The 72089-nt window shown below is 37.4% G+C and overlaps 1 long non-coding RNA gene and 1 pseudogene across 1 annotated transcript; one reads left to right on the top strand and one right to left on the bottom strand.

Moving 5' to 3' along the window:
• The first annotated feature begins 36835 nt into the window (after positions 1–36835).
• Positions 36836–45241, top strand: LOC150004341 (uncharacterized). Its single transcript, XR_016512284.1, has 3 exons — positions 36836–36890; positions 41548–41626; positions 44847–45241. It is a non-coding gene; the product is annotated as an uncharacterized LOC150004341 (long non-coding RNA).
• A 3371-nt stretch (positions 45242–48612) lies between these two features.
• LOC150004340 (UPF0561 protein C2orf68 homolog pseudogene) lies at positions 48613–54795 on the bottom strand (annotated as a pseudogene).
• Positions 54796–72089: the final 17294 nt, after the last annotated feature.

The raw sequence follows: 72089 nt of genomic DNA, 5'->3' as shown, positions 1-72089 counted from the left end.
GGATGTGAAGAAATTGTAACTGATAAAAACTCTCTCCTGGACTACACTTTCATCAGGCTTTTCTGAATCCTCTGCTCAACTAGGCTCTGACCTTTGTGCCTCCCATGTTTGTCTTTGCATTGCCTGGTTTCAACAAGAATCCTGTTAAATCAATTTAGCTAGAATCCTCTACTCTTGATATCAAATCACAATCAATATCTGACTTAATTCTCACCCTCTTTGTTCCCCCGGGATGACATCTGACCACACTGACCTTCTTTCAGCGAGAATCCTGTCCGTTCACTGTAGCCAGCATCTCCCTTTCCTGCGACGTTTCCACTCACTCATGCCCACCTGCCTCTTGGCTGTAAGTACCCACTTGTCCATGCTGAATTTGGAATTGAGCCCAGTTTTATACTGAGGTCTATTTCCTCCTATTGCTATGGTCCTAAATAAAATCTGTTTTTACCACTTTAATGTGTATCAGGCTCTGGTTTTCTTTAACAGGACCCTGTGCACTATTGGTAGGGATGTAAGTTGGTATAGCCTCTGTGGAAAATAGTATGGCAGTTCCTCCAAAAATTAAAAATAAAATTACCATATGATCCTAAAATTTCACTTCTGGGTATATATACATAAAAAAACTTAAAAGAAGGTCTCAAAGAGATATTTGTATACCCATGTTCATAGCAGTATAATCATAGCAGTCAAAAGGCAAAAGGAACCCAGATGTCCATCATGGATGAATGTAAACAAAATGTAGTATATACATACAATAGAATATTCTTCAGACTCAAATAGAAGGAAATGATGACATGCTACAGCATGGATGAAACTTGAGGACATTATGGTGAAATAACTAGTTACAAAAAATAAAATACTGTATGATGTCAATTACATAGATACCTAGAGTAGTCAAATTCATTAAAGCAGAAAGTACAATGGTTGCTGCCAGGGGCTCGGGGCAGAGTAGCATTGGGAGTTGTTTAATGGTATGAAGTTTCAGCTGTGCCAGATGAAAATTCGAGTTATGGAGATTGGTTATACAATAATGTGAACTGTACACATAAAAATGGTTAAGATGGTAAACTTTATGTTATGTATTTTTTACCATGATGAAAAATACTTTTCCAGTGTTATTTAGAAATAATTGACACACATCACTGTATAACTTTAAGCTAAATAGCCTGATGGTTTGATTTATATATATTGTGAAATGATTTCCACAATAGGTTTAGTTAACATCCATTATTTCATATAAAATACAATTGAAAGAAAAGAAAAACAAGCCCTTATGATGAGAACTCTTAGGATCTACTGTCTTAACAACTTTCCTATATATCATACAGCATTATTAACTATAGTGATCATGTTTAAATTACATCCCTAGTACTTACTCATCTTATAACTGGAAGTTTAAGATGGTAAATTTTATCTTATATATATTTCACCATCATGGAAAACATTTTTTAAAAGAAAAAAGAAAGAAATGCCTCATTCTTCTGTGTTTCTGGAGTTAACTCCCTTCCCTCTGTGACTACGGTAAGCTAAGGGATGCCCCCCTTGTTTACCTGCGACTAGGCCAGATACAGATCTTCCAAACTCCCATTCTTTGCCTCGTGAATGATTAGCTAGTCTTTGTGTCTACTGATTAATCCCAACAAAATATCTATCAACCTGACTAAACTAGCCAGGCTTCTCCCCTTTCCACAGACCCTGAACCTTGACCCACCAGTGAACTTAAGCCTTAGAAGGTGGAGCACTGCCTAATGAATGCTCCCTGCTGAAAATGGGCTTACTGCAAGACACTTCCTGTTCAACCTTCCAAACATGCCACCTGCTTCCCCTGCTTCCCCACACCAAGTTGTTGCTTGCCTTGTAAAAGAAAAACCCTTTGTGCCTGACTTTTGAGAAAGTTGTAGACCCCAGGATAGCGTGTTCTTTTGCCCTGTGGCAATAGGTCCTCAAACTTCCTTCACACCCATGACAGCAGACTTTAAATAGTCTCTCCTTACCTAAGCCCTAGTGTGCTTTTATTTGACACTAGCAAAGTGGGACAATAACATTTGTCCCATTTAACATATGGGATATAGTGAAAAGCTAGTTAATATATGAGTTGCTTATACAGCCTAAAGAAAACATGCATAATTGGAATATGTGAATCTGTATAGTATATGTGTATATGTATTTCAGTGTGCTAGCTAAATTTCATTATAACGTGGTGCTATGGTGTTATAATTGTTTTTATAAATATGTTATTTGGAAAATTGTTATGACCCTGTTTTATAGGCTGTCAGGTAAAACTTTTTAATTGGCAATTAAGTTCAGGAAAACACTGAACTGCGGGCACTTAACCACCTGTATGGAGGATAGAAAGATGCCCAGCTGGTTTGCTTTCCTGTGTGAGATTTTATCCTAGTCCAGTCTAGAGTTGCCAGTTCTTTGGTTGGACTCTGTGAAATTATGAATTGGGAGTAAAAACAAGTGTTCTTTGTAGTAAAAATTAACACTTTTATCTATAACCAGTACATCTTCAAAGTATTCTGATTTTCAGTTCATGGTGCTCTTTTTGATTTTTAAATCGCAATTGTGTGTCAGGATTCCCCATAAGGAAATTATGATAAATCAGTAAACATGATAATTAACTTGGTAAGACAAAGTTCTTACCAAGACACACAACTAATCTGGCTTCAGGGGATATTAACATTGCAGGAGACTTTCAAGGTCAAATCTAAAGTTTAGCCCATTCTAGACTTTTTCTTTCTCTTATCTTTTAAAAAACATCTTTCTACTTAAAAAATTTTTATTTTATTTTATTTTTCAACAACAGTCCACCTTCAATATGACTTTGTACTGGTCTCAGGTATACAGCACAGTGTCCAGACAGTCATACATGTTACAAAATAGTCCTCCCCCCAATATTCGCAGCACCCATCTGGCACCATACAGTCACCCAGCATGCTGTACTTACTTCTCTGGCTATTTCACAACTACAAATTTGTACTTCTTAATCCTTTCACCTTTATCTCCCAATCTTCCAACTTCCCTCCCTTCTGGCAATCACTAGTCTGCCTTCTGTGTCTATGAGTCTGTTTCACTTGTTTATATTGTTCTTTAGATTCCACAAATAAATGAATCATGTTATTTGTCTTTTTCTGAATGACTTATATCACTTAGCATAATGCCATCCAGTTCCATCTATGCTGTTGTAAATGGTAAGATTTTATTCTTTTTTTATGGCTGAATAATATTCCACTGTAGATATGTACCAAACTTTTTTATCTACTCATCTATAGAAAACATCTTTTTACTTTTAATTGGCAATTTTTCAGGAAGAGATAATGCTCTGCTCTCATAAATTTGATATCTTGAAAAATAGATGATTTGTATTTTATATGGTTTTTATACTTTTTATACTAAAAATTTCATACACTCATTCATTCATTTATTGAGTCCTATGTGGCAGATGATGAAGACTATGAGATGCTTGTACACAAGAATACCTTCTGTATTAGCACTGCACTGATTTCTTTTCATTGCTTCTGCTCTAGCACTATCTTGGCCAGAAGGCACAATTTGTGCTCCCCTTGTCCATGCATATGACTGACTTGGCCATTTCTGGAGCTTTTATGCTCTTACATGAGATGAGCCTAAATCTTAGGGATGTGGGATGTCTTTTATTTTTTTCATTTTTTTGGTTCCTATGTCTCACATCACCTAAACTCATTTACGTCTTGAGCTGATTATATTTAAAAAGAGCTGGAAAGTCAGCAAAGCACATTACTCTGTTGTGAACCTGGAAGTTTGGGGCCAAAACAGAGCTAGTGACTTTTGACAGTATCAGATCTAACCTCTTCATTCCACAGCTGAGGAAATTAGGCCAGAAGAAATTCAGCACTTTTCTGGTATCCCATGCTATCTGAGTGACAGAGCAAGGACCTAGGCCCCCCAGTCACAGCTACAGGCTCACCTAATTGGAATACCTCAGGTTTAAGCCAGATAGAAGTCAGGTACTCTGAGATTGAGATTGACTCAATCATCAGTCTTTCTACTTTGCACACATGACAGAAGGGAGAGATTAAATTTTAGACCAAAACAGTTAAGTATTTAGACTCTCTTGATAGTCCCAGACTCTGAGACTGTTATAGGTTGATGTCATTTAGGCAGGTGGAACACAAATATAAATAGATATGAGCTATTAGATTTTTAAACCAAAACAGATAAATTTTCTACTGTTTCTTCCTCATGGCTGGGGTCATCTCGATCACAGTTTCTTAACTTGAAACAAATCATCCTGATTGCCTACCATCACTTCAGTGGCTTCCGTGGTGCCAGGCAGACAGAATGTATCAAGGAGAAATGCTTCGTGTGGCCAGATTACACAAAACCAGCTTTCCCAATTGTAAAGCAGAATTATCATGAATAGTAGCACTGCAAACTACACTTGTGTTTTTCAGAGGAGTACTAGTTTAAATAATTAAATTATAAAACCAAAACTTTTCTTTTGCTAATGAAACTTGAATAATTAAAGAGGAAGCTCAGAGGAAGCATGGCTCTGAAAAGTAGGACCACATGGGTGGGTCAGGGTGAAGCAGGTCTGCGTGTTATGTGGCTATCACCTGTTCAGCTCTGAGGGGTTGGTGAGTGGTGGGACTACCTGACCAACTAATAGTTTTGGTTGCCTCTTCTGTAAAATAGAATAAGACATAGGATGGTTTGTACGATATGTCCAACAATCCCATGAAATTAGATTCCAAAATTATGTTTAATGGTCAAAACAATTATCTTAACTTTTTTTGCCCCTAGGTTTGTCCATGGCTTGAAAAAGGTAGAGTAACTATATGTTTATACTCCTGTACAGTCTTATTCCTTTACATGTGATAAAAGTCTAGCAGAAAATTCCAAGAAATGTCATAGGTAGATAACAGTTGCCTTAAATATCACAGAGTTCAGAAGCCTCATTTCAAGTCATTGCTGGGGCTCATAAAATCTGTCTGTTTGTTCATTTCACCAGGAGACCCTTTCAGTTCTTGCATCTAACTCAGTGTGTTGTGATAAATAATGCAGTGCCATACGAGGGGGACATTTCAAAGTAGAACAAGCAGACACAGAAATGGAAATTAACCCCAGGCCTGCCAGCCTCCGTCAGGAATAATGGCGTCACATAATTCCAGGGTTAAATGAGAAGTAGGTGCCTTTTTACTGAGTTTGGCTCTTTGTCCTTGCTTTAGTGTGTCATTGTAGCAACTGTCATGTAAGGTTAATGACAGCCCCTCATTACCCTTGTCAAATATGTAATAATGTGGCCCAACAACGGGTCTGAATGGCTTCTGCTTGTCAGACCCCTATGTTTTGCCTAGCAGATGGTCACTGTGTTTGGAGGGGCCCTCGCTCAGATCCATCACACTGATATCCTGAACACGTGTGTGTGCAGGAAGCATTTCCCCCTGATGGGACAGTGTGTGGCTAGAATACAAATTGAGCACAGACTTCACCCTCCCTCCCTCTCTCCTTCACCAAATCCCTGTTAGTTCTCTGTTGGGCTGGGGGTGGAGAGAGGGAAGATAGGACCTGTCCTGCTTCTCTCCTATTATTTCTGGTGACACACAACACTTTTCAGCTGTGATACGTACCCATTCCCCAACCCTCTATTTGGATCACTTAGGATGCAGCACCCATGGAAATTTAGACATTCTATTCTTGGAGACACGAAAACAAAGGGGAAAAGCTCCAGTGAGGAAAGTGGCAGGGGGCAGGGATTACTGGAAGAGAGCTGCATCCAGGTGGCAGGAAACTGGAATTCTAGCCTGCGACTTTGTGCAAAGTCACTGACTGCTCTGTTCTCTTTACTCCCCCAGGAAGGCCTCCTGGCTGCAGGAGGTGAGAGAACTACATGACTGCAACACAGGAAGGACTCTGTCTTGACCCAGGGCTTCTCCAGTGGCCCTTGCTCTTCTCATTCTCAGAGGCTTTTTACATATCGTCACTTCCTTTCTCAGAAATGAACAGTGGCTCCCAATTACTTCAAAAGTCAACTTGAACTCTAAATTACATCTGCAGAATTAGTGACCAAGTGAACCATTGTTTTTCCCTTCCTCATCTGTTCCCACAATTTTACAGGCTGCACAGACAAAATCTATCTACTTTTTTCTATGAATGTATTTTCTTAGTTTAAGTCTTTGCTCAGGCTTGACTTGCCCTATGAAACTCTGTGATGCTCCCTCTAATCGGCTCCTATTCTTCAAAAACACTTCTCATAGACCTCCACTAACCCCACATCCTCAAACAGTCCTAATAAATAAGAAATTGCTTTCCTTGTTAATATACATTCAAAAATTTTAGGACTATGGGAGAACTCAGAAATCATCCCATGTAACTTCATTCTGAAGATGAAATAGTCAAGTCTGCATTGGTCAAGGCCAAGTTCAAAGAGCTAATATAGTTGCAAGAGCAGCACCTAGGTCTTCTTATTGTGAGTGTCATTTTTCCTTCTGTAGCAGAGCCCACTTCTTTTATTTCATTATATAAGAGCTTATTGTTGTAATATGTTCTCTCCCCCAGGGGCTGCAAACTCCTGGAGAGGAGATGCAGCCTGCCTTCCTTGGCAGGTGCTGACAGACACGGCACAGTTCTGTGGGCACAGGGATGTGGCTGCCGGTCTCAGTGCTGAGCCAACCTCTTTTGTACTCTCCATGACATTTAACACTTCACCAAATTATCTGTTGGCACTAATTTCTTGGTACTAACCTAACAAGTGACATTTTCTTTTTTATCTTTTGTGTGAGTGTCCCTGAGGTCAGCAAGTCACTGTGAAGCAATCCTCATGAGCAAAATGGCATGTTAGGTCTTATGGGGCAGAGAAGCCTCCAGCCTAAGACTGCATTGTACTCCACTGGGGGTGGAGAAAAACAAAACCCACTTCTACACAAACTTCGCAATCGTCTGAGAAATGATGCTAAAATCAACCAGGATGAATTGCACATAGACTTTCCCAGGTGGAAAAGGAAATAAGCCCTTAGTATTTTCTAGCCCAGTCTCTCTGGAGAAGAGATTGTAGAACTGGGATTTGCTGTCTTCTTTATTTTTATTTTTTTTGTCAAGGACATGGGACTTTCAGCATGAGTGTCGGCTAACTTTACTTCTCAAATCAGACCTAGATGACCATACAATACTTCTGTTCTCTTTGATTCCAGATACTCCCTCCTCAAAAGTTTTTCTCATATTGTTTCATTGTGGTATTCTTGCTCAAAATCATGCAGTACAATGTTATCTCCACAGATTTTTTTTTTATGCCATAGGATTATTTCCTCTGAATATCACCTAAATTATACTCTGTATTTGACATTTAGCAGTCATTCCTTACTTCCTCAGCAGACATTTACTGAGCACCCAATATTTCAAGAACTATTTTGAAATCATAGAAAAAAATAAGACAAAATTCTTGGTCCATAAACACTACCTACAATTAGAAGAGCTATATAAGCAGATAACCTTACCTTCCTACTCCACACATTTCTCTGACCAGATCCAGTCCTCTCTCCGTTCTGATCCCCAGTCTTACTATATACCTGTGACAAGGAGTTCTTGTCCACACTCAGCAATCTTCCCTGTATCCCCAAACTCTTCTCTGATTGCTATTTCTCCTCCTAAATCCTTAGGGAGGCCCAACTGCTCCATCAGGAGTTGGTTTTCTTAAGACAGGTTCATCGTTTGTTTTCTCAAATCACAATAACTCAGGACTGAGGTTTGGAGTCAGTGCCCTCCTCAATCCTTATTGACAATTCTGGTCATTATTTCTGCTCTAAAAACTCAACTCCATCCTACTCCTCTGAACCTTACACTGTCTGGTAAAACCACTTGTCTCTTCTCCTTGAGTGGTCTGCCAATAATCTCTTAGTACCCAACTCTGTGTATATCGTGAGTTCAGACCACAGGGACAGCCACAGGGAATCACCTCTTACTTCCTTGACTTCTTATCTTTGGTCACTGACTCTTTTTTTCTTGCGTTCCATCTCAGCCCTCTTCTCCCATATTGTGGATGTTGCCATAATTAAGAACCATAATTACATTTAAAATAGCAAAACAAAATGGTCCATTTTCCCCATCAACCTCCTTCTCATTCACTTGTTAAAACATACTCTGGAAGCATCATTCCATAGATTTCCACCATCTAGTTTCCTCTTATTTCCTCCTGGCTCCACTTGCCTTCTTATCAGTAAGGATTTAGTGGTAAGTCTTTTTAATCACTTCCTTGCCAAAACACTCAGTTACCTTGCCCCTGTGTTCATCCACCGCATTTTCCATCCACAATATTTCTTGGCATAATTCCAAACTGGGATAAATCTGACCATCTGTGTTCCCCGTGGTTACCTCTGAGCAGTTGATTGTCACTGGCGAGCACTCTAAATTGGGCAGACACATTCGCCTTCAACTGTATCAATACCATATCAAATGAGTACTTAACATGGCCCAGAAATCTCTGTCTCGTAAGCTTGCTTTAAAAAACCACTCATGTCTTATCGTCTTTCCTTACCCTGCCTCCATCTTCTTCCCCAAACATTTATTGCCCAGTTTTCCTGCTCCCTCTCTGGATCCCTCCAATTCCTTCGCCACACAGCATCCAGGGTGAGTTTTCAAGAATGCAGAATGGATTTCATTTGTCTCCTACTGAAAGCACTACAGTGATGTCCCATTTGTACTGGAACAAAGTGCAAACTCTTTAATGTAGCCTGGCTGTCATCAGAAAAAGCAAGAAAATAGATTCTCACCTGGAGCCTCCAGAAAGGAATGCAGTCCTACGGACCCCTCGATTTCAGTCCAGTGAAACCCATTTCAGACTTTAGTCCTCCAGAGCAAATGGTAAGGTCATAAATTTGTGTTGTTTTAAGCCACTGAATTTGTGGTAATTAGTTACAGCAGCCAGAGGAAGGAAATACAGAAATGAAGTTATGGATGTAAGCTGGAATTGGCATGAAGAGCCCTATGAGAAGGATCAGCAGTTGGCCTCCACACTGCAGGAAGTGGGGAGAGCAGGTGTTTTAAAGCATGTGGGCAGCATGGTCAGTCTCGTTTATGGGACCATCTCTCTGTGTGAGTGTTGAGACCTGCTGCGGTAGCACAGGGACCACTGCGGAGATGGGAAACATCCTGTGTCGAGTGATTAGGAAAACCTGATAGAAGGTCCTAGAGCAATTTTTTTTGTCACACTGTTTTTTAGCTCTGTAAGGTTTCATAAATCTATGTTTTATTTCTTAATCTAGAATAAAAGTTTCTGAGAGGCAGTGGCTTTTTAAATTACTGCTTTGTGTCTTTCTGAATGTCTAACAGTAGCTGCTCAGTAAATATTGATTGTGGATTATGACCACAAAGATGTCCTCACTTTTCTGGATCTGGGCCAGTTTCTTAGACAGAATAGGAAGGATGTGGGCAAGACCAACTGTCATTCCTGGTTCTTCCACTGACTGGCTACTTCTTCTAGGACCACAATTTTCTAGTCTGTAAAGTAGGCATTAAAGTAATTCCTCCTCTCCAAATTTCAAAAATGAATAGGATAAACTTGAAAAGCACGTCAATTATTGGGAGAGGCTGCCCTCGTTCCGAGGCTCTGAATTCAAAGCGGAGTCCTCAAAACACCATTGAGTATGCAACATCTGCTGGTCTAATGGGCTCAACTGAAATCACTGGGACCTTAATTTTTCCTGCTTTTGAAGAGAGTGTGACAGAGGATTATAAAAAGCTGTGTGGTGGTTTAGACTGTAGCTGCCTTTCCCCCACCCCTTGTCGAAACTACTTAAAAAAAAAAAAAAGAAATAGGACAGCTGTGGAATGAGCCAGTTCAGCAATCTGTTTCTTGCCTGCTGTCCTGCCCCACTATCTGTGTGTTCCTCTGGGAAGGAATCTGGGGAATAAATGGCAGGAAATCACAGGCAAATTCTAGAGCTTCTTAGGAATGGGGACAGGCAGGGAAAGCACAATATAAACTATAAAATGCAAGAGTGGAGCCAGCTCCTCCCTTGGGGCTGATTGGAGGAAGCTGGTCCTCCTCCTCAGGGACTGAGGCATTTGAAAATAATTGTTTGAATTTTCTACAAATACTTCATTTGAAATGAAAGAAATAAAAGACCCGAATGCAACCATAGGTTTCCTTATAACAAACTATGACTATGGATACACACACATACACATACACACATGTATGACCCAGAGAAATCAAGCAGTATTGGTGAGCATGTAATCAAATGATCAGGTGTCTTCATGCCGGTATTGGTCTAGATAGCAGCGCTGTCCCTGTGAGTGAGAGGTGAGAATTTTGGGTTTACCCAGCTCCTAAGTCCTGCAGTGTCTTTGTTGCAGTGTTTAGGTTCACCCTGACTGCAGACATTGGGCAAGCTGGTAAGCTTAGTCTCCCGTTTGTTGCTAGTGACTCCTCTCTAGAGAGGAATGCATACCTGGAGCTTCTTGTCCAGAGTAGAGGAATTTAGCTTTTAAAATTCAGACCCGTGTGTGTCTTCTAGTCAACTGGTCAGAAACTCATGCACCAGTGTCTTCTTCTGGCTTTCTCTGTGGCTCTCTGCTTGGAGTCTAACCTTTCCTGGTCTTAATTTTCTTCTTCTTTTTTGCTCCCATCACAGATTCCAAGTTCCAGTCCCACTGTTCTACTCCCTGTTTTAGGGACAAGAGCTGCTCTTCCACGTGCCTGTGCCACCACTTACCTCGTTTCTCAACCTGGCGGTCTTCCTTATCCCGTTCTCTCTCTGAGAAACCTACTTATTCTTCATGTCCCCCCTGAAGTGTCATCTCTTCTGGGAAGCCGGAAACATGTTTGAATGCCCATCCTCATCAACCCAGACAGATTAAGTGACTGTCTCTGAGCCTCTATACTTCTTATTTACACTTTTGTTTTCAGCACCGATTCCACATTCTGACATGCATAATTTGTGTTTTTGTTCACTTCTCCCACTAGAGTCTGTGATTCTCTTGGGGCCTGGGGTTCTATTAACTCTTTTCTTGAAAACGCCACAGAGACTAATATGTTGCCAGACACATAGTGTTCAATGAGTATGTGGGCAGATAAATATGAATCCAAGTTAATTCCCTGTCCCATCAGACCAACCCTCTCCTCTCCTCCAAGCATCTCTCTTTGGAATGAGTTACCAAAGAAAAGGCAACTGTGGCTGTCTTGTAGGGCACCAACATAAATGAAAGGCACTCAGATAAGGTGTGAGGCAGGACTCACATGAAGCCCACAGGTAAGGGAATGCCAGTGCTTTGATTTCTCAGTTGTTCAAATGCTGCTTGAAGAAAGGTCAATTCGCACAAGACAGAATTCAGCATTTGCCAATAGCAGAAACTAAATGGGCATTGCTTCAGGTATTCTTCATCACTGAAGTCATATCAGCTTTTGAATTTGCAAATTGGTGTCAAGTTCTTTCCATTCTCAATTTAGAGGCATTCGTTTTTATCCACTTTATATTATCTGGAGAGTGGGAAGCATTATGTCAAAGTCATGTGTGTATGTTCATTTTTGTCTTCCTCCTAAAGAGAGAAGCATTTACCAGTTTGGGGATGAGGGTTAAAAAGAGCAAGATAATAACAACAAGCAACAATTGCATAGCAATTTGCAGCCTACAGGCCCTTCAATCTTCAATTTTATTTAACCCTCAAGACAATCTTGTGAGGCTGGCATTATTGCCCCCACTTTGCAGAGGAGGAAACTCGGGCTAATGATGTTTAAGTGACTTGTCTAAGGTTGTGTAAAAGCACCAAGACTGACAGAATGCTATCTGTTCAGAGTAGCAAAGAATGAATTGAGCTCCAGGATGATTATACTAGAATTTTCACTATAATCATATGCAGCCCTTACTGACTGCTTCCAATGGAACAGACACCGTTCTAAATGCTTTCCATGTATTAACTCATTTAATCCTCAAACCACTGCATGAAATAGAAACGATTATTATTACTCTCATTTTCAGATGGCAAAACCGAATTCCAGAGAGCTTAATTACCCTGGTCCTGCTCATGTAACTGGTAAATGACAGAGTGAAGATTTGAATAGTGACAATCTGGCTCCCAAGTCCATATTCAAACCTGTATAGTCAACTGCCTCTTGGGAGATACGGTGCCAGTGTGAGGCAGTGAGTCTAATGAATAGTAATGGAATGCTTTCATCTTTATATAAATATTTATATTTTAAGACTTTTAGAGTCAACAAAAATGTTTGAGAGACACAATCTGCTCCCTCTTGGATCCCTCCTTGCTTTTCTCTTCATACTCACTGCCCAGGACAGTGCTCAGTACAAATGAGGGTTCAGGATGAATGAAAATATTGCATTCCATGTTCAATTACCAGTAGCTGGGGAAAATAATCATTTTGGTCAGTTGGAACATCAGATCATAAATTTATTTCAAACTCCTCTATATTGAGTTGAAAGAAACAATCTCTTTTCCTCTAGTATATTTATTCACCTTTCTTGTCTCAGTTTATATGTCACTTGCTTTAAGAAGTCTTTCCTATCCCCCAGTGCTACTCAGTATCACCATCAGATCTGGAGTAGGTGCTTCTTGGAGGAGTATATAGTTTCTATACTTTTTATTTATATAGTAGCATTGTAATGCTCATGTCAGTTTTCTTTTTTTAAAGTATATTTTATTGATTATATTGTTACAATAGTTCCAGTTTTTTCCCCTTTGCTCCCCTCTGCCTAGCACCATCCCTCCCCCAGCAATCCTCCCACCCCCAAGTCCATGCCCATGGGTTGTACATACAGGCTCTCCTGCCTCACCCTTTCATATATTCTTCTTCTTCTTTTCTTAAAATTAATTAATTAATTAATTAATTATTTTAACAATAAAAAATAACAATCCCTCCCTCTCAGACTTAAGACCCTTTATAATCTTATAAAGGACATTGGGTGAAGGTCTCGAGCTCCTCTAGTTGCTTCAAGCTGGACATGGTCGTCGTCCTATCTACACTTGGGTCCAGAAATCCCTAATAAAAATGGGGGTGTGGAGGGGAGGGTGGCCTTCCCACATGGGGAAGGATCGTGCAGACTCCAGGTTGGTTGGCTGTCCCTGGACAATGGCATGCTTGATTTAATAAGCTGGCATCCTTGTTGTATTCTGGAGGCAACAGATTTTGCAACAGGGTTAAAAGACATCATTCAATCCATAACCACTAGATGACAAAAGGCAGGGATTAATTTTTCAATGTCCCATATTAGGGAAAAAGAAGGGCTTCTTTGGAGGAAGGTATGCCACGTACATGTCACCTGTCCAAAACCCTTTTGCCCATTATATTTAGTTTGGGTTGAGGGAAATAGTTTAGGTTTCCCCCTTCTCAGGCCTCTGGGCTCTTTCTGTCCAAGCCATTAGGACAGAAAAGAGAAACCAGTTTTAACGTGCAGCCCACAGACCACCCCATACTTTACCAACCCAGCCACTTAGTTCAGCCAAACCATTGAGTCTCAGGAGGCAGCGCTGCAGACAGGATTAAGTGAGGCCTATACGTACAGACAATCACTCAGGTAATGAGATCGTAGGCTTATGCCCTTTGAAAACAGAAAACACATGTTAATTTATGTAACATAACCCACATACAAGTCTCTAAATCTGTAGGACTGTCTTATCGGAAAGACATCCAGTTGCAAGGCATTTGATATTCTTCTTTTCTGTAAATTAAACATCTTTGATAATGCCACAGACATAGTTTAACTTTCAAATGAAAACAAATTTTAAATGAAAAGAAACTTTAAAGATGGTTAGCCTGCACTACTTTATAGTCTACCACTGAGCGTTGTGATTTTCCTTGAATCGCAACTTTTCTCCCTAAGATTACCCTCCTTGTTATTAAAGGGACTGAATTAAGTCCATTTTTAATTTATCCTGTTTATTTGCATAAACACAACAAGAGCAGAAAATGATCACTTATGATCTTTAGTTCTGCTTTGCTGGAACTTACGCAAGGAACATTTAGGGTGACCTTCAGTCTGACCTTTAGGGCACAAAATCTGAGCCACATACCTGCCATTCAGCCTTGCCTGTATACACCTGTCTTTTCCAAGTCCTTCTGGTTTTTCATTGTGCCTTAAGGTCCCTTCTAGCCATCTTTCAGGAAAACAACCTTCATTCCTTCCCTGGAAAGATTGCTGTGAACTGCACAACCAACCGTGGTAACAGGCCTTTTATCTCATGGGCTTTTATTACCTTTGAAAGTCATTCCCAGTTCCTCAGGGCTTTTTGGTAACAATCAGAGCCCAAGCATGTCTCCTTTAGGCATGACATTGCAGTCAACGTCTTGGTCGAAAAAAACCCTCTATTAACAACTGGTCTTACTAGTTTTATGCAAAAAAACTTAAGTCATTACTTACTTTTTTAGAATGCCAAACTCTGGAGGGATAAGATAGGGGGAAAAATATACAGTATGAAGGAAAATTCTTGTCCTTCTAATATTCACTGAACTGGCATTTCCATTCTTCATATTTTCATTTTTCCCCCACTAAAATTTTTTTGTTTTGTTTTTCCATTACAGTTGTCCCACTTTTTTTCCCCTCTTGCTTCCCTGCACCCTGTCCTCCCCCTTCTCCCATAATCAGTCCCCACTGAACAACTATTTTTTAAATGTTACTTCATTTGATGGAAAAGGCACAGGCACAAGCATATTATTGAATTTTTTTAAAATCTTGAAATGAAGGCTACAGTCTCAACTAGAGGGCTATTTTCAGAGGCTCAGACAACATCTGAGGGGTTTTCCTAGAAGGAAGTTCTTTTCTGAACTACTTGCATATCTGGGTTATTCTGGAGAGCTTTTGTGAATTGTTTAGGCTCTTTTCTCATTCTTTATTTCTATCTAGCCAACAAGAAATGCTAATGACTTTTTGTTTTAAAAATCAGTTTTGTTTTCTGTTTTTACAAGGTAGATAGCCACGTGCTCATTTTTCTTACTTTACAATTAATTGTACCTGTACCTTAATGTTCTTTAAAAGAATAGCATAAATGAGTGACAGGTATTGATGTAAAATCTTATAGAGAGGGTACTGAAGAAAGGGACCTCCGTACATCTAGCCTTCCCCTAACATCCTATCCTTATAGTTCTAAGTTCTGTTTTTATTTTTATTCCTTATTTTAATTAAATTATGATTGAGAAAGATGAATTTTAAGAAAATGGAGATGTATCATGTAGATGAAAACAAACAAACAAACAAACAAACAAAACAGTGTATGTTTTTAAAGGCTTTACTGGGAATAAATTCCATGGTTTCTCATATCAATGTTTATAGCACTCCTCATGCTTTTCATGAATCCAAACTTTAGGAAAAACATATTTTTTCTCATCTAGGACTCAAATCTTTTTTGAAAATAGTAACAATTACCTCTCCCTCACCTTTACCAACTTCTGCCACAATCTGGGAGGTATAGCAGATGAACCCCAGGGAGCTTGAGTCACACCATCTGTCTATCTCTGTCCATCTCTCAGTCTCCCCATAAGGCTTTTGTGTGTTGTGCTCAAAACTTCAAGCTTCAAGCTTCTGTTTGTGAGGGGAGACATTACCTTTGGGAAATCTGAGATCACATACTTACAACCCTTAGAACCAAGGGGAAGAAGTGCTGGTTGAGAGCTTATGAACCCACTCTGCATCTGGGTGTGGGCCGAGGTACTATGTGATATGGAGCCGACCAAAACATGCAATGACAGAGAGTCAGTTACCCAATGGAAGATAAAGAGGCACAATGTCCAGTAAGACAAAGGGGATGATGGAGAAATAGAAATAACAGCTATCTGTTACAAGTAGAAAACTAGAAATTCCTCATACATAGGACTCTGCCCATATCTTTATGTTTACAGTTGTAACTGCATTTATGCCTTTATATGTCTATATCTATACCAATATCAACATCTGTGTATACATATCAATATCCATGTCTATGTATGCAGCTTTTTCCTATATTTATCTCTTCACCCATGTATTTATAATATGCGTTATTTATTCTACAGCACTTTGGAATATATTTCTGTTAAGGACAATTTATTATATAAATGTAACCATTAGATAAATATTTATAGAACACTGACAGTATACACAGTTTTAGAAATATTAAAAAATCAAGTTCAAATTAGCCTTGTCTTACTCTTTCTTTGAGTCATTAGAATATATGCTGCTTCAAAGCAGGTGAAATATTCCTACAGGATTTTGCACACAGCATGAACATATTATTTATTAACCTTTCTTTATATGACATTGGCAGGAAGAATACTTCTGGGAGAAAATATATGATTCATTACATAATTTAAAGTGTTCTTCTATTGGAGATATAAAATTTCTTACCAGGAGTCTTAACTTTTTAATTTTTAAAGTTGTTCATTTTGTCATTATTGAGGACGATGTTATTCCTCTAAAAATTGTGATTTTATTTGCTAAGTTACAGATTATAAAACTAATTTTTAAAGCATGAGTCTGGGAAATAAGCTTAAGATTAATGGAGAAAAATATGACTAGGTAATAAAGGTATTTATGTAATGAACAGTTGTTTTATTGTTTTTGGCAACGTGTTCTGAAATTTTTTAAATTCCAGAGACTACAATATAGTTTTATTTAAAATGTTACACAGAATAGTTTGAGTCTCAGGTCTAAAAAGTGATTTATGATGATGAGCTGAAAAATGTATCCACTAGTTATAGCAGTTTGATAGTAGACCACATATTGATTTTTATTTTTTACTTTTTCATCATAAAATGGATTAACCATCTTGATGATTTGCTCTAGTGGTTACTATGTTAAATTATGAGTCAAAATGATTATGGTACAAATGGAAAACACAGAGCTATGGCTTTTCCAAGTACTTAAACTAGTTCCTCAACTAGGGCTATATGAATTCTACTTTTAAGATGTTTCTTCACATCATGGTACCTCATACATCATAAATTCCATGGTTCAATTCAGGATTTATTCACTTCCAACCAATAGTGGTAGCAAGTGAGTAAAATATTCTTTAAACTATCTTGAGAAAAATACACTGGGGTCATTTATTGACTTAAATAATCACTCCATGCAAAGGCTGGGGAAGATCTAGTCTCAGGGTAGATAAAACTAGAGCCTAGAAGGGCTTCTGACCTGAATGTTTCCATCTCTTGGTCTACTCTGTCTCTTTTTCTATCTGTCAACCTCTTCACTTGGATTATGCACAATGCTTATAGTCTCATATTTCAATCTTCTTCATGTGGTGGGGACATTACCTTTGAGGAATCTTGGATCACATCTTTACAATCTTCAGACCCAAGGTAAAGAGGTGCTAGTTAAGAGTTTGAGTCCATCCTGTCACTAGGTGTGGAAGGAGGTGCTGAGATTGGCAGTTGATTATAACATGTAATGTGAGAGGGGGATCATTTTGGCAGTGGAAGGATAGGAGGTACTCTTTCCAGTGGGAGGAAAGGGATGCTAGAGAGACAGAGTTAAAGACATCTACTTTCAAAAAGGAAGTCTTTTGGATGTTTTACTAGTTTAGAGCCTCATGTAGGTTATTGAGGGCCCCATAAATTGGTATTCAAAGTTACTTATGGATCTTGAAGCACAAAGCAGCATGACAGTAAATAGAATACCTCCTAGCATCAAAAAGTCCTAAATTAAAATCCCAGCCATGCCCCTTAGTAGTTCTATGACCTTTGTTATGGGTTGAATTGTGCCTCTCCAAATTCACATGTTGCAGTCTAGCCCCTAGTACTTCAGAATGTGACCTTATTTAGAGATAAGGTCTCTACAGAGGTAATAAATTTAAAATGAGGTCCTTTGGGTGGGCCTTAATCTAATATGACTGGTACCCTGACATCAGGGACAATGTGAACACAAAGAGGGACACACAGAGAGGAGGGAGAATGTGAAGAGACATAGGGAGAAGACAGCCCTCTCCAAGCCTAGGAGAAAGGGTGGGAACAGAGACTTCATTGCAGTCCTCAGAAGGGACCAATGCAGCTAACACCTTGATTTTGGGTTTCTAGCCTCCAGAACTTTGAGACAATACATTTTGTTGTTTAAGCCACTCAGTTTGAAAGTACATGAAAAGGATGAAAATAGGCAGAATATTTGAGGAAACAGGTAAGCAGAATAGACACAAAATTTTATATAATAATTATAAAAATAATATTTTTGAACATAAAATGTGTAACAATCATATTTTTGAGCATATGATGTGTTCTAATCATATGATGATTAGAACTTTACAGTCATTGCTTCATTCAATTCTTATACCAATTCTATAAAGCAAGTGATATTATACCAATTTGGTATGTGAGATAAAGTTAACAGAAGATAAATAAGTTATCAGTGCAAGTAAGTAGTGGAGTCAAGATTCAAACTTAAGTTAGACTTATTGCAAAGACCATGCTCTTCAGTATCATGTTAAACTATGGTAGAAATTTAGCTCTAAGATCAGCAATTAGGGAAGTTGGATGTAAAATGCAGTATGTACCAATAGTTGAAAAGAACGTAGTCAAAGATAAATAAGATAAATACAATAGTCAATAGTTCGAGAAGATTGTCAGCAGTAGGTATCCTTCCACTGGCAACGAACTCCATCTGCCAAACACATTTACTGACTGTACTTCAATCCCCCGAAAGTTGTTCACTGAGAAGACTCTTAAGGTGGTCTTAGGAAGTTAATACAGCCCTGAACATCTAACTCAAATTTGTAGAGTGACTTAATCAATATTAGCACCGTTTACATTTTCCTCTCCTTCCTTCACCTCTTTCACGCACTGTCTTGCAGTCTGGATGGCCGCTGACCACTTCTGTGTCCTTCAGCCATTTTCAAAATTAAGATAGGTTTTAGTACTGTCAGGCTGCTCGCTACAGAGTCAGGAGAGAATTCAAATGACCTATGAGGAAGGGGGAGGGTTATAATGGCTTATTAAAGGAAGAAATAATAGCTATTATTCTATATCAACATACTAGGTTTTAATTGAAACTTTATTCAGTAGGGAAAATCATACCTTCAGAGTATATTTGCTAAGAAGGTAGGTGCTAGAGTTAGACTTACCTACATTTTAAATCTCAGTTCTGCCATTCTCTGTGTAATTCTGGGTCATTTACATAATTTTGAGGTATCTCAGTTTTCTTGTTTGAAAAATGGGAGATAATAATAGCTGAATTAAGGTAAAAAATGAGTTAATGACTACAGAGTGCTCAGAACAGTGCATGGGCTGGCTTTTATATTAATTTACTTTCTGTTCACTATCAAGACTGATGAAGACTATGGTGAATGATCCAGGGCTGAAAAGTGTTATGGATCATTCTGCTTGATAACCTCTACAACATAGATATATTTCTAAGTAGCATCACTACTTTGTTGGCTTGGAAAATCAGCATTTTAAAAAGCTCTCCTACGTACAGAAGGAGGCAGAACACTCATGAGGCTGTCCATTGTCTCTCAAGGCAAAGAAACACAATGATCTACGCGTATTTCTCTCTTAGCTAAAACTTCTATACTTCAGGAATTAATGGTAGGATTACCCAGGGAGCACAGTAAAATCATCTTCTCCCTGCCTCATTTATCCACAAACACAGTGCTGACTGTAATTTGGGCTCTTTATCTTTAATGCCTGGGCACTGGTAGAATGGATGCCCTTTGTACAGGAACACACCTGGGAAATGCTGCCATAGGCTCCCTAATGAAAGCGATGAAGAGAACAAAAGAGGCAATGGGGTCTGCACAGAAACACCAGAGAAGCACCGGCTGTGCTTGTGATGATAATGCTGAGAAGGCTGCTCATACCTGAACATACCTTTTAACAATCTAGTCTAACACACACATTTCCCACTCTACACCTCTGTCTGCTCAGTGGGACAATACGTTAACAGTCACCTTACAGGAGGACAGACTAACTCAGTGATATAATTGCCTGTGAAGTAATTTATAGCTTAGGTATTGGTGCAAGTCAGGCTAAAGTGGTTTATTGTCCTTGGAAACTTTGCCCAGTGTCCTAGCATAATGGAGATTTGTGTGGTCAGTTTTCAAAAGTTTGAAATTTTTCTGATGTTTGGTCTGCAAATAAGTTGCAAATAAAATGTATTCACTTGCAAGATTTTCTAACTTTTCCCAAATCTATATGTAATGATGTGTTAATGACCATTAATATACCAAAAAATTTATTGATTTTGTGTGGGGCTTCATTTTAACTTTTAATCTCTATTTCAAATTTGTTTTATACACAGCCTTTCCCCCAACCCACCACCTCCAAAGTAGGTCTGTGGGTCAAGCAAATTTGCACTGTAGCTTAGAGGAATGATTTCACTTAGCACTGGGCAGTTCCTCTTAAAGTCACTGGCACAGAGCTACATATAATAGCACACATATTTCTTACACATGCATTCTGATGGAATTAATTCTGAAATCTAACTCCATGGGGAAACCAAATGATCAAGGCCAAGAAATCAGTTCCAGGTATGCCAGGAAAAGAGAAAAGATTTCTACCATCATGTAATTCTATGTATATTGTATATATTTACATATTACATAAGATTATGAATAGCAAATGGTTCTTAAAAGTTACTCATACTTCTACCTTAAAGGTGACGTTTCTTAAGGCTTTCTCACTTGTCAGTTGTTTTCTTAAAATTCTCGTGTTCACTTACATGCATATTTTTCATTTACACGTTAATGTTATACAATTTCTATTTTGGTTTCAGCTCTGCCTCTCTAGATGCTTCTTAAATGATCCACATACCACACATCCAGCCAAATCAATATGATTTTAGCTCCTCCTCTGAGCCAAGCCCTCTACTGGGCCCTGCTGGGTTACAATGAGGAATTAGGTATGGCGTATGTCTTTGTGAATCTCTAATAATCACAAATAAATAGCTTTAATAAAGCATATTGTAATAAACCATGAGTAAGTGCCTCTAAGCATTCCCAAATTTGGAAGCAAGAGAACTTGACTTTTACTTGGGGGTTTGAGAAGTATTAAGTGACATTGGGTGGAATAGAGTCAGACTTTGATAACAGAAAGAGGGGCAGGAAAATGGGTGGAGGAGGAGCTTTAACACAGGAATGAGGCTGAAAAACTAGCCCTGTCCAAGAAACAGGAACGAAGAAGAGCTACAGCTGCTCTGGATATGTGGGCGTGTCAGAAGGAGTGGGAGGAGATGCAGGGTGCATGGTGTCAGGTGAAGTGGGAAAGGCAGGATGGGATCATGCTACCTGGATGCCGGGTGGAAGAGTTTGGGCTTGTTCAGAATGCAATGGAAAGACATGGAAGGTTAAGTAGTGATGTGCATTATTAATTAGTAAGACACCTCTGAGGACAGAGAGAGGTTGGATTTGTCATAGATTATAGGTCATGGTGGTGACCTTTGAAAACATCTATTCTATCAACAAATTATTCAGCACAAACTTTGGCCAGTTACATTCTAGGCATTGGGGATTTATTGTGAACAAAAAGTTTCTGAGTTCTTGGTATGATACTATACCATAGTGGTATGGTGATGATATGGTACTATGGGCCATATATCCTGCTTTGCCTGGAAAAGCCCTGACTTATGTGTCACCTGTCATAGCCATTAATAGTGCCTCCTTTCAGTTACATAAGTGTTCCTTTCACTAGTAAATTAGATGGTCACCCTAGATGTAGAGAATAATGGAGCAGGGCAAGAGGGAGAGGAAATACTGGCACAGGCCTGGGGTGAGGGTTACCAATTTGCAGTAGTTAGTCAGGGAAGGTTACATTATTAAAGTGTCCTTTGAGCAGGGATCTGAAGGGAGGAAGTGAGGCATGTATATATCTGAGAAAAGAAACCTCCAGGCTGGGGTGCAAGCATGCTTGGCATGGTGAACTGGTAGGGAGGCTGGCATGGCTGGAGGTGAGTAAAAATGATAGGAGATGATGTCAGAGAGGCCCTGTCACCTAAGTCCTTGACACAGTAAATACAGTGAATAAAGACTTTGGCTTTACTATAAATGAATTGGAAGCCAATGAAAAATTTGAGCAGAAGAGTGACATGCACTAACATGTTTTTAAAGGATCATGCCATACTACATAGAATGGCAGGGTAGAAGCAGAGAGATGAATTAGGGCCACATTACAATAATCAGGGCAAGAGATGAAGGTGGTTGAAAGCAGATGATAGCAGTCGACAGGATTAAATTATGTCCATATTTTGAGATATAACTGGCAGAATTTGCTATGGATTGGATATGGGGCGGAGAGGAAGAGACAATATAAGAATGACCCCATGATCTTGGGCCTGAGCGACTGGAAGAATGTGTTGCCATTCAGAGAGATGGCAAAGATGATGGGAGGGACAAAAAAGAGGGAAATTAGGAGCTTGATTTTATTAGATCTCTCTCAATTAGAGATTCAAGGGGAGGTATAGAGTAGGCAGTTGGATATATGAGTTTGGTGTTCAGAAGTATGAGTTGGAGATATAAACATAGGCATCTTCAAAATGTAATTGGTATCTCAAACCACAGAACAGGATGAGATCATCTATGGGTGAGTATAGCCAAAGAAGGGAAAAGGTCTAAAGACTCACCCTGAGTAAGTCCACACTTGGGGGCTGGGGTGATAACTAAGATGGAAGGCCAAGAAGGTGGTATTTCAGTGGCCAAGTGAACATAGATTTCAAGGAGGGAGTGAAAAGCTGTGTCAAATGCAGCTGATAGGGCAAGTGACAACATGGAGCTCAATGGTGACACTCACAAGATTTATTTTGGTGGTAATAAATGAGCACCAAATACTGTATTATAAATACTTTAGGTATTATAATATTACTTATTATAGCATTTAGTTTCCACATTCCATTCTTATTTTTTAACCATTAACCTAGAATAAGCAATAACGTTTTCAGGCTGGTGTGATTTTAGATACCAGGAAGATATTTTGCCTGGAAGAGCTCTCCACTCTCCCTGCCAGCCATTTCTGTGTTTGATCAACCTAAAGTTGAATTCATTTATCTTTTTGTTGAACTGAATTCTGTCCTTAGGCCCATTTCTTCTAGTCAGGTCCTCTGTCAATATGGAGAGCAATCAATTACTATCACCTTATAGAATGCCCATTGTGTACTTAAGACTAGTCATCAAATTACCTCCTAACCTGCTCTTACAACACTACTGCCTTTCATCTTCACTTAAATGCCCTTCTTTTACTCTCCTCATGTGTATGAAGATAGCATATTAAGTAAGGATAACCTTCTCTAAGCCTTCATGCTCCCTAGTCCTGCAGACATAATTTTTTTGTGATACATATTTGTAATCTATGAGCATTTTTTTTCATAGAAGAGGCAAAGAATGAATGTCCAGATCTTAGATTTTATCATAGACCTGACTTCAGTGGTGTGCACACTGAGAGAAAGAGAGAGAGAGAGAGAGAAAGAGAGAGAGAGAACCTGACTCATAGTTCAGTTCAAAGAGAATCACTTCACCTCTGGTGGCTGCTTGCCAGACAGTGCAGTTGGCTGCCTGCTGCCATTTATTAGCAAGATTCCATATTCTGTATATCTGTGTATCCTTGAAATGTCTGAAGGATTTTTCTTGCTTCTACAACAGATAAACTGGAGCTTAATTCAAGGAGCTCGACTTTCTATAACTGCTATTCATTTTTGTCCTAGTTCCAAATTATCCTGTGTCCATGCTCCAAGTGTGAAACTTTGGGCCATCAGAAAAACTGACAAATGGGCAGAAAAGCAACCTTTAAAGGGAAGAATTCCAAGAAACAGGATGGCGGAAGAGTAAGAGGAAGCTACACTAACCTCCTCCCAGAACTAGTCTGGATTTACAACTGAATTTTGAAGAAATCATCTGAAATAACCAACCGAACACTAGCTGGAGAGAAGTCTTATAACCACGGAGAGACAGAAAAGGCCGCTACATCACAACATGACTGGTAGGGAGTGCAGAGACGCAGAAGGGCTGGCTGGGCTCACACAGGTGGCAGCTGAAGGGACTGAGAAACAGCTCAGCAGCCGGGGGTTCCCCTTGAGAAGGGCAGGGTCTAAACCCCCAGCTGAGCTTCCCAACCTACAGCAACAGAGTGGAAAGTAAAATAGTATCCAGCTGTGAAAAGTGAAAAGCCACAGGGTTTCTTGCTAGCTGGAGAGAAACAGCAGGAGAAAAAGAACTCTTAAGCGGATCACATATGAAAACATTTTGGCCCCCACTTATCCTGGGCTCGAGCGGAGGAAAGGCAGAGAGGACTGGAGATGTTTGGGGAGAGTTTGGTGTGGTGGCTTTGAGGGGAGAACTGGGGGAGCAGCCGACTGGGTCCCAGTGCTGACTCATCCCCAGTACTGCAGGCAGACCATTCCCGGCCAAGTGGCGTCAGCCTGAGGGAAAGCAAAGGCCCTGCCTACAGGAATTAAGCTGCCACACCCACCGTCCTTAAGCCTGACGGCTAATCACAGATTGAATAGATTAACAACTAAAGAAGTCAGACAAAGGCAGCAGATCCCTGGAAGTCTCCAACAGGCTACCTAGGCCCAGACTGGTACAGGGTCTGATGCCACCAGAGGCAGATCCAGGAAGTGCAGATCATTCTAAGAAGCACCAACAAACAATAGGAGTCACAAAAATGGGGAGAGAGAGAGAAACAATCCCCCATTGAAAGGAAAGGTAGAATCCCCAGAAAGAGTGCTAAATGAAAGAGAGGGGAGCCAACTATCAGATATGGAATTGAAAACATGGATTATGGAGAAGCTCAATGAGCTCAGCGGAAACTACAAAGAACTCCAGGGAAACTACAAGGAACTCAAGAAAAACTACAAGGAACTTACTGAGAATTACATCAGCATGAAAAAGGACATAGAAGCTACCAATAAGAGCCAGAAGGAAATGAAGAATACGATCTCTGAATTGAAGAACACGGTAGAAGGAATTAAAAGCAGGCTAGAGGAAGCAGAAGATCAGATCAGCGAGCTGGAGGACAACGTACACAAAAACTCCCAGACAGTGCAACAAATTGAAAAAAGACTAAACAAGATTGAAGAGGTTCTAAGACAGCTGCAGGATAACATGAAACGTAATAATATTTATATCATAGGAATTCCAGAAGGAGAAGAAGAAGAGCAAGGGATAGAAAACCTCTTTGAAAAACTAATGACAGAAATCTTCCCTAACATGAGGAGAGAAAGAGTCATGCAAGTCCAAGAAGCACAGAGGGTCCCTATGAAGATGAACCCCAACAGGCCCACTTTAAGACACATCATAATTAAAATGGCAACATTCAAAGACTAAGAGAGAATCCTAAAAGCAGCAAGAGAGAAACAACTAATAACATACAAGGGAGCTCCAATAAGGCTATCCTCAGATTTCTCAGCAGAAACACTACAAACCAGAAGGGAATGGCAAAAAATATTCCAAGCAATGAAAAACAAAGGCCTACAACCATGAATACTCTACCCAGCAAGACTCTCATTCAAAATGGAAGGTGAAATAAGGAGTTTCCAAGACAAAAGAAGGCTAAAAGAATACATCTCCACCAAACCAGCATTGCAAGAGATGCTAAAGGGTCTGCTTTAAGAAGATGAAGAAACAGAGAGAGACAGAGAGAAACGAGTACAAAGGGGGAAAATGACAATGAATAAGTACTGAAAGAAAGAAGTAACTTCTACCATTTGCAACAACACGAATGGAACTAGAGAGAATTATACTTAGCGAAATAAGCCAGGCAACAAAAGAAAAATACCTTATGCTATCACCTATTACAGGAAACTAATGAACAACAGAAACAAATGAGCAAAACTGAACCAGAGGTATGTAAACAAGGAATAAACTAACAGTAACAAAGGGGGAGATGGGAGGGAGAGAAGGGGGTAAGAAGAGGAAGGGTCTAGTCAAAGAACATGTATAAATGACTCATGGACATGGACAATGGGGTGGGGACTGAATGTGGGAGAAGGTAGGGCAGGGTGCAGGGAAGCAAGAGGGGGGAAAAAGTGGGACAACTGTAATGGAAAAAAAAAAAGAAAAAAATTTTAGTGGGGGAAAAAATAAAAATATAAAGAATGGAAATGCAAGTTCAGTGAATATTAGAAGGACAAGTTTTCCTTCACACTGTATATTTTTCTCCCTATCCGATCCCTCCAGTGTTTGGCATTCTAATTGACATAAGTTTCTTTGCATAAAACTAATAAGACCAGTTGTTAATAGAGGTTTTTTTTTTTTTTACTAAGACTTTGACTGGAATGTCATGCCTAAAGGAGACATGCTTGGGCTCTGGTTGTTACCAAAACGCCCTGAGGAACTGGGATTGACTTTCAAAGGTAATAAAAGCCCACGAGATAAAAGGCCTGGTAGCGTGGTTGGTTGTGCAGTTCACAGCAATCTTTCCAGGGAAGGAATGAAGGTTGTTTTCCTGAAAGATGGCTAGAAGGGACCTTAAGGCACAATGAAAAACCAGAAGGACTTGGAAAAGACAGGTGTTTACAGGCAAAGCTGAATGCCAGGTATGTGATTCTGCTTCTGTACCCTAAAGGGTAGACTGAAGCTCACCCTAAATGTTCCGTGCATAAGTTCCAGCAAAGCAGAACTAAAGATCATAAGTGATCATTTTCTGTTCTTGTTGTGTTTGTGCAAATAAACAGGATAAATTAAAAATGGACTTAATGCAGTCCCTTTAATAACAAGGAAGGTAATCTTAGGGAGAAAAATTGTAATTCAAGAAAAATCACAATGCTCAGTGGTAGACTATAAAGTAGTGCAGGCTAACCGTCTTTAAAGTTTATCTTCATTTAAAGTTTGTTTTGATTTGAAAATTAAACTATGTCTATGGTATTATCAAAGATGTTTAATTTACAGGCAAGTAGAATGTCAAATGCCTTGCAACTGGATGTCTTCCCGCTAAGACAGTCCTACAGATTTAGAGACTTGTATGTGGGTTATGTTATATAAATTAACATGTGTTTTCTGTTTTCAAAGGGCATAAGCCTATGATATCATTACCTGAGTGATTGTCTATACATATAGGCCTCACTTAATCCTTTCTGCAGCGCTGCCTCCTGAGACTCAATGGTTTGGCTGAACTAAGTGGCTGGGTTGGTAAAGTATGGGGTGATCTGTGGGCTTCACTTTAAAACTGGTTTCTTTTTTCTGTCCTAATGGCTTGGACAGAAAGACCCCAGAGATCTGAAAGGGGGGAAACCTAAACTATTTCCCTCAACCCAAACTAAGTATAATGGGCAAAAGGGTTTTGGACAGGTGAGATGTACCTGGCATACCTTCCTCCAAAGAAGCCCTTTTTTTTTGCCTAATGTGGGACATTGAAAAATTAATCCCTGCCTTTTATCATCTAGTGGTTATGGATTGAATGATGTCTTTTAACCCTGTTGCCAAATCTGTTGCCTCCAGAATACAACAAGGATGCCAGCCTGTTAAATCAAGCATACCGTTGTCCGGGGATAGCCAACTGACCTGGAGTCTGCATGATCCTTCCCCATGTGGGAAGGCCAACCTCGCCTCCACATCCCCACTCTTATTAGGGATTTCTGGACCCAAGGGTAGGTAGGACGACGACCATGTCCAGCTTGAAGCAACTAGAGGAGCTCGAGACCTTCACCCATTGTTCTTTATAAGATTATAAAGGGTCTTAAGTATTATTAATTAATAATTAATTCATTATTAAAAAAATAAGAAGAACAAGAATATATGAAAGGGTGAGTAGGAGAGCTTGTGTGTACAACCCATGGCCATGGACTTGGGGAGGGGGGATTGTTGGGGGAGGGGTGGTTCTGGGAGGAGGGGAGCAAAGGGAAGAATTCCAGATCATAGGGGCTTCATAACTCCCATGGTCCTTAGTAGGGATATTGCAGTGTTATGACTGAACAGGAAATTTTAACTCACCATTCTTTTGTCAATTGCTGAGGGTGGTTTAGCTGGTTGAGATTTTACAGATTCTAGATCTTCAAAAATTAATAATACCTCATGCATGTAATTCAGCTGGGCCACTCATGTTGTCTACTAATAGGTTAAACAACATCTAGGGTTTACAAACTAGCCTTTTTAGTTTCTCCATATGTAAAATGGAATATTCCATAATTGTGCACTGAAAATGCACTTGGATATATGCGAAGACAAAAGAAAAGCTCTGTACAATGAGATGCTTTATTGGGGTGGCTATCTACACAGGATAGGAAACTCTGACACTTTACAGAGTTATAATTGTTTGGCTGCACCTAGGTGCATGCCCTAATTGTAACCGTGTCAGCAATCATTGGTGAGCGGATCCAATTTGATAGTCCGAAGCCTTGATTTTCTCAAAGGTTAAAGCTGGAAATAAAAGCAACACTGCTTTGTAATGTCTGTTGATCCTGAGTTAATAATAATGTCTTTGGAAATGTGGGGGAATCATTGCCTATTCTGAAAACCACAGTTTGCACTTAGTCTTAGCTATGGAGGCTACTAAATGGGCAGGTCAAAGTTCTCTGGAATGTTCTTCTTCCAAATGTTTCCTATTTAACTACACAAAACATGGAGAAATGATAGGCCTCCAATATCATAAACCCACAAAAGCAAGAGGGAGAAAATCCAGAGCCTCTGTTCTTATCTCGCTCATGCTGACTGCACAGGACTCCGAACAGTAGGGAGGCATAAATGAAATTTATCACCAGGTAAGCCTTCCAAAAGACTAGGCGGCTGAAGAAAGTGTCTTTCTCTGGTAGATGGCATTTTCCATTGTGCAGGGGGAGGCTCCCAGATCCTGGAATCACCACGTTTCTCCCTCCCTGAACCTGGAGCCTGCAGTGGTGCACAAATGTGCACTGAAATTTTTAAAAATGTTCACTGACCTTTCTGAAGCTTTCATGCTGCTTAAGAATCTACTGACCTACAGGCAATTATGGCACATAAATGCCTAGCTTCTGCTGGGAATTCAACTTTGGGCTTCTGCCTGCTGCTTCTCTCCTTCATCCTTTCTCCAAGCAACCATGTTCAGCAGCAAGACTCCAACTGCTTCAGCCCACAGGGAGAGCGTGAGGCCAGACTCTCTGCCCGGGCTGGCTCTGGACCGCTCTTTGCTTGCAAACATTCAGTTACTGGGAAATGTGGAGTCAGCTCTGCTCCTGTTTCACTTAATTTTCTTCACCCCATGCAATGGGTTTTTTTCTTCTGCTGCCCCAGCTGTTCTTGCTTTTCCCAGGATGGCAGGGTCTGCCTCAGCTGCAATCTCTGCTTTCCACAAAGTTCCTGTTGCCTACTTGACTTAGCTGCCCTGCCTAGAGCTTTCATTTCCGGAGCCTCCCAAACCAACGCTGAAAACCTAGCAGTAACAGCAGCAGCAGCTAGTGACAACAGCAGTTGCGGAGGCAGTGATGTGGTGTTGACCCAGAAGTCAGACGTGGGTTCACATTCTGCTTCTGTTACTGTTACCGTAAGCAAGAATCTCCGTTTGTTCAATTGTATAGTGAAGATAATGTCAATCTGTTGTAATGTCAGTCTGAAATAAAACAACATGTAAAACTTCCAGTATATAGTAGGCCCCTCCTACATCAGTTTTCACCTCTGCTTCCCTTCCAGAATGTAAACTGCTTAAAGCTGTGTTCTGGGGTCAGTATGCAAATATACAATAAAAATGGCAACCCTGCCTCACAGAGCCTACAAACTATTTGAGGCAGTGAGTCCAAGTGGGAGAAAAGTTAAAACCTCACCTGGGTCTTAAATCAAATTTGGAAACAAACAATGGGAGATAAACCACAAAGCAAAGAGAATTGGTGAATTAAAGTGCTAGAGAATTTCAATATGGAATAACCAAGAAATATTTTATGGAAATGATGCAACTTGAACTGAGCCTTCAAGATGAGTAGACAGTGGAGAAAGGTGGGCGTGCTGAGCAGAAGGAACAAAGAACAAAAGCGTGGAGTCAGGGCTGTGCAGGTGTGTGGGAAACAGGAACATGGAAACCCATTTAGGCAGGAGCAGATGACTGGTTCTCCAAAGACGGGAAAACTAACTGACAAGAGGGGTTGGGACAGTGGGTCTTTGCCAGATTTAGCAAATATTTTACGATGTGCTGTTAAGTGTGAATTTTAGATAAACAATGGGTAATTTTTCAGTCTAAGTCTGTCTGCAGTACTGCATACTTCTACAAAAAATTATACTTGTTTATCTGAAATTCAAATTTATCTAGGCATCTTGCATTTTATCTGGCAACCTGACCTTAAATGCCAAGTCAAGGATTCTGCCCTTGACCTTGAATCACTGAGGATTTTAAAGAGAGGAGTGAACTGATGAATAAAGCATTTTAACAGAGATCATTGATAAAATGCCAGCATGGCTTGGAGAGAGAGAAAGCTTAGAGGCAGGAAGATTGGCCTTTGCATATTCTTTCCTAGTTTAAACCCTTGCTCTCATATATACAGACAGAATTCTTCTAACAGCTTATATATTTTTGTTGTTGTTGTTTGTTTTGTTTTGTTTGTTTTTCTTTCCCTGCAATTAAAAAAAAAGAGATGTGAGAATGCTGGATAAAAGCTTAGTGACTAACAGGAAGGTGTTTCTCATTAACATTAATCCAGGCTTTTAGGACTATATCATGCTATATTTTATCAGTGGAGGGGGACAACTCCAGCTCTTTCTAGAATTCCGTCAATGAATCTTAGTGATGAACATGTTTTCTGGAACACTATTGCTTTCTTTTTACGTTGAGTCTACAAAGAAAAGAAAGAAGTTTGAATAGTAATGTTCTTCCTGAATATTTCTTCAGCCAAACTTAGAAAACCACTAGGACATGCTTTTTATTCATTTTTAGAGATTTATCTTGTTGCCATTTAAAATTAGGTTTCTGTATTGAATGTCTATTTACTCTCTCAGTAAAAGATAACAAATCTTTAGAATTTTTTTCTGGGTAAAGAAATTTCTAAGATCATAATTTTAGGACAATTTTCAATTTAGATATATCTCTTTTTATTAACTTTATAAAATTTGATCTAATTTGCTAAAATTTAGCCTGTTCAAAACTGATGGTATTATACATCTTGTTGATGGTTTATTTCCTCAAGTGATTTTACTAAATATTTTCACTGAAAGAGACGAGACCTAAGCAACTCTCCCAATTCTGAAATTGATTTTAGAAGATGCTGAAAATACATATGTATCTGTATTAAGTAATTTTTCCATTACTTAAATAAGAAATTAAAATATGTATTTGCAAAATCCTGTTAATAATATAGATAACCCATGTGCTCATCTTTGTCAGCTGGTACAAGACGAAGTAGAAGTTAATATCAGATACTTTGATACTATAGTCAGTTGAGATCTTATCTCAAAATGTTTTAATGAGGACACTAGATGCATATACCTGGCACCACTTTCTTTAAAAGCACTGTGAACTCATTTTATTTTTTATTTTCCTTTGTACTAATTGCATTACTTTATATACTTTTTATTGTATTTTTTCCATTATCATTTAGTTCCCTTATACCCCGCTCCTTCCCACAATCACCACACTGTTGTCCATGCCCATGAGTCCTTTTCATTTTTGCTCAATCCTTCCACCCCATTCTCTCCATCCCCACCCTTAGCTGTCATTTTGTTCTCTATGAGTCTGCCTCTATTTTCCTTATTAGTTCAGTTTTTTCATTAGATTCCACATATGACTGAAATAACCAATTAGAGAAAGACAAATACCATATGATTTCACTCTTATTTTAATCATTGATGAGCAGTGTTTGCTCCCCAGTATCAGGAGTTTGGGGTGGTGGTAAGCAAATTGCTTTTAGCATGTGATGCTTTCTCATGTATAAATAAAATGTATGTCCTAAAAGAGAAATTATTCTTTAACTACTTTATCTTCTGAAGGTGATGTTATTTCTTGAAATGAGGATCTTCAGGTGCAAAGATGCAAATGATAGAACCATCTCCATGTGATTTTTGAACTAAAACTCAACCCAGGACGCCTAACTAGTAACAAAAAATTCCATGCAGAACATGATGAGACTCATTGTAGAGAACTAATCTAGAAGGTCCACAATTTCAGAATATGAGATCTAAGTCACAAATGACACCCACATCTGTCCAGGTGGTGATTCAAGTTGAATTGCTGCAATGACTTGACTATGCTGAATGCTGGCCACAGGCATGCCTCTCTCATCACCCTGGAGACTGCAGGGGGAAATCTGCTTACCAGAGAAACACACCTTTCCCAGTTTCTGTGCTCTGAGCTCAGGGATTTGGGACTGAGTAGCCAGGATCAGCTGATAGATATATACCAACCCTTAGAGTTTAATTTTGTTTGAGATTTTGCTTTTTAATTTAAATCGTTGTAATTTTGAGTATCATTCTCTGTATAGCTGGAATCCTTGTCTTACAGTTACTGAAATAAAATTCTTCAGGATTATGTAAGTGATTTCAAGGTTAGGAAAACTGGTCTTTCCTCCAAATCCCATTTCTAATTCTATAGATTAGTCTTGGAATTATTTTTAAAATGCCACTCACTCTTCTGACCTTTTCACTCCAATTTCATCGTCTTAAACAACTTGGATTGGTTTTGCTCATATTTACCAATGTCAAACCCTCCTTCACCAGTTATCCCCATTACCTTCTCCCCTTCTTTGTACAAAATGAGGTGATATAAATAAATGCCTGTAGCAAATGAACATGAGAGTTACTGCAGAACAGATATAACGGAGCAGTAGTCTTGATTTTTTTTTTTTTTAGCTTATTCCCAAATTCCCTACCCAAATTTTGACTTATAGGCTATTGCTTATTTTCATGACTACCTAAGTTTTGTTCCCTTGACTTATGCTTCTTCTTTCACTACCTCAAAAATATATATAGAAAGATAGATACGTATAACATAAGCTTTCAACTAGTTTTATTGAAGACTAGATATGCTTGGCTATGTTCTAAAGAAAAGCTTAGTTTGGCTTAAGGGTAAGATCAGCATTTCCTTTCATGTAGAAGTTTCTGAGGCTTACTTTCAGATATCTTCTTAAATAATGTGGGATAATTGAACCTTTAAAAAAATAGACCTTGTGCCCTTTGCCTGAGGCTAGTAAAAAAAAAACCCCAAACCAAAACAAAACAGGCTTTTGGGTGTAAATTAGTTTGGCTTTAGAAAACTTACATCATATAAGCTAAGGGTCTTTGAAGAAGACAAACTAATGTGCACATACCTTTTTTTTTTTTGATAGATGACCCATAAAAATTTGCCAAAAATATGATTGAAATCTGCATTTTCATATGATTTCAAATTCTATTAACTGTTGGGTAACCTTTCAGGGTTTTCTAAATTTGCCAATCTGCCACATGCACATAGCCTCCACGAAGACAATGCATTAAAAATTATTTATTCAATGCCAAGTAAGATGCTTCCTGACCCAGTCAAGAAGTCAGCCACATTATCCATAAAAGTCATAACATTGGCATGCAGAGCCACAATGGTTTTTTATAAAAGATGAAATTAAATGTGTCATGTTCTGGTGAGAGGAAGAAGGGCTGTGCTGGATCAGTGAGGTTCTCTGAGGAGATGAGGGTAGCAGCCATAAGGATGGTGGGAAGTGATGAGAAACCTACCACTGTGGAAACCAAATGGGAGTCTGGATAAGTTGAGGAAAACTACAGGGGACCCACAGGGGTGTTTGCAGCATATGGGAACCTTGAGCTGTCCAAGGAAGTTGGCACCCTGGTACGTCAACAGTCTCTCTCCTCAATTTGATATTAAAAATGTGCTAAACAAGAAGCCGCATATTTTTGAAAAATAACCCTTGAGAGTTCAGGAATCTTCCTTTTGGATGCCATCTTTTTTTAAATATAGGAAAATATTGTTGTTGTAAATGAATGTATAAATATTTTAACACTTAAAAAGCTTCTAGATCCCATTTAAATCATTACTTGCCCAATGAATGTATCTATCTCGTCTTCAGAGCACTCTTATGGGCTCGACCAAAGGATGTCTGCATCAATTCCCTTCTGCAAAAACAGCATCCAAGGGTTTCACTGACTGAAGAACATGATGCACTAGGATCCGCTAGTTTAACATCCTTCCCCGAACTGATGCTGCAGAGTGGAGTTTCTGGAACAAAGGTATCATGTACTTACATACTTTATTATTTTGACACAAAATGATTCTGTGTTGTGTTGGGAAGCAACATGTAACCTGGTGTCCTATGTTTTCTAAAATAAAAATTGTTAGCATAAAATTATAAAAAGGTTCGCATCCTAAACATGCTCTGTGCTCCAAAAAGGGGCAGCGTGATGCAATGTGAAATCCTTCCAACAGAGGGCTCTATGGGTTTGAGTTACAGCAAAAAAAAGAAAATGAGAGAAAACTCCTTGGGTTTAGGTTGCTATAGTAAATTCTGCATTATCCTTAAAAATAGAACTGATAAAAATGGAGTCAGTTGAGTTGAACTGGAGGAATCATCCAAAGATTAAATGGAAGTTCTACTCTTACAAAATTTCATAATTCTTTGAATCGATGTTCTTTTCAAAAGACAAAATACATTTCACCATCTCTAAATAAGAAAGTAGGCAAATTAGAGATATTCCAGGCATTGAAGTACTATTAATATTACCTCATTCAGTTACATTTTATAAGAAAGAAAGGAGCTACTGCATTTATACTCTCTTTGAGACTTTTTATCTTTGCTGTTGGAAAATAATTTAGTGTTGATATAAGGAGATGTATTATGTATATAAAATGCATTGTAAATATTTAATACAGAAAATATATGTTTGCATTCATGCACCATGAAAAATATTACTAAAATATTTTATAAAAACAAGTGATACTGTTTAAAAGGTGAAGTACAAAAGCATAAAAATAAGTTGAAGTGAAATTTATTTTTCTATCTATGCACACTATGCAGTACACTTTTTCATGTTAAATCTAGTTGTTTATTCCATTTTCAGATCAGAGAAGCTTACAATATATTCATTAAAGTAACACAAAAAATAAACTATAGCCATAAGTTATTTTTGGACTACAGATCACAATCTTCTGATTCAAAGAAATGTTTTATTTTATATGATTTCTTTCAATATTCTTCAGAATGCATGGGACCATTATATTCTATGAGCAGACAGCTTTTAAAAATTTAACTCATCTTATTATATCTAATTGAAAATGTTTATCTCATTTGATGTAGAGGTGCTTTGATGGTATGACTAATATTTGATTTAAATAAATAGTTTTGAAGTTTAGATCTATTTTCTAAAATATATTTACCTAAAATTCCAAAATTACCCTTTTAAATATTCTCTAAATGTCATTGAGAAATGCTGGCATTTTAATAAATGCCTATATTAACTATCAAAAAAAGGTTTCCTTCTAGATCTTCTTGGATATAAATGCAAAGTTTAATTTAATATTCTGGGTAAGCTATTAGTATATAAATTCTGTATAATGGATTCATTTTATCTATTTGTAAATAATTCTATATTAATATATCTGTATTTATAATCTGTGTTTCTTCAAAATGCATATAATTGTTTTTACTGTAATGGTTTTCATTTGCTAAGATTTTGCTTTGATCTGATAAGATTAATAAACAAATTCTTGTTTATTTTGAGTAATATGTTCATGACATATGTCCTTACTATAATCTGTTATCAAGCAAATAAAATTTGGTTTGGTTATCCATAAAAACATTTTTAATGTTTGTGATTTACAAAAACATTTTGCTAAAACAGAATACTTTAAACACAGTTACAACCTGGATGTTCATATAGAGGAGTTTGATTACCAGTTATATTTCCACTTGTCTTTTGTTTTCTTTTTCTATAAATTGGGGAATGGTGACTTCTAATAAAATCCAAAGAAAATTCAAACTAAATTACTTATAGACATTTCAGGTATTTTTAAAATAAAAGTTCTTTTGTGATATAATTTTTATAGTGGATAAATATGTCTTCTAATTTTTGTTTTGTTTTATGTAAAATGAAACTATCTGCAACATGATGACTTTTCATGTATTTCCTAATAAAAATTCAGCAGCTAACAACTTTGACCTTCATAGGGCTACTGTTTTAATATTGCAAGATTTTACCTGTATTCCCCAAATTCTTTCTTACATGTAAAATCTTCTAGAATATTTCCACTTTCACATATAGGGAAAATTATTTTGTTTGGCTTATTCATAGGCACTCTGTCCTATAGTGTAGAGAACAGAGTGGGTATGGAGCACATTTCCACAGCATCCTTTGCTAAAATAATTGTTTTTTTTTTTTTTGTCATGGCATTTAGGTATTCACATAACTTTTCCAGGTAGTGGTCAGCCTTTAGTAATATTTCAAAGATTTTATTTAAAAGATTATTACATTAAAAAACATGTGAAATGCTGAGTGAGGGTATTGTAGTTACATTTTAGGCTCCTTTTTGACTAGGGATAACAATCACCTATATCTAAGCATGCTTTTATGTAATGTCAGCAGCACACACACACACACACACGCACACACACACACACACACACACACACACACACATATATATATATATATATATATATATATGTAAATTTTTAAAAGGAAGTTGTAGAGTGGAGTACCACATCATGTTGACAGCAAGGCAGAGATCAACATTATTTGCATCTGTGAGTATTGCTTTGTATGGTTACATAAAAAAACAAACAAACAAACAAAAAAACAATATTATTTTCTAAAACTAGCACACAAAGCTAATGTCTTGCTTTGTGCACCTGCCAGTTTGGGTTGCTATTAAAGCCACCCTGGAAATTCTCCTTTCTTTGTGTAATATTTTATGCTTTTCTTTTCTTCAGGCAGATTGGTTCTGCTTGCACTTTATTCCTGAACTCACGTTCATTCAAAATGGATTGGCAGACTTAAATGCTCTATCTAGAGCTGCTGCTGCTGCTGCTGACTAATAATGCCCCTCCCCCGACTCCTACCCTTCCATACTGGGACGATGATTCTCTCTCTCTCTCTCTCTCTCACTCACAGGCACCAGTGACCCTATTGTCAACACAGAATGCATAATGGTGACGTACTCAGCAGTAATTTTGGTGATGTTTTGCTTTGCATGTTTTAAAAGTATTTCGAAGAGTATAGATAAATGTGCCCTAAACTCCCCCTCCCCACCTTTCTATATGCTGATATTTGGAGCTAACCTCTCTTCCGGAGGGGCAGAACTGCAGTGGCTGGGATGCTTTCAGGGAACAAATATGTGGCTCAATGGCTTTTTCTCTTTTCAATAATATTAGTACCATATCGATTTAATAACGGGGTGATTGAATACATTTTGATGATGGGGCAGTTTCTCTGATCTGTGAAGGAAAGCATCTGATTTGTTCATGTACCAATTAATTATTTAAGCAACAGAAAATACAGGCTACTGTGCTTCCCTCCTGCAAAGAGAAGGCTGTGTGTGTGTGTGTGTGTGTGTTGTGTGGCCTGTTGTCTGTGCTCTTGGACTTATGGTTATGCATATGTGTATATCACTTAGAAGAAAAACTTGGACATGAATTTCTTCATTTTGACCTTGAAAATTATTGGGAAATTTTCTCTGTGTGTGTCAGATAGGGTAGAATTTTTATGTAATAGAAACAATCCTTTTTCTTTTCCTTTTTAGTATGTTTTTCCTCCCTACCCACCTAAATGGGCCTCAGAGCTAAACATCACCTTTAATTTTAATTTTAATTTCTTGCCTGTATTTTGTTAGCACCTTTTCTGTTTTACAGTTTACTTACTAATATGGTACTAGATCTGTTATGAGCAAACAATAGTTTTGTTTCATGTTCCAATAAACATTTTCTATTCCTTCTTTAATTTGCTTAGGTTTGGGGAGACTACTTCATGATATTTAGGCTTTAGTTCGTCTTGTTTTTTAGGGGTCCCTCAATTTTAAGGTAAAAGGAGAGCATATTCTTGGGTCATTATAAAATTTGTTTCTTTGTATTGTGACAATAGTGTTCATATGCCTGACATCCTTATAATAATATTAAGCTCTATTTTTTAGTGTGATGTACTGTATACATTTGTATAAATGTCACAGCCTGTAATCACTTCCTTTGTCATCGACGATTAATCTAAAAAAATCGAATAATTCACTGCCCCTTGCCATTTACATATCGTCTGCTGCCATCTGCTCTTCTCAGCAGCAGTAAATGATGGGTAATTAACTCAGTGCCTTTGTCTTTCCCTTGCTGAATGTCTGACACATATAGATTTTCCTCTGTGTGCGTATGCATGCATGTGTGTATGTGCAAGTAATGGGAAGAGGGAGGGGATGAGAGTGAAAAAAACGAATGATAGTGCAAATATGGAAGTCAGTCTAAAGTAATTTCAAGAGAAAAAGCCAAACAAAGATATTAGGTCAGAGAAGGGGCTATATCTCATGACCTTAAGTCTTCTAAGCCAAAAAGAACTGCTAGAACAATGGCTGTTTTGCACAAGGAAAAGGGCTTTTCTAAAACTTCAGTGGTCAAGGTCAAGATGCAAAATCAAGTAAAGGATCCAAAGCTATTTGTATCTACCAGAATGTAAAAAGATCATGTAAATGAGACTGAGTGTAGAGTACTTACAACCCACATAGGCCTTCTAATTGACTTCTGAACCAGTAGCCACAATCTGTGTTTTGAGAAATGGTTATAGACAGGAAATCTCTGTTGATCTTGACTTGACATATTTTTAAAATTAGGAAGGATCAAGAGGAACTTACCAGGGCTTATAAGACTGGGGAATTACATACATATGCTTATTTTAAAGGGAAACAACATCACTAGCTTGGCTTTCCCCAAACCTCCTGTTAAATTATTCAGTTCCTTGTGGTGTAGCCCAGGAGTACTTTAGAAAGGAATCCCATGTTATTCTGAGGACTTTATCTATAATGTTGCTCTAGTAATTCTTGTCTGATATATATATTTTATAATGCATAAAGTTATCTGAAAGGTGGTTGATTTTGATAATGTTAGAAGAAAAATAATTAAAAGATAAAATTTTAAGGAAGGACAGAATCTGTCTTGCTCAGCATGGTTTTTATGCTGTCAAGTAAGCCTATAGGCTAAGTACCAGAAATTTGCCATAATCATTTTCACATAGAATTAGTCAAGTTTACTTCAGTTAGCAATGATGATATTTTTACTTTTTTGTAATCTAAGCAAGCTAAATACAGCAGGTTCTTGAACAAGATTATTTCCTTCAACATCGTTCCATTAAAACCTTGATTAAAAAAATGATTCCAGGCCAGAGCCACTGTCTGTATGGAGTTTGCACATTCTCCCCACATCTGCGTGTGTTTTCCTGGGACCTCTGGTTTCCTCCTACATCCCAAAGATGTGCATGTGAGGTGAATTAGCATGTCTACATTGTCCCCGTTTGAGTGAATGTAAGTGATTGTGAGTGGGCCTGCAATGGAATAAGTGGTTGGAAAATAATTACCTTATTTATTTTTATTCATTTTATTTAAATGTATGTATAGCTCCCATTTATATTGATGTTTAATATTAGAAGTGTTTTGGGTCTTTTTTGGGGGGAAGTTTGGTTATGTGTTTATGACTATAAATATGATATAGAAACTCTTATTAACTATTGTTAATTAGTATAGGTAAAATTGATTTATTTGTATGTCATTTCACTTAATGTTGCAGTTTTCAAGAACCCATTGAAAATGTTAAGTGAGGACTTACTACTCTACAATTCTTGTTCTCAAGTAGTTCGTCATTTATATATGTATTATATAACTACTTATATATGAGAGAGAGGGGAAAGAGATTATTAAATCAATCAATCAAAAGAGTTAAGACGTAGGTATCTAAGATTCTGATCTTATATTCCTTAATATTTTTGTCATTGTGTGTTCTCAAGGTTTGAATAAACTTTGAACTCCCTACTGAAGGGGAGTGATCAATATGGAGTCCAAAAAAGCTCTTGGAGTCCATTTCAGTCTCTGTGAGACTTTCTACGTGATACTTCTGTTACACAATCCCAGCTCAGTGCCTCAATTTTTCTGTCTATGCAATGGCTTTGGAAACATTCTCTTATTTTTAAAAAGAAATAATTTAATAAAAAGAGATCATTTTGTGCATTTAAGCACTACATTCCTAATAAAATTGTAATGCATATGGTAGTGCTCAGTCCTGGTACCTCAATAGGAATATTAATATTTCTATGAGACACGAATGCTTAAAAACATTTATCTTTTTGCTTAATTTTGGTATTTGTGGTTAATATTCACTTCAGCATATACTGCGACTGGTCTTCTGAAGGTTAAGTGATTTGTCCATAATCATAGAACAATTGGACATCACTGGAAGACCATTGAATTGTTGAATTACATTTTCTATATTAGTTTCAAATGACTGGCAGAAACAACTTAATACATACATTATGTGATGAAATGGCTAAAAAAATACATGATTACTAAGACACTTAAATATAAGCAAGGAACATTATAAACATATAAAAATGGACTCCATATCTCAGAGCTATTGTGTTAACTGTGCAAAGTACATGCACTTTATGAAACCACTTAAATTTCATAAAATTTTTATGACTTACAGGTAAATTTGTCAGCATCTAATTGAGTAAGAGATTCTTGAAATCTTTCACTGCAATTGTTAATTCAGCATCATTGTTCTCTCAGGCTGTTACATGACCCAACTAGCTGGGAGAACAATATTGCTGAATATAATTGGCATATGTCAGCAAAATATAATTAGTACCAAGCCTCTTTTTGAAATGCTCTTTTTGTTGGTTTAAAAAAGCTTAAGATTTCTTCTTGGATTAAATTATAGCTTGGATTTCTCTCTCATTTGATTTTGGTAGGTCTTGAAAAAAAGGAAAATTAATTTAAGTTTTGATTCAAGAAGTATATATTGACTTCCTGGGCTGAGCAAACACTCCAGGGTTGTCTTTCCTTCAATGGGTTTTTAGTTTAATTCTTAGTCTGAGAGTACTGTATAGGAAATATGGGACAGTGTGTAATCAAGGGTACAGTATTCCCTCACTTATCGTGGGCATTTCATTCTAGATGCCCCCTGCGAAGTAGGGACCTTACATTTATTTTACACTCTTAAACCTACGTAACTTTAACAACATACATGTACAGTACCACAAAATCCCACTATATAACAAAAAATCCATGATAAATAATTAAATATAATATTTAAAAAAATCTTGTGATACAGTGAGGCCACGATAAGTGAACTGTGATATAGAGAGGGACTACTGTAATCACAAATCCCCATCTTACATCAATTCCCCAATCTCTTTGAGGTTTGGAATAGGTGTGATGACTAGCTCTCAGGGATTGTGGCTTGGTACTTACTGACACCAAAGACATAGAACAAAAGAAATGAATTGTTTATCACAGCACCTCCTATATGTTAACTCCAGGGGTATTATGGCCAATGTTGGTAATGGGGAAAATATGTAATAAATGTCTTCTACTTCACTGTATAAAAAGTAATATTAATATTTTATAGAAAAAATATTGTTATATGTAACTCTTTTGCTGGGAACTGAAAAAATAATTGCTCAATTGTTTTTGTGAGAAAAAAATTCACAAAATTTCTTCAGAACTTAGAATTGGAATGAAACATCATTTTAATGAATAGCTGTTTTAGAGTCACCGCTAAACATGTGATTACATTTCTAGGTGAAATGATTATTTTACCTAAGAATGTTGTTCCTTTGCAGTCAAAGCCAAGTTTAAGTGAGTGGTCCTATCTGATCCAGCCCACGGAGTCAGCAGGATGGAACTGGAGGAGTAAGGAAGGTAAGGACACAGATATGTAGCCATTTATACTGGTTCAAACCTATGCTGGTGATGCATGAATGTGACACATCAGAGACATATTTCAATCACATTCTCAATGCCAAGGCTGTCCTCTCACATTGTTAACCTAATCGAGTCCCACACTCTGGATTCTTTCTTGTTTGCACTTTGACCCTGGATTGGAGGTTCTTTGACACCATCCCTGCCTCCTAAGAAGTCTGTCCCTAATTTTCCTGGCCTACAGTCCTTGTTTCCTTGTTTTTGTCCTGAGTCCTGTGTTTGGGAGCTTGTCTTTCTTTCCTCTGTCCTTCACACAAACCATGGTTATCTGGCATTTATGTTATATATCTCAAACTACACCATCATCCTTTACTGAACAGGGATCATTTTAAACACAGAAAAGTTCTGCATATAAAATAAACTTGGGGTGTTGGGGAGAAAAGGTGGGGGATATTTCTATTTATCTACATACATGTAGGCCATATCGAGACCTGGGGAGTGTTATGCTAAGTGAAATAAGCCAGTCAGAGAAACACAAGTACCACATGATTTCACTTATATGTGGTATCTAATGAGCAAAATAACAAACAAAATAAGAACAGACTCATATATACAGACGACAGACTGACAGCTGTCAGGGGTCGGGGGTTGTGGGGGCTGAGTGAAAACTGGTAAAGGGATTAAACAAAGAAAAAAAAAACATCTCATAGACTTAGACAACAGTGTGGTGATTCCCAGAGATAAAGGGGAGTGGGAGGAGGTAGAAGAGGGTAAAGGGGGGATAAATGGTGATGAAAGTATAGACTTGGGGTGGTAAACACATAATAAAATATATGGATGATGCATTATATTGTAGAATTGCACACTTGAAACCTATATAACTTTATTAACCAATGGCATCCCAATAACTTCAATAAAAATTTAAAGATTAGTTGAATTTAGAAAAGTCTGGAAAATAATTAAAATTATCACAATTATAGACTTATTGTGGTGACCACAGCTTATATAAATATCAAATCCTTATGTTGTACACCTGAAATGAATGTTGTATGCTAATTATTCCTCAATTAAAAACATCGTAATTATCCAAAGGAGATTTAAAGGTAAAGACCATCAATCAATTTTGCTTTTTTCCAGGATACTTATCCATAAGAAGTAATATAGACAGAGGCTAAATAAGCTCCTTACAAATAAGCAGGCTGTCACAGAGAAATCTAATGTAGGGCAAGCTCTAAGTAGACCAAGTAATAATGATATCTAGGCCACAAGAAAATTCGATAAGTGCCAATGAAACTTCCAAAACAGGTGAATCAAAAGGATGACTATTTGACATCACCAAAGAATTATATGCTTTATTAAAAGGTATTCAGCAGTTTTAGTTTAAAAATAATTAGTTCACCATGTTAATAAACATGTGAGTTTTTCAAGATAATAATTTACATGTCATCTTTCATGAGGCAAAATGGGAAGAGAGCTGAATCACAGGTGGGAGAGATGGTGACAGGGTAGGGCACTGAATCTCGGCAGGCTTAGTTTGTTCATCTGTAAAATGGGTCTGTGATTTGCAAGAATACTGTGGAGAGCTGAGGGTGCCATGAAGATGCTGTATGAATGGTTTCTAGGTGTTTTTCCCCCCTAGTTTTAACCAGAATAACTCCAAATTGGTGTTTTTAATTTTTCAACTTACCCATGACTTTGTTTAAAACAAGGACTGCATAGCTAGAAAAAAATGTTTGAAAACTCTTGTTCTAGATGAACCAGGAAGCATAGTATGGCCTATAGAGGAAGATAGGCTTTGAAACAGGCAAACCTGGTTTGAATCCTAACTCCAGCTTTGACAGAATGGGAGGAGGCAAAAAAACCCCATAAAAGTTGTATTTTAGATAAAAGGTCTTGGTGAGGCTTTGAAGGATGGGTGTGAAAGAATAGAGGCTAGCAACAGGGAAAATATTTAGGATATTTTGATATCATCTGGATATGAAATAATGAGCTCAATTCAGGCAATGGTAATAGAGATTGAATTGGAAGTGTAGATTAAAGAAACATTTGGGAAGTTAGAATCTATAGGAATAAGTACTGTTCAGGTTTATGTGATGAGGTGGTGGTCTACAATGACTGTCATTTTCTGATGACATTGACTGGAGGGAAAGCCAGGGAGAGGAGCACTTTGGGGGGAACATGATAACTTCACATATGCACATACAGTGCTTGAAAGACAAGTTTATTAGGGTTCAGAATATAGAAACAAGATTTGGGTGATGTAGGGAGAAATGAAAGTTTTTTATGTGTGAAAATATTGAAATCATTAGAAATCACAGCAAAAAAATATTAAGACCTTTTTGGAGGGGGCAGGGGAAGATTCTGTAAGAAAATTAATCCTGAATGCCCTTAGGCATCCATTGTATCTAATGAATTAATTTCATTTCTCTGCATCTAGAATGGTATTAGTTATATACAACCTGTATTAGGGTCCTCCAGGGAAACAGAACCAACATATATAGATGGAGAGAAAGGAAGAGGGAGAGAGAGACATTTATTATAAGGAATTGGCTCATTTTTTGATGGAGGTGGAGAAATCCCATGATGTGCCACCTACAAGCTGAAGACCCAGGAAAGCCAGTGGTTTGACTCAGACTGAGTCCAGAGGCCTGAGAACTAAGAATGTCAAGCAGGAGAAGATCGATGTGCCAATTCAAGCCAACAGGCAGGAAGGCATGAATTCTTCTTTCTTCTGCCTTTTTGTTCTGTTTGGGCCTCAACAGATTGGATGATGGCCACCAACATTGGGGAAGGAAAGCTACTAACCTTATCTACTCATTCAAGGGCTAACTTTATTCCAAGACATTTTGATAGATATACCCAGAAATAATGTTTAGCCAAATATCTGGACATCTCACAGTCCAGTCAAGTTAAGACATAAAGTTAAGCATCACACCATTCTTGGGTGAATTAAAAAAATAGACATCAGATCATTTTGCATGTGTGATAGCTGAGAAAAGTGTGAAAAGAAAACCAAATTTAAAGGCCTGATGAGCATCAGTAATACTTTTGGGGAACTCACAGAGTGCTGTATAACATAAATCTGTGAACAAATATCATTAACAATGATAGCAGGTAAAAGTCACAGTATCAGGGCTGCTAAGCCAGACAGTTTCTGGTTTCTCTGTCTGTCTGTCCCTGTCTCAGTTTGTTTTTCCTTTGTCTTGGCTTCTTTATCCAGCTGGCACTCTATCACTCACAGCAGCTCTGGAATGTTATCATCCTCAATTTAACAATCCCGTTGGAAAGCACACATCTTTCCCAAAAGTTCCAATAAAAGTTCCTGAAATGATTCATGTTGGCCTGGTTTTCATCTTGTGCCACTTCCTGAACCAATCATGGAGGCCCTTGGACTAGAACACACTGATTACTGGGGCCTGTGTCACAAACTGCTGAAGGAATGTGATGGGTTCCAGCGGCACCACATGGACTGGGAGAAGGGACAGGAGGATGCTCTTACAGGTTGCAGCCATCCTGAGAAAAAAGCAGGGATAGATATCAAGATGGCAAACTGACAAATGAGCTCCTTGACAATACAAGCAACCAGTGACTAACACGTCTCTCATGGTGATCTGGACTGTACAGGATGAATAGGATTTTACGAAGATCATATGGCAGTGTTTAGAATTGTGAACATTCCTGGTGAGGGAGGTATAATTGAACTGTAAACCAATTATCTTGTGCTAACTATGGAAAAGATAGAAGGTCAAACTTCAAATTTTAGCCACATTTACAAACATAATAAAATTGTTCTGGCAACTGGAAAGAGTGATAATATACTCCTATATACCTTGTTGCATCCTTCATCTTTGGGCATTGAAATTCTGAAATGTGAATTAAAAATGAGATGGCACTTCTTGCACTCGTAATTTAAAAAATGGGGGGTGCAGAGACATGCACCTCTTTGAATAGCAAACCAAGGTAAGCTTTCGTAATTGTGAAACAGAAATTTGTGTCCAGAACACAGATTCCTGGGGGAAGGAAATACCACACTCCACTCTAAGCAAAGACTTATTGAAGATGGAGGCGGGGCACCTCTCAGAGGTGAGCAGGGTGGAGGTAGGGAAATGAATAGGTTCTTGTAAATTTACAAGAGACTAGATTCCTGTATATGAAGGAAAACTAAGTGGAAAGAAGACCTACCAAACTAAACCAAACTAAACCTTTCTAAAGTGCAGAATACATCTCTTTGAATAAAATAATTATTTTATCTAAAAAAAAGTAGAATTATTAGACTCTTCTTGAAAGTATGTTCAAATAATTCCAAAAGCAAACTGGATTATTTATTTTCATTCTCATTTTGTATATGATCTAAAATTTTGAGAAAAAATAATAGAGAATGCTTCTATCTAATTTAGTCAAAAAACTTCAACTTGAAAATAAGAAATCAGAATTATTTAATGCTTAATAGGTCAAATGGTTTACGGCAAATTATATTTGAGGAAACACTTTTAGATTTCAAAGTAGATTGTTGAAGTAATAAGGCAGCAGTTGTAAATGTATTAATTTTGTATAACAATGATTCATATTTTTATGGAGAAGTTTAGACAGTCACAAAAAAGTAAACATAGGTTATTGCATTTAAGTAGTTTAAAATAAAGATAATTGGGGTGCCTTTATGGGTCAATGAGTCATGTGCTCACTGTGATGGAGAGTCAGGCAGTTTTTACATATAATAATTTAATCTGAAATCACAAATTTGAAAATCAATCTTTATAACATATAAATACTATAAATAATTAGAGTCACAAAATGTACTCATTTATTTATTTTTTAATCACCTATTCAACAAATATTTCTAGTAACCCCCTGTACCAGGCACTTTACAGAGGGCTGGGAAAAGAAGAATCAGTAAAATACAGCCCCTGAATTGAGGAACTCACTGTTTGCTTGTTTATTTTTTTATTGCTGTAAAAATAATAATTATTGGTTAGAAAGGATACTGTCTTTGAAAAGTACCTTCCTTCCAGTATTTTTACATACTTCGCATACTTCACTATATTTATCCACACAGCAGAAACATTGAAATGAGAAAACAGAAGACTATATGGTGTTTATATGTTTAACATCACAATATAATCAGTGCCACCAGCCTGCCATTCTGGGGGCTCTGAGAAGACAGAGGACACATTTACTCAAGTTTTCATTTCTAGCATCACTCCAATCACTGGGGAAATTTGGGGTAGGTGCCTGTGGCTGAGTGTGTAAGGATCACATGACAAACTCAAAAAGACAATAAGAACATGCTTCCTTCCTCACAAAACAAGAATGGAGGTTAAAATTTTGGCTGCTATATCCCCAACCTCTTCTTCTGGTCTTGTTTCTGAATTCCATAATAAATCTAGGAAGCAGGCTATCCACCTGTGAGAAGACGGACGCTAAAGGTATTTTTCAGACGGGGAAGCCCAAGAGTTCCACTGAGAGCCTATGCCCAAGTCGGAAGATCACTTGGAGAGCTGGAAGACTGAAATAACTGGTCCTCTGAGCTGCAGGGAGATTGGGATGATGGCAGTCTCCTTGACCCAGAAGGCTCTGGGGGATAGTTAACATTATAGGTCGAAAGGCACTTGGAGTCCAGATGTGTAAGCAGAGGGCAGACTTTCTCCTTTAAAGTAGAACTGAGCCCTGGACTGGCAAGGTTAAGCCCTTTAACCCTGGGCCAGCTCTGTGGGTCCCTTCATGAGCCGTTCCTTCTAACTTATCCACCTTACCTTCCCCGCCTTCTTCTGTCACTGTGAGCTGTGGCTAGCTAGCTGCATTTTAATTATGCCTGTTAAGAGTGCCCTCAGGTGTCCTCTAAGAGAAAGCTGCAGAGATGGGCCGGCTAGACTGAGCTTGAGACCCTGATGGGGAGAAAACCCTGGGGCATGAGGACTTTGGTTTCAAGAAGTTTCAGGGCTCCTGGGCTCACATGAACTCCAAATTTCAAGTTACTGAGGTTAGACTAATGTGCTAGAATACTGAAGTGTTTTGGAACAGGATGCCTTGTGGATTTGTCATATCTTAGCCTAACCTTGCAATAGGAAAAACGTTCACTTAGGTGAAAGCACTGACATTCCTGGGATCTTTATTCCAAGGATCTGTTGGGAGATTATAATACTCTTGGGAGACAGAAAAGGAGAAAGAATGGGGCCTGGGCAGAGTAGATGAGAGAGGTTCATTTCACTTCCTCTGGGACATTGTGCCTTTTTTTTTCTTTGTAACTAGGGTTCCAAACAGGCAATCATTGCTGCTGAATTTCTCTTTAACAGTTCAAGACTGTTAAATCAGATTTGGAGAGACAGTTCAAGACTGTATTGATAGTTCCTTTTTAGGGATGAGATTAAAAGCGAGACTTCCATAGTCCTAACCAAGACAGGTTTTGCTGCAAGAAATCCTTGAAATTTAGTTTTGGCATCATCTTCCTGAGTCCGTTATCTAGACAGTGCAAAGCAGTGGGGCCTGACAGAAACCTGAAAAAACGATGGAAGGGGAGAAAGACACATATGCCAGTTGGCCTCAAAAATGAACATCTCTCACTGTATTGCTATCAGGATCACTGGAAGAGCTCGTCAGAAAGGTGGACCCCTCCCAGGACCCCACACCTCCTAAGTCTTCATCAGCTGGAGGTGCACAGCCACATTGGGAAGTAGGGTGGAACTGTTGAACTCTGGGACAAACAGATGAAGGGAATAACAAAGGAACAGAGGTGAAAAAAAAAGATAAAGGAAAACATGAAATAAAGTGAGCAGAAGCCCAGTGGAAAGGAACCATAAAATAGCAAAATAGCTCACAGAGCTGGGTGGAGCAGCGGTGGCCAGGTGTATGGGGGCGTATGAACTTAGTGAGAAAGCAGCATGTGGCCTAAGGCTTCGTAAACCTTGGTTCTCCTGGGAGTCCCTGCTTCGGGAACACCAAGACAGACAAACAAAATTCTCAAATATTCCAAATTAGGCTGGTCAAGTAGGCTAATATACAAGAAAGACTGGCCTCAAGGGAGGGGGCCAGGCACAGACCCCTGCAACATCCTTCTCTAGCAGTTCTGGGGGTGGGGTGGTGGTGGTGGTGTGTGTCTCAAGATCAGCCCAGACTGGTCCTGGCATCCCCAAACTAAGGGTGAGCTCCCTGGACAGTGCCTGGAGGGAATGCCTTCCGCCTGGCCCATATAGGCTCTGGCAGTTTTCAATCTTCTCCTTGAAGTGCAACTTGAGGGCTTCTCACATGGACGAATCCAGAGGCCTGTGTGCTGACACGTCCTCACTCACCCCTCCTGGATCATCATCCTGATACACGGTAACTGATGTGGCTGTCCACCTCATATTGTACACAGGAGAGCTGATGGCCAGAGGGCGCTGGCTCCTAGCCGCCACTACTCCGCTTTCACTGGACTCCTCACAATCTGGGCTGCTTGGGTGGGTAGAACCATCTCTGAACCATGGAAGGTACACTTGCAGGTCGGGCTTGCCGGGCCTTGTCAGCACTAGCATGTACCGCCTCCTCGCCTTTTCCTTGACCGCTTGCTCCACCTTCTTATCATAGTTGTCCTGGATAAGCTGATTCTATTGGCTGTGGCATGAAGACATGACTCATGCCCAGCCGTCCACCAGGCTTGCAGCACGGACCCAGCCCTGGATCCGGCGGCACTTCCACCTGGATCCCTGGGTGAGGAGCTACTGCCACACCTACAGCTGCCCTCCTGCCCTCACAGTGTATTTAGAGCAGAGGCTTTGTAAATACATGACTAAATTCTTAGTCCATGTCTGGGAAGTTCAATTAGTTTTGTTTCAAATGACAAACATTAAAATGGTTTGGTCTAACAAAATGCTCCATTTTGTTTTAAGAGTCAATGTGATCCCTGCTTTTAAGTGGATACTAGGGCTGCTTCCACCACGGTGAGCAAAAGCAAGATTCTCTGAGCAAGTTCTAAAGAGTCTAGAACACACCTTGAGAATGAATGGAGCAGTCTTCCTGCCCAGTTTCATATTTACTCTATCCTTCCAGAAGAACAGGGCCGGGAACATATTCATTTAACACAAGTGACACAAGAGAGTTGCTGCCGAAAAAGAAAAACAAAACAAAACAAAGAAACAAAAAAGGAGAGAGTAACAAAGAATTAACTGTAAAAAGAATTCTAAAATAGTCAAGAGCCAATAAGCTTAGGGTGTGAGTACTTTAGACCCAGGGATAGAAAACTTGAGAAGATGAAATTATTAGAAAATGGAAGGCAAACCAGTAAAATAGTAGTAATAATATTGATAAATTAATTTTTCACCTTTTGAGGACAAGAGGAAGAAAAAGTTTCCAATTGTAGCAAACATTGACTGATATACAATGTTCAGATCCTGGGAAATAAAGTCATGTTCATTTCACAACACCATATTTAACTAAGACATTGACAAATTCCATTGAATAGAGAAGAGTAAAATAAAGAAACTCTTACATGTTCTTCCAACTCTGTTGAACTCTACATTAGTTTAGACTTTATTACATAACTTAAAAATGGTCCCCAAGTAAAAGAGAAAAAACAAACACCTTCTCCTCCACCCCTCAACTCCCCCCCCCCATACATGAAGTATGAATTCAATATATCTCACTAAGGTCGGTCTTTGTGAGTTTGTATCTCAATGCTGTCCTGGGAGGAATTATTACTATGCAAAGAGTTAAGCCAGCAGATAGATGTTTGAAGATCTAGAATTGAAATAGAACAGGAAGGAGTTTTCAGGAATGTGAGGACAATTGCCTTTCTTTTGATGTATATCTCATCCAGGAAAAGTAAGCACCTTGCCTTGAACGGAGTGCATGATCTTTGGCTAGGGCATTCCAGTTTAAGAATTATATCATTAAAGATTTACACAGAAATTTCTAAAAGTGTTCATTTCATGTTATGGAAAATAGTGGGGGGAAAAACACAACCTAGAAAAAATCTACTTGCCAAATGTTAAAGAATGAACTAAATATATTATCCACACAATGCAATGAAAATAGTTGAGATAGAAAGCTATTCACACTATATTGTTAAGTTAAATGAATTAGATTAAAATTTGTATATATATATATATATTTTTTTTTTTCGCATTATTTTATCCAAAAATATGGAAGGAAAGGATAGAAAGATAATACGGTAATTGTGGCTCTCTCTCTGGGTTAGAAGACTTTGGGTCTGTCATTTTAATTTTCTTCTTTTGACTTATTTCCTGATTTTTCCTTAGTGAATTTGTATTGCCTTTTGTCATGAATACAAATGCATTTTAAATTTGAGGCTATATACATTTAGTATTTAGGATGTAAAAGACATACATATTTATTTTAAGAATTAATATATATCCATTTACATAAAGGCTACGCATGATATAAAGATATGTACTTGTAAAGACAATGCCTATATTTTTCTCATGCCTCCCTATGTCGTCAGTTCTGTTTTTCAACCAAACTGACCTTATTTGGTTGTTTAAACGTATCATGCTTATTCCCATCTTAAGATAATTGCTTGAGCTAATCCCTTTGTCTTAAATATTTTCTAACATCTACGTGGTTGGCCCATTATCCTCATGAAGGATTTGGGTCCCATGTCACCTTCAGAAAGAGGAAATCTCTGGCCACTTTCCTTCAAGTGGCTTTCTTAAGTTTCTATTTATTTTCCTCAGAATACTGATCACAATCTATAGTTCTCTTGCCTATTATTTGTGTGCTTTAAAATGTGTGTCTCCTCCAGAATGTAAACTTCATGAATGCAGAAACCTTGTCAGTGATCATTGTATCTTCAAAACCTAGCACAGGCCTGACATAGAGTGAATTAACTCATGAACTTTTTAGCAAAAATGGCAGGCATTAAGGCTTTCATCAAAAAAACTGGAGAACCAGTGTTCAGTGTTGGGTGGAGATAAACTTACTTCATAGTCTTACTAATATGAATGTGTCTTATATACATTTGAATTTATATATATGTAGATATACATAGAAACTTACATATGTATACAGGCACACATCTACTTATAATTTTTATCTATATATTAAATGTGTGTAAATATATTTATTTATATACATATAAATTTTATACAAAATATCAAACACATATAGAAATAGAGAGAAGATTATGATGAATCTCCTTCATGGTTCTATCAACCACTTTTAACAGTTATTAACTCGTGGTTAATCTTGTTTCACAGACAGAACCCCTCATTTCTCCCCCTGTCTGGATTATTTTAAAGCTAATTCCAGACATATTATTTTGTCCTGAAATTTTAATGTGGAATCAAAAATAAAACTAGCCATAATTTCATTATTGCACCTCATATTAATAATACTTCTTTAACACTTTTAGTATATAGTGTTTTCAAAAATGTGTATTTAAAAAAATTTTAATCTAAAGCACTTTTTCCATAAAACTCTTTCATATCCCATCTTCTTTTTAAATTAACCTTTAAGTCTTAGCTTCCATGTAGTTAGATATAGAGGCTTTTTTCCCCCTTAACTTGGATAATTTTTTAGCTTTCAGAAGTGAACTCATTTTCAAGTTGCTTGAGGGATAAGATAGCAAAACAATCTTGTCTTATACATTTTCTTCTCCTTCTTCTTCTTCTTTTGGTGTGTTTTCCCATTTTTAAAAATCTCTTTTAGTCTTCTCATTTTGTTACTCTTCCATCAGATGATAAATCACCTTCAAAGAGTAAATGACCCTGAAACTCCATTCTAATGAATAGTCTGAATTTGTAAATAGTCAATAAGTATTTGTTGATTTTATTTTATTCTGGTACTTGGATATTGGGGTATAGCATAATTTTGATAGTAATTTAGGAGTTGCTGTATAGGAGTAATCTTGATTTAGTTAATATAACAGCAATCTTGCCCTTTTTTTTCAATAAACTGCAGTTTTTTTCCCCCTCTTTATAACCTTAAGTTGGTCCTATTTCTTAAGGCAATTCTTGATAATGTTAAGTAACTGAGTTCATCATGAGTTGTTAATAAGAACAAGAAACAAAATCTTCACAAGTCTGCAATATCCTGGCACAAACATGGCAAAACAGAAAATTCTAGTGAGTTGCTGTAAATATAGCATGATTGTACCAGATTTCCAATTATTAGTAAGTTATATTCTTGGTCTTCAAGTCAGGATGGTAAGCTGAAACATCAGTGATGAACACACCATTCTGTGGTTCACTCATTTGGTGAGTAAGAGCATGCTAACGAACCCTTCCCAGCTGCAGCCAACAACATATGCTAGATATCAGCTAGTGGATCTCTATGGCTGGTCTTTTTTTCTCTCTTCCAAATACTGCATTCCATCTATCTAACACTGTCACATATTCATCAGCTTGCCTCAGACTAGTGGATAAAAGAGTGATGGAAACATCCCTGGAGACTTGGAGATTTGCCTCTGGTTTTGATGGGGTATTATTCTCAGGATTCACACATTTATTGACCTCAATACTAGTGAGGTCAACATGACAATGCAGTGTGTATTGATTTGGTTCAATTCAGGAATTGCTCATTTATCGTTTATATTTATGTAAATAAAGCACTATTCTTTCATCTTCCAATTACAGCATGTTACTGAATTAATGTGATTAAAGATGAAGCTGGACTATGAAGCTGGACCAATGTTAACAGGGTCTTTCTTTTTGTCATAAAGTGCAAAGGAGCAATCTTGTAAAATTAATATATTTCTAAGGAGGTGAATATGTATTCCAGCATCAATTATTATAAACCCTTTCCTCTTTTTCTCTCTTGTTCAAGCCAATTTCATGCTAAAACACCTTGACATAGTTTCTTTTTATTCCTTGCTTTCCTCTCTGTTCTATGTCTGCATCTCCAAATTATATTATCTGGTAGATTTTTCTATAAAGGGGAATACAATATCTTTGAGATGAACAAGGTTGGAAGGAATTTAGCATCTGAAGAGTTTTGAATAGGCATGTCTGTTATTTTTATTGAAATGTTTTCAGCTACCTATTTTTCTTAGCACAATAATAAAAAGGACACTATATGGAGTAGGAATTATGAGTTCATACATTTGGTGACTGAACTGCCTTTTCCTAGGTCATTGCTTTGTTGTCTAAGCTTGAAATCACATTTTGGAACCAATAATATAGAAGACACAGAGCTATGACCCAAAAGATAAATCTTTTTTTTTTTTTAATTGGGGAGGGGAAATTAAGTTTAGGAATGTAAAGAATTATATGGTTCTTGCTCTAGTTTCTGTAACAGAACAGCTCTGGCCACTGAAGTATAAACATATGCTCTGTTTATAATTAGCATGATATCTTGACTTTTAATACTGTTTGGTACAGAAATCATTTTACTGAAAGATGGCAATAACAAAGGGCCTTTGGTATCTATTTCAACTCATCATTTATCCATTCAGTATAAAAATAAATTGAAAAGTGCATTCTGTAGGGCATAATTTTAAGGAAAATACAGAGTGGTTGATATTGTGGTCTATTTCTTAAACTTATCAAACTATATCACCACCGAGAGACATTTACTGTGGGGACAAGAGATTCATTCCTAAGCCCTCCCTTTGGCTGCCAGGTAAGGGGTATTCAAGAACTGACAGCAGCATAGCATTTAAGGGCATCAGTCTGGTACGAAAAATGAATATAGAAGAGATGGAATCACTGGGCATTGAGCAGCAGGGAAGGAAATGATTTGTGCTGCCTGCTGATACATAAAGGTATATTATGCACAATAAGAACAGCTTAGCTCCCTCCGCTCCCTGGCTTCCTACTCTCTAGAATTGAAGGGACATAATGTACAGGATCAGTTTATCTTCCAGCAAGGCCTGGGCAATTATTTGGTATTGATTTTCTGAAAGTTTGGTTTTACATGTCAGCATTTTGTTGGCAAACTTCGCAACATAATCCAATCAAGTCGGTGCAGAGATGAGTGTGGGGAGAGATAAACCCTCAGGAGCCAGTGCTTTGCATGGTCGGTAGGTCGCCCTGTACATTAAGGACGCGCCTGCCACGAGCTATCAGGGGAATTGCAAGCTTGGGGAATCCCTGTGCCTGATTGCGGCTCTCCTCCCAATGCTGCACTTTTGACCTCTGTATTGATTCTGTCCTCTCATCAAAAGCGCTGATGTAATCCCATGTGCTAGGATCACGCAGTGATTTGCATTTAGGAGCTGCAACTGTGCGCTGACCCCAAACCATTTCATCAGAATGAAAGTAGACCAAATGGCAGATGCGCTTCCCATAATATTAAAGTCTATTGTGCCATTTGGTAGGTTTCCTTACCATCTATAGAGGAAAAGCATACACCACCTGGTCCAAATTTTGATTTCATTCTGCCAGAAACTGAGAAATTCTTTGAAACTTAACGGACCAAAATGGATTTTATTGATTTCCACATTCAGGCCAATAAGTAGCATCCCTCTTTGTTCAAGCTTAACAAAGTAATAAAAGTATCTGAATATAGTTTCAGAAATTCTAGCACTTTACAAAATTATTTTGTTATTTTTCAGTGATTTCTTACTAATGTATACCTATCGTGCAGTCTCTATTCATTGACTATCTACCTAAATATACTAAATAGAAATACCACTTAAGAATCCTCTGAGGAAAATAATAGGCATTTCATTAAAAAATCCAATGCAATCTAAATATTGACCATTAAAATATTTGGTTTCTCCTCCCCTCCCCCTCTTCTTTCCTCTCTTTTCCTTCCTCCTTTAAGTAGTATGGAAAATGGGGAGAAGAACCACTTCTGAGGCATAAACACATAAAGAGAACGTCACTGGAACTCGACGTAAATCTAGTTACTTGCATTGTATTCTGCTTTCTTATATTATTTTAGATCTTATTAATTCTCATTTATTAATTTCAATCAGTAAATACTGACAATTTATGTATAGGTGCTAGAAATTCAGTGATGAGAAAAACAGATGTGGTCCCTCATAGAACCTATAGTCCAAATGGGAACACAATCAACAAATAATTGTAGCAATAAATATAAATATAATACAGAAGGAAAAATTTATATTAACAGCTGATAGTAGAAATTATTCTATAAATGGAATCATAAATATTTGAAAAAATACTGAAGTGAGCTTTGTTGGGGGAGAGTGAAGAGACTGAATGAAGGTGCCGGGTCTGGTTGGAGTCATTCATTGAATATCCTGGGTAGGGTGAGGGAGAGTGGATTTACCAGCTCTCTTATGTAGGGAGAGAGAGAAGAGACTTAGTGGGAATAGAACCAAAAAAATGGGAGTTTAAATCAAGTTTGCACATCAGGGTAGAGGGGCTCTGGGATTAGCAGAAAAATATGGGGATTTTCTGGATTCTTACAAGATAGGAACTTGGAGGCTTAAGGCAATAGTCTATAATTTTCATTCTTTCTTCCTTTTTTTAAAAAAATAAGACTTCAGTAAATTCTGTAAATTACTGAATGTGCAAAAAAGTGTAACAGGGATTCTAGTTTAGATTGGGGTGAGAGTAGCTTTAGACAAAGCCTCTTGGTTTTTCCAGACCTTGAGATACTCGATTTCACTTCAAAAGAAGAAAATAATTGCAAAAATGTGTGTTCATAAAAATGTTAAATTAGGAACTACTGACTATGATTTAGATTACATAGTAAATTTATATTGTGCTTTAATTCAAATTGTGTTGATAAATCCTTAAAGGAATCTTGTGAAAAAGTGAGGATAAGACCATTGACATTCAGACAGTCATTTGCTAAAGGCTAACCAACAGTAAGTGGCAGTGGCAGAATTTGAATCCAGGTCTTCTCCCTGAAAACTCTGTGCTCTTTCCATTAACTTTGTAATACAGTATTTGAAGTTGTTTGAAAGCATTCACCAGCATTTAAAAAAAGAAATAGCTATCTATGTCAATAAATAAAAAATAGTACTCAATTATTTCTTTAAAAACAAGTACGTTTATTCAAATTTCTAGGAATGGGTGTATTGAATACATTGAAGTTTACTTCTAAAGACTCTGTGCTTGTAGCTTCTAGAGGATTGAAAGGGGTTTCAGACATGCTGCCCCATATGTTTCTCACTGACCTGGAAACAGTAAGAGATGGGTTGGATCTTTCTTAAGAGCATGGGGGATCCTTTAAATTCCAACCTTTAGAAGCCAGCTTTGGGGGACGGGGTGTGACAATAGACCTGTCCCTGAGATAAGCGTCTATAGTGTCATTAAATAATCTCCATGTTGTTGACTTTTGTCTTGGGGAAGAGTAGTTTAGTGCTCTCTTTGACTAATCCCCTGTCTCTTCTGTCATATTCCCATGATTAATATTTTATGGCAGGGACTTAGTTCTATGAATCACAATTGACAACATGATCGTACTTATTAATCATTATTTAAATCCATTATTAGATAACAGATAATCGAGTGGACTGTCCTTTATATAAGTAAGGATGCTGACTAACCAAGTTTTCAATGTGTTCATTGCTCTTTATTATCATTCATTATCTATAACTTAGGGGATAAGCCACTGAATTTGGATTCTAAAGCTCAAAGTTTAAAACCCAACTTCACCACTTTATTAGAGGTCTGACCCTAGGTAAGTTATTTAACCTTTCTAGACTCCAGGTTCATCCTCAATGAAGTGAGGTTAATGATACTTAACTTTCAAAATTCTTTTCAGGATGAAATTAGATTTCAAGTATTAAGTAAACTAATGCATGGCTTTCTTTGCTCTTTGTTTTATTCATTTGGGAGATATACAGAGCAAATTAGCAGTGCAGTATGGATTGGATAGATTGGGAAAGAATGTTATTTGTGTCCCTTGTTAGCATTGAGATACGTAAACCCAGATCTCTGGCTGAAGGTCATCTGCATATGGACATAGTGATCTTTCCCTTGTTTTTGAGCTTTCATGTTTCCACTTGATTACATCCTCTTTTTCAGGAATTAAAAGTTTTGATTAGAAATGAAAGGTAGAACCTATGATTTCAGGCCCTAGATCTTTGTAATTTATTTAATGCCATGTGTTCCTAACCTTCTTGTTCATTAAATTTGCCCAGAGTGTTCTTCAGGAAAATCAAAGTCTGTGAGTGCAACTTTGAAGTGAGGGGGTAGCGTAACCTAACTGCTTCATCATGGTGGGAAATACTTGCAAGAAAAATGTGGGTTTTTATTCAGAAGCTCCTCCTCTAGGAGCTCTCTAGGATGCTTTGAAGCTACTCATGCTGTATGTAAATCAGATATATGTATTCATTATTTCCAGTGACGATAACTTTGGGAAATGTTTAATGGCATTCCACCTCAGATTGCCTCATCTCAAATGTTGATTGCAGCAGATAACAATAGTGCTAGGTTGTAAGTAGTTTAGGGGCTGGAACCAATGACATTTAGGCCAAGAAAGATGGACCTTTTTGAGTGTTCATGATCTTCCTTACTGTCCTTTTATTATAGCTAATTTGTTTTATATTCACTTTAGAACCCCCTTCCATGTTGATTTCATCTGTCTCCCCTAGATTCATTTACTAGAAAGATAAAATGTTCATCAAATTATTTTTCACCTTGAAAAACATTACCTTTGACAACCAGGTGTCTGATGAGTACATTTTTGATGTTGCTGCTAAGAAGTATGGGCCATTTTATTTAAATTAGTTCATTCTGAGGCTGGATATATGTCAGCATTTTGTGCATTGGTTCTTACTAGAAATAAATATAAAAGATTAGGGGACACATTAAAGATTGAAGCTTTTCTCCAAGATCAAAATATTTCAGATACTTTTAAGATTAGAAGGCAAGTTTAGGATTTAAAATAGCATATGTCTATTGCAACATGTGACTTGCACTTGTTTATGGTGTCAAAACCTTAATTTTGGAGACTAAAAATATAAGTATACAAATATAAAACAAGAATATATTTCCTGTACTTGCAGTAATGATTGGCTTTGATTTTGATAACTTAAATTAAGTTATTACCATCTAGTTCTATAAAGTGTATCTAAACAATTTCACAGGGCCATCAGAATAATCTCTTTGGTTAGAGTAGTCAAGAAGAAGGCCTGTGATACATTGCAGGACTAGTTCCATGTCACAGGTGTGGGAAATGTGTTCCATAGATGGTGAGAGAGCAGTTATGCTATGGGGGCTATAAGGGTGACCAGTGAGGGTACCTGCCAATGGAGGTCTCCAATGGTTGTGTAAGCTACCAGGTGGGAGCCCCTTCCCCATGGTGCTCAGAGCCTTTTCATGGGTGTGGGCTTAGTCTATGTGACCAGGAACCTCTGGCTCTTATTTTCAAGCTATTAAAAGAGCTCCAGTCCATGCTCACCTGAGAGAAGATGAGCTTCATGAACCCAGCCACATTCTCCCCCTGTATTTTTCAGGTGAATCAACATAAAGGATATATAAAATATTATAGAAACACTGATCACATCTGAATGTTATCAATAAGTATTTTTTTCCAGGTCGAATAACCAAGTCTATAGAGCTTTTAACTTGCCCTATGTTGCATTTTGAATACATTACTAAATGGTAATTTTTGTAGTAGTTTCTTTCTGCTACATCAGTGTATAGAGAAGTTGAACGTTTCACCCTTCCATAGTGACAGGTGATGTGTCTGATTGTTTGCTGATGGTGATTTGGAATATTGATGCTGTAGAGAAAGAACTACATTGAACAGGCAATCTGCACAGCTCACAAATGACACAAAGAGCATTTGATATAAATAAACTGTCCACTGGATGCTGCAGCTTTGTGCAGACTCATTTTCAAATTTTCCTTTTTGAATTATTAAATAAACCATGTCCAAACAACTCTGATTATTATCCAATCCATATGCTTCAACACCAACTTTTTGTGTAATATCAAGTGACTGCAGTGGTCAGTTGGACCAATCATGAATGCGCCCTAGTTCTGGAAATGATTCAAGCACTCAGGAGGGCGCACTGCAGCATCGTATGCAGATTGGGACACCTGCTGCATTGCTGACAGAGGCCAAAGCACTCTCTGCCTTCAGGAATGTGTGCAGGCTGTGAAATACATTTAGTTCCTTATCTAGAACTTTAAGCACAAATCCATCTTTTTGCAATTTTAAGCTGGTGTAGGTGGATTAGATATCTCAATATAATCCAGCGATACCTCTGCACAGCAGAATTACATACATAACCTGTATTGTAAATACAATGTGATAGTGCATATTTCTGAAAGTCGTGGTCTAAAAAATAAAATGCTGCCTTTGGTTTTTGAACAAATACAGTATCTGCCAGAAGTGGAGACTGTGGTATGCAGGCACGTAGCCATGTGTAATTGATAAAATGTGATAAAATGATCGTTTCGTACCTACATCAATATACAGTTCATCTCGATAAATAACTCCTAGGACAAACACTGTGGATGCTTTAGGGTTTTAGGCTTTTAATTAAAATGGAACAAAAACATTAAACTGTACGTTTTGGGATTTTAGCAGCCTCTCTTGAAAAGGATATCCTTCAGTCTGCGGACATATTTGTGACATTCACAGGGAACAAATGTGAGTAGTATTTTTCCAGTCCTCATGAAAAAGAGGCTAAAAATGCATGGTATAGAAATCTTAAGATGAAATGGTTTCCTGAGAACGTCTCTGTTCCCCACCACAGCTCCCTCCCAGGGCCTGGGAAGGAGGGTGGGATTCAGAGGGCCTCTCTGATAATTGCCGGTGATTGGAGGTAGCACTCTTTCTCTGGCACTTTTGCCTTCGTCCTGGTGTGCTGCCATTACTCACAATGACTGCTGAAGCAGAGGGCTTTCTTTCTATTGCCTGTGTGTGATTTTGACGTTGGACACAGGGAGGCAGGGCGAAGCAGTGGCACAGCCTAAGCTGGGGAGGCAGAATCTTGGAGGCTACTATTATACTTTCCAGAATGCACAGATTGATTACAGGAGGCTCGGCTGATGACCACCTAACCCTAAACATGCATCCCGAGCTGCAGTTTCAGACACATAGTAATGACTCTTTTCATTCCATTGTCTTCTGAAAATTGATTTGGGTTTTCTTTGACTCATTTTTTTTTCTAGAAAAACACTGGTTACCTTTATGTGGCAAACTCTGCCTCATTAAATACATAGATTATGCTGTGTATGCATATCATGTATATTTCTTTTGTCTATTTTTATAGGTTTTGGAATACAAAGGAAGAAAAGAAAAGCCTTATATTGCAATGCAGTGATAGCCTATTGTGGAACAAATTAATCTGGTTATCTGTCCATAATTTTGATAATAAATGACATGCTGACAAAACATGAAATTATTACTATAAATGAATGAGGTAAGAATTTTTTTTTACACAGTAGATTCAATGTTTATATAACATGGTTTAAAGGCTCTATTACATATGTGTAGATTTTCAAAATTCTTGTGAGAGATAAGAAACGGTCTCAAAACTTGAGAAAAAATGAGTCAGAAGTTAGATTTTTAAAATCACTTTTAGTTCTTTCTTGAAATAATCATTTTTCACTGTGATTTCACTTTTCAGTCTGGAAAATGGGATGTTATCTAATGAAAAAATGATAGTGATGGGATTTAATTGGTATAGTTTGTGAGATACTATCCAAATGGGCAAATGTGAGATGATCTGTTGATAATACATAAACTAAGGACAGGAGGTAAGATGTGTGTGTGTTCCTTTCGGCATCAGACCTGAAGGCTCGCACAATACTAATAATTAAAATAAAAATATAACCCTTATAATTTCAAGTGGAAAAGAAATTTAGTCAACCAATTATTAATGATCCAACTTAATAAAGACATTGCCTGTTTTTTTTTTTTTTCCTTTAGGCACATTTTAGCCATCATTGTTGACAAATACTAGCCCCAAAGTGGGTACTTCAACATTTCAAAATCATTGTCAGGAGAAAAAAAGGGCTGGGTATATTATGCTATATATTTTCCACATGGACAATGAAAATAAGCCCTTGTGATTCCATAGCCCCTTAGCCACTCTTTCCTCTCCCCCCCGTCATCTGATCACATTATTCACACAAAGAACCAATGAGCCATTGTGCCATTACCTTAAAATCTTATATTAATGAGACAGCTACAGTTTTTAATCATTTGAGTTAAGCCTTGAATATTCTGTTTGCTAATATCTTGCATTCATTTAAAATGAGAACAAATATTTTATTTGCAAATAATGAATAAAATATAGATTTTTTTTTCATAAAATTGTCAAACATTCGGAAGAAGGCATCTAATTCTTAAGGGAGTACTTTTATCTCTAAAAGCATGAGTTTAAAAGAAGACAAAAATGTGTTCTGGAGAGTCGGCTAGGGAGATGTGGATCCTGGCACTTGGCTTTTCTTGCAAGATTTTTGGGTGGAAATAAATACATACAAATATTGTATGAAAAGCCCACTTCTATCACTTAAGAAAAAGCAAAAACATTTGAGATAGCATTTAAATGGTACCTGAAAAATGTATACTTAGTATCTTTTGGAGTTCTCACTGTCTGAATTTAAAAAAAAAATTTTTTTTACCTCATCTTTTATTATGGTAAGTTTGCTTTTGTTTATTGAAATGGCTTAGAAAAGCACTTTAAAAAAGTTTATACAGCACTAGAATTTAACTTTTTTTCCCTTTGAGCTAATAACTCTTCTCTAATTGAAAGCACGACATCCAGAAATTCAGGCTACCTTAATTCCATATATGTCAATATTACATGAATTAGAAAATGGCCTCACCTTTTAAAATTCTTATATAAAAGGGCAGTAGCATATTTAACCTCTTGAAAGTTGCCAAGAAAATTATCTGTGGACTAGAATTATTTTTTATTTTATCATTTTTTCTTGTTTGATGAAAAGTCTAATTTTTGTTGGCATGCTAGCCAAGAAAGGGGTTAAGCTATTAAATTCTGAATGCCTCTTAGTTAATGAATATAAAGGATAAGCTGTAAAATACCAATTTTAAACAAGAGAAAGGTATTTTAAAATGTAATTTTACTGTTTCTCTAATACAAATTACATTCAGTAACTAAAATCATGAACAAAATTTAGTAAAAATTGAAAGAAATTTACATAAGTGGAATTTCAATGACTGATAAAAGATACCAGAGACTTTAATACATTTATTGCACCCATATCACTGAACATACACTTTAAAAATAAACATAGGAACATAAAGGGAATTTCCCTTGATTTGTGTTTCCCACATCTCAGCATTAATCTTTTATCTAAGGTTTTATTTTCCAGTGTTCATATAGGGGCTATTGCACTGGCATTTTAAAGAATTTGGGAGTCTGCCTAAAGCTAAATATTAATATCTGGGTGAAATGGCAATGCTATTTCATTTCACAGATGAAGAAAATAATGTTTAATTCACCTGAGATTACAGACAACATAGAACTGTGGTGCTGTTTGGGAACAGGCTCCCAAATGCTCTCTTTACTTAAAAAAATTGCGTAATCTGCCCAGTTTATTGTAACCTGGAATGAAAACAGCTCCCCCTTCGCCACAATCTTGTCTTGACCTGCACCCTTAATCACATACAGATGCCCTCTTCCTTGAAACCCTTGAATCCATGCCTTTTTTCTTTTTCTTATTTATTTATTTTTTGATGATGATGATTTCTGCATTAAAATCACTCAGGAATCAAGCATTCGATCCCATTAACTGGTCAGAGCTGCTCAAATCACAAAATTTTGCTAATCTCCATCTGATGCATTCTTCTATAGAAACAACTGTATTTTCCCCGAAGTAGTTATTAGATACTTTATTTTAATTCTTGACTCTCTATCTCTCTCTTTTTTTAGCAAAAGAATCTAAGCAGCCTGATTGGAATTTCAAATGATCATCACACTGAATTTGAAAGTCTGTCTTACACAGAATATAACATTTTCTTACGTTATAACCAAGTAGAGGCAAGGAGAAGGTCCTTTTTAAATATTTTTTTTAGCCAAATGTATGTTCTATATTATTAATTCAAAATGAAAAAAGAGCAACTCATCTTTGACTATTTAATAAGATTTTCTGTCTTTTGTTAGGTTATCAGTTGCTCCCTCAATATGAAATGGTACACCAATTTCCCTCGCTTTCTGATTTGTTTATTCTTAAAGAGTGTGCAATCTATGTTAACACTTGCCAAACCACACAAAAACCAGTTTGTTAGAAAACAAAGCATTGCATTATTTTATTTATTTGTTTGTTTGTTTATTTTTAAGCAAGAAAATGAGTTTGAGTTATTGCCTGGTTTTTCTTGTCTGTTTGCTTACACTTAGTTTTCCTTTCTTCACACATGAAAAAGCAAACACTGTCCCTGTCAAATGATAAATGAAGCAGAATTGGTGACGTGTGTGTTTGTCAACACAAGCAAGATCAAATGATTGCTCAGCAGGAAGGAGCTACGGGAAATCCAATGATTTTTGACTAATTAACAAAATAATAATAATGTCTCCCTAATGATTAGTTTGTACTGGATTGTGGCCTTTTATCCAACAGATATTTCATCAGTGCAAACTAGAGTTTTGAAGACAAACTAGTGATTTCACTTGAAATCATGGATATGGAACATTTGAAAAATCTTTTGAAGCATCCTATTCTTCTCTATCACTTGAGTAATTGTGAGAACTAAGCCATAATTGTTGCATGCATTGTTGTATAACCCATGTGTGTTTTAAGTAATACTTTATAAGAAAAAAAATACATTGCATATTTTTCAGGACCATTTAAAGTTCAAGGTCATTTTATCTGTTTAAGGAATTTTGCAGAGGTACTATAAGATGTAACTTAACTGAAAATAACAATGTAAACAAGATTTTCTTTCAACATGCTAACCAAAGTTATAGTGTCCATTACATACATAGCCATATTTTTATTCATCTTTTTGGAAACTTCCAGTAAACCTAAATTCTTAGTCCTGGCAAATGCCACTGGTGCTGACATTTTCTGTACTGTTCAGTAGTCAACCACTATTTATAGGAAACACAATGAAGAAAGGGCCATCTATCAGGTTGCAGGGCATGTGCTGAGCTCTGTGGATTATTTTGCTGGAGATATATTCACAAGATTCCTGGCTCAGGACAAAGCTACATATTTCTCACTTTCCTGGGTGCCAGATTAATATCTTAAAAATACAGGTCAAGGATGAGTGAGCTTGGAACCAAGGGAACACTGTCTGGGAGAACTTAGTTGTCATGTGCTAGATTGGGAAGTGCTGCAAGAACCTTGCTGATTTGGGCATTAAAATCGCTGAATTTGTATTAAATTGCAGGAAGAGAGCTGGTAAAACTTCCAAATAGTCAGATGCAAAAGTATCTCACCAAAATAAAAAGCAGACATGATATGATGTTATTTTTTTAAGGCTTGCAAGGTATTTGCTTTGATTTATAAAATGTTTATTCTTTAATATAGCTTGTTATTTTTAGTTTTTCTATTGTGACCCTTAGCTGACATATTGATTGCAATAACAAAAACAACAAAAATACATTTTATTTCTGTTTATCCAAATCACCAAAGAGTTTTACTGTTGGGTAACTGTTGTTTGTGCTTATAGTAGTTAACATAGAGCCCTAATTATGTTGGGGGGGGACCCTAATCCTGTGCAGGTAGTTTCTCTGGCATTTCTTTCTCCATCAAGATCACTCCCAGTTTCTTCCCAGGAGCAGTGATTTCTATGATAGTAACCCAAGAAACGCCATAGTAGCATCTTTCCTTTGTCTAACCCAGGAGTGACCACTAATATGGAGAGACAGGCAATGAAGAGATGACAGCAATGATGAGGACATGGTAATGAGGGGGAAGACAAGGGGAGTGGGCTAGTGTAAGACAAGAGCAGTGTTGATAATATGATGAAGCAAGGTCAGTCAGGGGTGGGGGGTGAGAGGATAGAGATTACTTTAATGAGCCACATGGCTGCCACCACCAAACAGATGCTCAGAGATTTCTCTTAAGTTTTCATCAACCTCAATGAATTTTTTTTATGGCTGCCTCGTTCTGTACTGTCCAACAGAGTAGCCACTGGCCACATTTGGCTATTAAGCACTTGAAATGTGGCTAGTTAAAATTGACACATACTTTAAGTGTAAAACACATAATGGATTTTTAAGATTTAGTATTAAAAGGCATTAAAAACTAAATATCTCAATAATTTTATATCAATTCCATGTTGAAATTGTTATATTTAAGATTTTTCAGAATTCATTTCATATTTTTATATTTTTTACTTAAAAAATGGCTACTAGCAAATGTAAAATTACATCTGTGACTTGCTTTAATAACCACATTTTCTAATTTCTGTTATTTGATGTTTTGACACCTTGGAGCCTTGCTGATTCTGAAGGGACTACCTCTTTCAGGACTAGCCAATAGTCCTGATAGTAAAGGACCTGCATACCTTTTATATGCAAAACAACCAATGTAGAGTTCATGTCCCCAGATCCCTTCTTTAGTGGATTCTTACACCTCAGGCCACTATCCACCTGCTGTAATCATACTAGGGCCAGACAACTAGGGACAGACCTTATGCCCCAGAGCTTGCTGAAATTATTTATGCTAGCCAATTCTAAACTTGCTCATCCTGCCTCACTCATTTCTTCCCATGGAAACTAAGGTAAAGGTTCTTGCCCACCTGTCCCCACCCCCACACTCGCCTCCTGCCTCCTGCTTGATCTTGATATGTTCCCATGTTGCTTCTACCCCACGAAATGGTAGCTTCCACTTTTCTTGGGGTCTGTGAATATAACAAACTGTATGTACAATGGCAGTCATTTCCTGATCTGTTGGTTTTGCCACACTTGAAATAACAATAAAAAAGGACATTTTAAAAACACTTGTATCATATTTTTATGAGACAATGCTGCTAGAATTCTGCTTCTCCAAATGCAATATGGTAGAAGGATCTAAATAATTAAACATCCAGGGTCCTGGGTCCCCTTGGAATTATTAACGCAGATCCTGAAATATAGTATAACCTCAATAAATGTTAGCTACTATTATTTTAACACCATAATAACAATCACAGTATGAATAATGATAATAAAATGATTTACTTCTGGCCTGAAAAGACCATTCTCCTTTCCTTATTATTATTTTCATTGTTATTTTTGTTGTATATTAAAAATATATATTTATCTATATTTTTGTTTGTAAACTAGTATTTACTGAGTGTTTGCTATTGACCAAGCTCACGTTAGGTGTTTTTCACATCATTTCATTTAATCCTTTTGACAACCAATGGGGTAACAAATAAGCAAGAAAATAACTTGCCCAGAGTCACAGAGCTTGCTAATGTTAAAACATACATTTATTTTTGAATGATACGTAACTTATGTGTTTGCTTAACACTCCTAGGCAAATGTTCATTCAGAAGGATAATAAAATGTGTATGTCAGTTTAAGAATTATAATGAGACAAAATGCACGTGTGCACCACCAGGCGAAGAGCAGGGTCCCTCTCTGATTGCGTTTGTACCTTTCCTCACCACTGGTAGTCCACCCTGACTTTAGTGATGATCATCCCCCTGCTGCTGTTTATGTATGTGCCACCCCTAGACATGTGTCCGTAAGCAATGTTTTACTTAGTTTGGTGGGCTCTCAGACTTTAGACAAGTGGTCTCAAGCCGCTTAGATTTTGCTGTGGTTTGCTTCTTTTGTTCAGTATGTGTCCACAAGATCCATCTATATTGATGGGTGTAGCTGCAGTTCTCTCATTTTCACCACCATACTGAATTCTATTGCATGGATATTTTTTGGTTGGCATTTTTCTGTTTGACATTTGAGTTGTTTTATGGGGCTTTTTTTGCTATTAAGAACAATGCTTCTAGAAATATTCTATTTCTTTTCCTGTCCCTGAACATTTTGAATGATGTTTATTCTTCTAAACCAAAACAAAACAAAAAACAACTAATATTAACTAATATTTTAAATAAATATTGGACTTATAGGGAAGTTGCAAAAAAATTATACAAAGTTTCCACAGATTTCTCATGTTATTTCTTCTAATGTTAACATTTATATTACCATACTACCGTGATCTACTAGGAAATTAACACTGATACAGTATTATTAACTAATTTGTGGACCTCTTTGATTTTTATCAGTTTCTTCATTGATGTCCTTTTTCTGTTCCAGGATCTTATTCAGGATTCCACAGTGCATTTAGTTTTTATTTTGGGGGACATACTTTGAACCCATTTCTGTCTTTTTCCAAAATTCACAAGGATAGTGTTACAGGGAGATTATCTTAAGGCAGTGTGCAAAATAGATTTTGGGGCAGAGAGCTAAAAGCAAGAATGTCATGAGATTCTTGCTATATTGTAATTGCTTAAGGAAGAGAGGAAGGAGTATGGCAGTGAAGGGCAATATATATGTATATTACACACACACAAACCCCTTTGTATAGCGCGGGCTGCATTATAAGAATGTGCTCATTGGTCTCCCATAGAAGCCCACAAGTTCCTTGAGGGCAGGGAACACTAAAGCTAATTCATCTTAGTATCTTCTTCAAGTCCTCGGAGGAGTGACTGGCTATAGAATTGATTTTGTGAAGTTTTGTCAAATAAATTAATATAAATGAGAAAGGCAAGCTGAAGGGGAAGCTATGACGCAGAGGAACAGTAAGCAAAGGCAGAGGGGGAAGAGGGAGGAGAAGAAGAGCAAAAATAGCAAGAAGAGAGATCAGCTGATGGGCTGGGGAGACATTGATAGCGGGAGACAAAGAAACGAAGTGAGAGGAAGCAAGGAGACTTAAGGTAAAAGCAGTGATGATTTTCCCACTGTGGTGCTCACTTAGGTTCGCTATATTATCATCAATCACTTAACTTTAAAACCTTGCATCCTTTGTTTATTGTTCACACTCTCAGACCTTTCTTTATCATTTACTCCGCCCTTCTCCTCCTCCCTCACAAGATGCTGCTGAGAATAGTCTTGTGCTGCAGCTACAGAATGTCATATGCTTGATTGTCATGGGGCCGCTTCTGGTGCTCAATGCTCCTAGCTGCTTTCTGCCTCAGGGCCTTTTGCACTTGCTGTTTCTTCTTTTAAGATTCCCAGCCCTGAAATTGTCATAAGTTTGGATGCTTCTCATCCTTGAAATCTTAACCTCACTTGCTTTACCCTCTATTGTATTGCATTGTTTTATCGTCTTCAAATGCTCAGGATTCTGGGGAATTTTCTTGTTGATTTATTTGATTACTTCGTTTTCATTTCTTTTCATCCACTAGAATATTAGCTCCATGGGAGAAGGGATTTTTGTCTGTCTTATTCACCACTGAAAGGTCAACACCCTGAAAAGTGTGAAACGACTAAGAAGTGATGAACAAATTGCTCTGCATCCTGGATTCAGTTTAGTCACGGGTTTCATGGAGGTGGAGGCCACACCCATTACTTAAAATTTCTTTGCTCCATGTGGTTAAATGAACTCTCACCACTCACTGCTTGTTCTTGTCTTCTTTTTCAACTGTGCAACTGCTCTTGAAGGATGAAGGAGAATAATTGTTACAGTTTAGGATAAAGTTAATTTAAACACAAGTAATTGAATGGGGATAGACATGAGGCAAGAGCAACCTCTGAGCTAAAATAAAATTTCAACTGAATTTGATACTCTTAGGCAATTCAGTGCTTCCGATTAAACAACATTTTTCTGAAAGCCTGTTAAGTACCAGATACTGTAGCAGAAACAGGAATTTTGAGAACAACAGATTTCTGTCCTTTAGGACCTTTCTTTCAAATGGAACTGTTTGATAAGCAAATAACTGGTTGAAAAGTAATTTACCAAGAGCTGTAATAGAAGGATGCTCAGAGCTGTGGAGGAGAAAGGGAGAGAAGAGGACAAGTCCTAAAGGTAACTTAATATCCACTTCAAAAATACAAATTTGCATTTCAAATAATGCTCTGAATCAAGATAAAAGGTGTTACTGGAGGATTCAAGTAAATGTGGCATTATTGGGTTAAAGTTAACCAGTTGTCTCTTATACAGGAACTGAACAGAGCTTTTAACTTGCTACTGTGTGCTGTTAATTTGAGCAGGGGGTTAGTTAAGAATCATTGCTTAAGCTTGTTTGAACACAGTGTCCCCCGCCCCCTTTTTACAAGAAGATCTTTAGAACTATTTTCTACTAATAAACTTTGAGAATGATAATACAAATTATAGAACAAAAGCAGATGAGATGAAATTTCTTTGTAATGCATTTAGTTTAAGAGTTCTCAAAAACAATTTCTTGATGTTCAGGGTTGAAAATTTCCCACTTAAAAATTTTAGAAATAGAATCCAGAAAACTCTTTTTACTTTTCCATTTCCTCTGATGGCTCCTCCAAAGCCCCACTAAAAATCCACACACATGAGAAAGAGTTCATGGACTAATAAGACTTCTGATAGCTCTAAATTTTTTAAAGAAATCGTACATTAATGAATAAGAAAAGATTAAAAATAAAGCTCCTCTTACTAGCATACTGGTCTCTAATACTAATTCCTATGAAAAAAATTAGGATTCCTTAAGGAAATGGCCAATTTCAGGACTGAGGCAGAATAAATACAAGATGAATTGAGGACATTTTATTATTCCACAAAGCAAGAAAGTGCTCAAAAAAAAAAAGTCATAATACCAGGACACAAGAACGTCTCTAGGGGACCTCTACTGGTCACATCTAAGACAATCTGAGCACCAGAACAATTAAGTACAGTAATAAACTATTGAAAAATAAAAATTAATAAACTATATAAAAAATAGAAAAAAAATTAATAAATGAGGGCCAGGGAGAGAGGGCTCTTGTTTACAGTAAATCCCAAGTGACAGCTGATAAATATGAAGAAAATGTTGAAATTAGAAAGTCCATCACCTTCCATGTACTTGCCATTTGATGCAGTATGCCTATTGAGATGTTTTTCCCGTTGCTCAAAACAGTTCTAAACTCATTGATTTTGGTGCCTTTTAGTGTTCCTGCTGTTTTTTGTTTCACTTCTATCACATCAGCAAACTATTTTGTATGACTTTTTTCACAGAAGGAAACAAAAAATGTCACTTGGGGTGAGATCAGGTGGATAGGGAGAGTGGGGCATGGGTATCATGTCGTTTTTGGTCAAAAACTGCTGAACACTGAGCACGGTGTGGGGAGGCATGCTTGTAAATCACCCATCACGAAATGGGCAAATGCATTGAAAGAGTCTTTAAAAAAATCCACTGAAGATGAACGTGGACTCTCACAACAATGCCAGCTGGTACACTGATACAGATGGGTTCCTAAAACACTTACCTAGCAGGGGAAGCCTGTACTACAAGGGGCCCACCCTCAATAAGATGATTCCATTTTGGGGGGTCCCCCCTATTATAGTAACTATATAATTATGACTATTTAATGGCAAAACGCGACAAACTTTGGGTGATCCAGAACATTACCAATCAGGGGCAGCTAGACATCATATGCCTCTAGATTAAGGAAGACACAACATCACTTACATATTATTCCAGCCTGAATTCATAAGCTGAATGTAATCATGAGGAAATATCCAACAATCCCCAAAGGAAGACTATCCCAATGGGAAAAAAAAGGACTGTTTTCTTCAAACTTACTAATGTTTTAAAAGACAAAGAAAGGATGTAGAATTACTTTAGACTAAAGTAAAGAGATATACTGATAAAATGCATTACCTGACTCTAGACTGGATCTTGCACTGGGGGAAAAACTTGTTATGAAGGACATCATTAGGTCAGTTGATAAAACTGTAGTACAGACAGTGGATTAGAAAAAAGTATAATATCAATGTTAATTTTAGTGAGGTTGATTACTTTATTTTAGAAAATATCATATTCTTCATAATTAGATACTGGTTTATATAGGGCCATTTCTTCAAGGAATCTTAATATATGTTGCTTACTCTCTAAGAATTCAGAGAAAATGAGATGCATATATATGTAACTCTATCTATATAAGTTTATATCCATTCATCCTTCCATCCCCATCTGTTTACCTACTAACCTTTTCTCCTTGCCTATTTGCCTAATTTCCCTACCTGCTTACCTACCTGTCTGTTCATTCTATCATCTATCTATCTATCTATCTATCATCATTCAAATGACAAAGTAATTGGGTAAAATTTTAAAGAATTTAATGATGTTCTTTGTATTCTTCTTTTTATTTATTTATTTATTTACCATTTTTGTTCTTTCAACTTCTATGAAAATTTAATATTTTTTCCAAATAACACTATTTTACAAATTAACATAACACAGTTACAGTTTCTCTATGGCTTGGGGATTAGCTTTGTGGCCTCTAGAGTTACAAATACCCAGTTCTGACTACTTATGACCTCTGTGCTCTTGGATAGTCTCTTAACCTCTTTATGTTCCACTTCCTTTATCTGTGAAATACTAAAAATAAAAGCACCCTTTCTAAGGGTAATTGTGTGGCTTAAACAGGATAATCCAAGTTAAATTTAGCACTGAACATGTCACATAACACTGTTCAATACATGTTATTGTTATACAACGTGCATTTCATAGATTCTACTAGATTGAAGGCATTCATGGTTGAGCCAAGTAAAAGACAGTGAGAGGAAATAGGGCTTTAAGACACAGATTT

This window comes from Furipterus horrens, unplaced genomic scaffold (genome assembly GCF_987537825.1).
Source record: "Furipterus horrens unplaced genomic scaffold, mFurHor1.1.pri manual_scaffold_7, whole genome shotgun sequence".
In the NCBI taxonomy this organism is placed as follows: Eukaryota; Metazoa; Chordata; class Mammalia; order Chiroptera; family Furipteridae; genus Furipterus; species Furipterus horrens.
Note: the sequence above shows the minus strand (reverse complement) of the source record. Positions and strands in the feature narration are given on the sequence as shown.